The sequence below is a fragment of the Glycine max genome, chromosome 2 (genome assembly GCF_000004515.6).
Source record: "Glycine max cultivar Williams 82 chromosome 2, Glycine_max_v4.0, whole genome shotgun sequence".
NCBI classification, from domain to species: Eukaryota; Viridiplantae; Streptophyta; class Magnoliopsida; order Fabales; family Fabaceae; genus Glycine; species Glycine max.
In genome coordinates, this window is record NC_016089.4 from 29,179,584 (window position 1) to 29,251,672 (window position 72,089).

The 72,089-nt window shown below is 36.2% G+C and overlaps 3 protein-coding genes and 1 non-coding gene across 10 annotated transcripts; all 4 read right to left on the reverse strand.

Annotated features, from left to right (window-relative positions):
• Positions 1-19,725: 19,725 nt before the first annotated feature.
• On the reverse strand, positions 19,726-20,729 carry LOC121174190 (probable L-type lectin-domain containing receptor kinase S.5). The gene has a single exon (XM_041012903.1). The coding sequence runs from the start codon at positions 20,422-20,424 to the stop codon at positions 19,726-19,728; it is 699 nt and encodes a 232-aa protein (XP_040868837.1). The 5' UTR covers positions 20,425-20,729.
• On the reverse strand, positions 20,683-21,198 carry LOC100786971 (probable L-type lectin-domain containing receptor kinase S.5). Its single transcript, XM_026127184.2, has one exon. The coding sequence runs from the start codon at positions 21,196-21,198 to the stop codon at positions 20,683-20,685; it is 516 nt and encodes a 171-aa protein (XP_025982969.2).
• A 17,316-nt stretch (positions 21,199-38,514) lies between these two features.
• Positions 38,515-46,420, reverse strand: LOC102667145 (probable manganese-transporting ATPase PDR2). Of its 7 annotated transcripts, none has more exons than XM_041013616.1 (11): positions 46,085-46,420; positions 44,279-45,378; positions 44,006-44,177; positions 43,166-43,270; positions 42,964-43,074; positions 42,786-42,872; positions 41,561-41,686; positions 40,324-40,465; positions 39,175-39,378; positions 38,878-39,073; positions 38,515-38,631 (listed from the first exon to the last, which is right to left on the reverse strand). In XM_041013616.1, exons 2-8 carry the CDS (start codon positions 44,386-44,388, stop codon positions 40,397-40,399), a joined length of 780 nt encoding a protein of 259 aa, XP_040869550.1. In that variant the 5' UTR covers positions 44,389-45,378; positions 46,085-46,420; the 3' UTR covers positions 38,515-38,631; positions 38,878-39,073; positions 39,175-39,378; positions 40,324-40,396. The 7 variants fall into 7 exon arrangements, with proteins under 7 accessions (XP_040869550.1, XP_040869552.1, XP_040869556.1 ...); XM_041013618.1 differs by lacking the exon at positions 46,085-46,420 and having other exon boundaries at positions 44,279-44,970; positions 45,105-45,688; XM_041013622.1 differs by lacking the exon at positions 46,085-46,420 and having other exon boundaries at positions 44,279-44,735; positions 44,827-45,688.
• On the reverse strand, positions 46,159-46,354 carry MIR4416C (microRNA MIR4416c). Its single transcript, NR_126626.1, has one exon. It is a non-coding gene; the product is annotated as a microRNA MIR4416c (primary transcript).
• Positions 46,421-72,089: the final 25,669 nt, after the last annotated feature.

A 72,089-nucleotide genomic window follows, 5' to 3' on the forward strand; every position in this document is an offset into this window, starting at 1 on the left:
TGAACTCTAGAGGTGGTGGCGGCGTGCTTATTGCCCGCTGCCAGCCATCGCCAGGCTGTTGTGGTGTTTCGCCCTGCGCCTGCCTGGGGGCGCAATACTTCTTGATGAAAGGCCGGTTAATGAGGGGGCTTGATGACCTTGCTGGGGGTGACAGACACTCCGTAAAACTGACAGAGGCTCGTAATCAGAGTTGGAAACCCCAGGACCCTGTTGAACTTCTCTGGGTCCACTGGGTGTCTTGCAAGCACGATCCCTGCAAATAGTGGATGGTATAAGAAATCAGTTGAACCATATGCATACTTACCTATGTCGGGACGACACAGACCAACTGATACATCTGCAGGGAGAGATCGGCATTGCGGTCGCTGGGCAGAACGTTGCTAAGTAGCAACGTCATCTATATCTGTGTAAGAGTGGTCATGTTGGTGTGCATGATCCGCACTTGTCTCTTTGCAGCAGTACGGGTGAAATCTTGCCCCAGTATACATAGTAGTTGCGTGATAGCCTCCCTCTCTGGATGCGCTCGCACAGCTGGTCGCCCTCCAATATCAGGGGGTAGCCCAGGAACTAATAAAAGGAAACTACTTGCCCCTTAACCAGGAGCGCAAGTCTCGATTAAGCATTAAGGGCAGAGGACCTTAAATTCTCTTAAGGTGCGGATATGGATCCCACTGAAAGTGAGAGAGCGTAGCCCTCTGAAGGCGAGGACGTGTAGTCCTCTGAAGGCGAGGACGTCTAGTCCTCTGACGGCGAGGACATCTAGTCCTCTGAAGGTGAGGACGTGTAGTCCTCTGACGGTGAGGGCATGCAACCCTTTGAAGGTGAGGGCATGAAACCCTCTGAAGGTGAGGGCGTGTAGCCCTCTGAAGGTGAGGACGCGTAGTCCTCTGAGGGCGTGCATGTAGCCCTCTGAAGGCGAGGACGTGTAGTCCTCTGAAGGCGAGGCGTGTAGCCCTCTGAAGGTGAGGGTTCTAGTACCCAAGGGTCCACCCTTTTGAGAAAGCAAGAGATTGACTCATCGAGAGGGCCGGTCATCCCAAATTCACAAGATTTGGACATTAGATGTAGGAAACCTATGCAGTTAACATGATTTTTAGAGATACAGATGCATGCAACCTTTGTCATGAAATTTGGTAAGTGCGGACTTCATATGAAACAATGCAATGTATTGACATTCTTTCCCTATTTTGTGATTTTGATTTTGATTTTTTTAGAAAACACAGATTGACCGTCCTTTTGAAAGAGGTGATAATTCATGCAACCTTATCCTATCTTTTGTAAATCTTTCTGGGAACTCCCTCAGAGTGTATGTTCTGTTTGATTTAGTCACTTGACCATTTTGGAGTGACGACAATGGAGCCATTTGATGTTTAACCAATCCATTGAAATTCTCGAGTTTGTCCCCTCTTTTTTTTTTTTTTTTTTTTAAAAAACATCGACGGGCGAGAACTTTTGATCTGCCCCTATGTTCACTTGAGGCTCATGCACGATGCCCCTCATTGCCTAGTGTAAGGCTTTGAGGTACCAATTGTTATCTTTCGTCATGACCTTGTAGCTGGGAACCTATTGGGTGAGAACTTCTAATCTGCCCCTAGGTTCACTTGAGGCTCATGCACGGTGCCCCTCATTGCCCCAGTGTAGGGCTTTGAGGTACCAATCGTTGTCTTTCGTCATGACCTTGTAGCAGGGAACCTGTTGATTCTCAAAAAGGACTTTCAAGGACGAGAAATAGTTGAAGGATTTTTCAATTTATGGATTAAGTCAAATGTCTTCTATTCTTGATAACTCACTTCTCTAGGGATGATAAAATGAGGTCACATGAATGTCTATATTTTTACTTGAAAACACAGTCAATCAAATGCCTTTTTTTCTTCTTTTATTTTGAAACTTATTTGTTTTGAACTTTACCCTTTGTTTTATGGCACCTCCACCAAATGTGTAGCACGAGTAATTTCTGATTGAACGGTCTTGGAAGTCAACACTCAGGAGCGCAGGTCACTTGGAGCAAACAAATCAATGGCTTACACTCACATTCCGGTGGAAGTTGAATAAGAAAAGATGTGTTTGTGAAAGGATGAGAGAGACAAGGATGTCAAATTCATCCATTATTTAGCATTGTAATTGTGGTTTACAATAATGGCATAAACTTGAAAATCCTGATGAGTCATTAGAGATATCTAACAACAGCTTTTAAAATTTCCCCATGTGTGGTGTCGTTTGTCAATGTTAGGATTCACAAGCGATTCTCCTCAAATTTGAGCCAGCCCGCATCAATTTAGACTTTGCACCTTACGCTTCAGGGTCATACAATGCTCAATGGAACGCCCCGGGGCTCCTCCATGATAAGCACACATTGTGTTCGAGTCGTACCCTCGGAAAAATGGAGGTTGATGAACCTTGGCTGGGGTTACGTCTACCATTGAATTATCAAGTAGATATGGGAGCAAGTCAGCATAAGACACTGGAATTAGGGTGAATTCTACAGGCTTTTTCGCTGCAAAATTCATTTCTTGGTTGGTGTTTTGGTTTGTGCTAAAGGTGGTGTTCGTCATTGGAAGTGCGGTAGACAGGCTTTGTGGTTGATTTAGGGATGGCCTTTGTGGATAACTAGGAGGTAGGTAAGGAGAAGGGTTGTTATTGGCTGAGTAATGACATTGTTGGGTTGGTGGGAAACTTGGCCGTATAGGAATGGCAGTCACAGCATGGGTTTCTCCCTCATGCTCACCTTCTTCATTTGCCCCCAGTTTTCTCATTCATCCAAGCAGGATGATTAAATTTGCCTATTTTCAGACCCACTTCGATCCTTTCGTTGGCAAAGAACAAATCTGTAAAACTTGAAGGTGTGTAACCCACCATTTTTCATAGTAGAACACCGGTAACGTGTCTACTATTATTGTGATAATCTCTTTCTCCGTCATTGGAGGTGCCACTTGAGCTGCCAGGTTTCTTCACCTTTGGGCGTATTCTTTGAAAGATTTATGCTCTTTTTTGCACATGTTCTATAGTTTCATCCTATCCGAAGCCATATCAAAATTGTACTGATACTGCTTAACGAAGACAACCATTAGGTCCCTCCAAGAATGGACTCGGGAAGGTTCCAAGTTAGCGTACCAGGTAATAGCTTCCCCAGTAAGACTTTCTTGGAAGAAATGTATCATTAGTTCCTCATCTTTTATGTATGTCCCCATCTTCCGACAATACATCTTTAGATGGTTCTTGGGGCAAGTATGATGTAATCCTATCCCGCAAGGGCATTGGGTAGAAGACTCCAAGTAGATTGGGCTAAAGATCCAAGGGAAGGCCCTAGGGTTCTCATGAGCCTTAGGGTATATTTTGAGCCCATGGGCTAAGTATGAGCCCGCTTACCTTTGTATATATTAGAATAGGTTTTTCCTTCGTTTGGGCCATGTATTTTGGCCATTCTAGTAGTATAGGGTTTTAGCCTTGTATTTCGGGGCATTTTGAGTAGTCTTTGTAGTAAAGACTTTTTTTTTGTATTTTCATGTTTTTTTGTCATGGGGGTGAGCTTAGCTATTATAGGGGGTGTGTAGCTAAGATCTAGCTTTTCATCTCAAGGAGGTGAGCTTAGCTATTAGAGAGGTATGTGTAGCTAATCTCTATCTTCTTGATGGAAGCTTGCTTGTGGGGCTTCTATGGAGGCTGGATCTTAGAGCTTCAATGAGGTCCTTTAATGGTGATTTTCCACCATGGAGATGCAGCGGAAGACAAAGGAGAAGAGGTGAGAGGAGGCGCCATCCACTAGGGAATAAGCCATGGAAGAAGGAGATTCACCACCAAGATGAGCCTTGGATAAGAAGCTTGGAAGGATGCTTCAATGGAGGAAAAGAAAGAGGGAGCGAAAGAGAGAGGGGGGAGCACGAAATTGAAGGAAAAAAAGGGAGAGAAGTTGAACTTTGAGTTGTGTCTCACAAGACTCTCATTCATCAAAGTTACAACTAGTGTTACGCATGCTTCTATTTATAGACTAGGTAGCTTCCTTGAGAAGCTTCCTTGAGAAAACTTCCTTGAGAAGCTTCTTTGAGAAAAATTCCTTGAGAAGCTAGAGCTTAGCTACACACACCCCTCTCATAACTAAGCTCACCTCCTTGAGAAGCTTCCTTAAGAAGATTCCTAAAGAAGCTAGAGATTAGCTACACATACCTCTCTAATAGCTAAGCTCACCTCCTTGAGATAAAAAGCTAGAGCTTAGCTACACACCCCCTATAATAGCTAAGCTCACCCCCATGACAAAAAAACATGAAAATACAAAAAAAAAGTCTTTACTACAAAGACTACTCAAAATGCCCCGAAATACAAGGCTAAAACCCTATACTACTAGAATGGCCAAAATACAAGGCCCAAACGAAGGAAAAACCTATTCTAATATTTACAAAGGTAAGCGGGCTCATACTTAGCCCATGGGCTCAAAATATACCCTAAGGCTCATGAGAACCCTAGGGCCTTCCCTTGGATCTCTAGCCCAATCTACTTGGAGTCTTCTACCCAATGCCCTTGCGGGATAGGATTACATCATTCCCTCCACCTTGGAAAGGATTTGACCTCAAATCCCGAGGTTCTTCATACTCTGGGCTCCTTCCCTCAACACCTGTAAAAAGAACAAAAACATATGTATTAGTGGTGTTTGGTAGGTTGAAGTAAGGTAAGGTCTGAAAACCCATTTCCTGGGCATCTTCCCATGAAGGAACATGGTTTCTCACCAACTCAATGAGTGGTGCTACAAGTATAGAAAAATATGGGACAAACCTTTTGTAAAAGTTTGTTAAGTCATGGAAGCCCGAAATTTTTCTTATACTTGGTGGAGTGGGCCACTCAGGAATAACCTTTATTCTCTTAGGGTTCATGGGAACCCCTTGATCACTATTTGAAAAATTAAGAAAAGTATCGCAATAAAACATACCTTTTTCTGTATTTTCATATTGATTATTCCTACCAAAAAGTATGACAAACCTAAGGTGTCCCATATGAGTACCTAAGTTTGTATTGAAACTAAAAATAAGAACAAACCTACCTAATGGGTCCCTATGTACACACACCATAAAGATGTTAGGTGTACGAGTGATTTTACAAAAGAGGGTTGCACCACTTAAAACATTCATCATACCACCTATTTTAGGGACTTGGTGCCTAATAATACCTATTTTGGGCACCAACAAAGCACAAGGATTTAAGCTCTTGCGAACCAAACCCTCATCCAACAACTTCTTTACTTGAGGAATAAACTCAAGCCCGAGAGGTGTGGCTATGCTAGCAAGTGCCTTTTTACAAAAGAGAAAATGTGGAGGTTGTCTAAGAGGGAAAGTTTCTTTATTGTTTGTCTTTATTGTAATATGAGTTTCCTTCTTAGCTAAACTCTTGGAGGAGACACTTACCTCCTTACACTTCTCTTTAACCACTAATGGTTGTCCTTCTTCTTGGGGGTAGATTTCTTCACTAGATTCTTCCCCTTTTGCTTTTTCACTTTCACTAGAGGAAGGTGAAGTAGTAGCCTCATCTTGGCTACTATAAATGTCTTGGCCCCTCATAATCATGGTTTTTGTGGTGGGGCATTGAGTAGTAATGTGTCCTCTTCCAAGACATTTAAATCACTTTATAGAACTAGTTTTCTCTTGCATACTAGCCTTAGGTGCTTGCTTTTCTATTGTCTTTCCCTTATCATCTTTGGGCTTAGAAGGTGTCACCCCTAAGATGCCTTGACCTTGGTCTTTCTTTGGATAAGAGTGAGAGCCTTAAGATTTTGAAGTAGACTTCTTTTTAAGTTGTTGCTCTACCCTTATTTCCCAATCTAAGTTAGCCTCTACATTGTCCTTCCCATGGAAGTATGAGAGGTTAATGTTAGCCTCTTGAGGCTTTCTTTCCTTTTCTCTTCTATGGGAGTGAGGTCTAAGATGTGACCTATGCCTTCCTTCGTAATAGTCACGAAGTTCTTCACTTAGGCTCTTGCAAGAGTTATTACTACTATAGGAGGCATGCTTTTCTCTTTTCATTTCTTTCATTATTTTTCTTCTTTCTTCCTCTCTTATTTTCTTTCTTTCATCTTGACTTATTTCTTCTACTCTTTTTTTTCCTTTTTCTTTTCTCTCTTGTTTTTCTTTTCATAACTTGAGGGAACTCAACTCATCTAAGATTCTAGATAAAGGGTCTTTATGACTAGTACCCTCGCCATTAACACTAGATGGATGATGACTCATGTTGGTTCCTAAGTTGTGGTTCTTTCTTGTTGGAGGTTTGAAAACAAAAGGTAAAAGAAACTATAGTTGAAACTAGCCAAAATAAACACTAAAAGAGGTGTGAAAGATAAGGTAAAAAAAACTAATTGGTAAAAGGAAAGCTATCTAGGCGGTTTGACAATGAAAGGTAAAGGAAATAAACTATGAAAGTAAGCAAGAAATGTAAACTAGGCGAATTCTAAGAGTGTTTGGATGGCCACATTCAAGGTTCCCAACAAAAAACTCACTATCCTAAGGAAAAATTGCCTAAAATTATTACACACAAATGGAAGTTTGGTAACCTATTGGAGGCTCCCAACACACTTCCAATGAAAGGCCTTTTTGTTACAAAACTTGAAAGCAATGAAGGTAAGTAAATTGCAAATTACAAAATTACAAAACGGTCCTCAATTTTGGTGGTTGTTCTCTCTTTGGTGATTCACTCAATTTGGAGTGTTTCTTAGTCCAATAGCTCTTAAGGTGGTTGGCCCCTTTCTTCTTGACTCAAATTCTTCAAGGGATGGCACCAATCCTCCTTCCAATTCCCTATATGGCAACCCACAACCAAGGAAACAAAGAGACAAGCAATAACCAAAGACCAAAAAAAATGAAATGAAATCTAAACCAATGAAGTTTTAACAAGATAATTTTTCAAGGATTATTCAACAATTAAAGCAATGAAACGGACATAGAAGCAAGCTAGGACTCAAAGAGAAACTTAGAATGGCTCTAGAGTAGAGAAAAAAACTATAAAAAAAAAATGACTCAACAAACCTCTAGCTTTGGCACTTGTTTTCACAGTAATTTTCAATTGAAATTTCGGAACTAAGATTGGTATAACATAGGCACCAATTATAGAATAAATTTTGAGCCAAAACAACAAGCACACTTCCCTTTCACTTTTTTTTTTCCTGGATACTGATTTTTTTGCCAACTTGTGTGATTTTTAGTATTTTTTATTTTTATCCAAATCACTTGGTTCTTTTTTTATAACTTTTTTCCAGATGTCTATCAAATTCAGTAAAAATTTCAGCTCAAAATTCGAAGTAACCAATTCTCAGTAATTTTTACAATTTTGTATGTCCAAGCTGCCAGCACCAGCGATTTTTTTTTAAGCATGGTATATTGATTGCCTTGGGCTTACTTTCAACCTTCCTATGTATGTTGAACTCACTAGGATTGTTTAACACAGTTTTAGGAGTTCAATATTCACTTAGGATCAACATTTCAGCCAGCAATTCAATCACCAAAACTCAAATTCACAATAGACACAATCATAAGGAAACCTAAAAGTTCAAGAAAAGGTTCACAATGAAAGACTCTCTAAGAATTTTGCATGAACATGTTAAGGACTAATTAACATGAAAGATTTGACTCAAATCAAATAATAGGCTAAAATAATTTCATACACTCATGAACAAATGAGTTAGACAAAGAAACAAGAAAATAAAATTCAGCACAACATAAGAAATCTTATGTGACAAGTTTCATGACTAGACATGACTTCTATGACAAAACTACAATAGGTGAACAAGTCACTCTAGATTTTTGAGGTTTTCTTCTACTTTAATATTTTTTAAGAATTTTATGGTTTAGGTTTCAGCCACAAAAAATAACAAGACAAAACTCAAAGGAACCTAAACTCAACACAATTCATGGTTCAAGAACAAGAACAAGAAATTTGAACCATAGAAAATCAAATCTAGCTTCTATAGCATGTTTAATCAGTGGAAACTCTAAAGAATCATGTTAAAAACATTTATCACAAGACATGTGAGGAGATACATGGAGAAAAAATGAAGAAACAACAATGGAAGAGAAGGTAAAGCAAAAAATATTAATGGAGGTTTAAGGAGCACCTACTTGAAGCTCTTGTGCTCTGATACCACTTGATGGAAGCTTGCTTGTGGGGCTTCTATGGAGGCTGGATCTTAGAGCTTCAATGAGGTCCTTTAATGGTGATTTTCCACCATGGAGATGCAGCGGAAGACAAAGGAGAAGAGGTGAGAGGAGGCGCCATCCACTAGGGAATAAGCCATGGAAGAAGGAGCTTCACCACCAAGATGAGCCTTGGATAAGAAGCTTGGAAGGATGCTTCAATGGAGGAAAAGAAAGAGGGAGAGAAAGAGAGAGGGGGGAGCACAAAATTGAAGGAAAAATAGGGAGAGAAGTTGAACTTTGAGTTGTGTCTCACAAGACTCTCATTCATCAAAGTTACAACTAGTGTTACACATGCTTCTATTTATAGACTAGGTAGCTTCCTTGAGAAGCTTTCTTGAGAAAACTTCCTTGAGAAGCTTCTTTGAGAAAAATTCCTTGAGAAGCTAGAGCTTAGCTACACACACCCCTCTCATAACTAAGCTCACCTCCTTGAGAAGCTTCCTTAAGAAGATTCCTAAAGAAGCTAGAGATTAGCTACACATACCTCTCTAATAGCTAAGCTCACCTCCTTGAGATGAAAAGCTATAGCTTAGCTACACAACCCCTATAATAGCTAAGCTCACCCCCATGACAAAAAAACATGAAAATACAAAAAAAGTCTTTACTACAAAGACTACTCAAAATGCCCCGAAATACAAGGCTAAAACCCTATACTACTAGAATGGCCAAAATGCAAGGCCCAAACGAAGGAAAAACCTATTCTAATATTTATAAAGGTAAGCGGACTCATACTTAGCCCACGGGCTCAAAATATACCATAAGGCTCATGAGAACCCTAGGGCCTTCCCTTGGATCTCTAGCCCAATCTACTTGGAGTCTTCTACCCAATGCCCTTGCGGGATAGGATTACATCAAAGTAGTCCCCTTGTACTTGTCAAAGTCCGACACCTTGAACTTGGGAATAACCATGTTCGGGTACTAGGAACAACTCTTTTAGGTTAGCAAAGGCATAATCTTCGCCTCCTTCAATGTCCTTGAGCCTTTCCTCTATATGATCCAACTTTCCCTTTTCAGCCATAGCAGGAGGGGCTCTTCCCACCGTAAAATGCAAGGGTTGTGGTTGTGGGCGAAACTAAGGGCCCTCCAAAGTGTTTGGCATGAGTATACCACCAACTGTTTGCCCTTCAGTGGCATATCCGAGGCAAGGCTCAAAGTCCGCTAGATTGTGGTGGGAAATTTCATGTGTCTCCCCCATGGTTTGAGAGACATGTGCATGATCGTATGAGGTTGTCGGCTTTCAATGAGTATGGGAGTGGAGTTATTGACATTCTCTCTGGGAGTGTATGCCACATTGGGTGGTGTATAGTTGGGAGGCAAGCCATATGTTGGGAAGGCATGCTTGTTTTGAATTTGCGCATAATGGGGGACCGCCCGTACTTCCCAAATCTTTGCCTACCATATCTGAGGTTGGATGATTCATTTGGTTAAGGCCAGATGAGGGCATCGGGTTCTCCTTAGCAATAGCGCTGGTAGCGGCAATTGTAACCGCATTGGCTTCCATTATCTTCTTCATGCTCATCATGGCCTCCATCATTGTGGCCATTTGCTCTTTCATGGCCTCCATGTCGGCCTTCATCTGCTCTTGCGCCTCCTCGACTTTACCCATTACTCTAGCTCTAGCACAGGTTCGGTAAGGGCACCGTAAAGCGTGTTCTTTTCTTTTTGATAACAATGATTAAGTTCATTTTTATTTTATTTTATTATATATTTTTTTTCCAAGGAAAGAATGCAATGAGCAATGCAACCAATGAAAAGCATGGATGTATGAGAATGATACACAGTTGAAGTATTGCGAATTTTTACGCAGGACATGGGGTTGAACCAATTTAGATTATCAACATGGTCCATGACATCTTTGTCAAGGTGAAACTGGAAGTAACAAGGACATCAATAGTCCTAAATGTGTTTGGCAGTAGACGAAACAGTGATGTAACTCGATTCATCTTTTGCCCCAATTTTTGCAAGATGGTTACTTCCATACTTCAACTTGACTTGATGAACTTTTTTCAAAAAAACATGAGCTTAGTTCAACCCTATAATCCAAGGAATGGCAATTCTGATCGCCAATACTTCAACAACCTTTCATATGGATGAATGACTCGGGCATACTTTAAGCTATGCATGGAAAATGCAATTATGAAATTGAAATGCCCGAAGAAACATCATTTCCTAGTTAACCATGCATTAGGTACCATGTTCACTCATTTTGTTTTTAAGTGAAACGGGTTTATGATCCCAACATGGTTGGCTCATGGTACCGAATATATGCAACCAAGAATGTATCATGAATTTTCATGCTTCCCTTTTTGTTTTTGTTTTGTAGAGGAAAATGCAAGGATCACGCACGAGCGAACATGAAAACAAAAGGTATGCAGTTTGTAGAACAAAAAGTATGTTGAACGCATATGCATGATGATGCAATGACTCATGCAAAATGTGATGTTGGAATATGATAACGGACAAATGCAGGAACGATATGTTCATTATGATGCCATGAAGAGATGCTTATGTGATGCATGATATGAATGCATGCTAGAGATAAAATGCGCGAGTGATTTGATTCGCACTGATCTTTGGAGTAAAAATGCGGGATAAACTCATTTTATTCAGAAAGTTTAACTAGTCAAGATCTGAGTGATAATACAAACTTCCTAGCGGTTTCTAATTATATGGGCCATTAAGTCTATCATATGCTGATAATAGCTGAGAAGTCCGTTGATGCAATCCTACCCCGCAAGGGCATTGGATAGAAAACTCCAAGTAGATTGGGCCAGAGATGCAAGAGAAGGCCCTAGGGTTCTTATGAGCCTTAGGGTAGATTTCGGGCCCATGGGCTAAGTACGAGCCCACTTATCTTTGTAAATATTAGATTAAGGTTTCATTATTTTTGGGCCTTGTATTTAGGGCTCCATAATGTAGGTAGGGTACCCTAGAAATATAGGATTTTTCAGCCCTTGTATTTTAGGGCACCTAGACTAGTTTTTGTATTAGGGGTAGTTTTGTAATTTCACATACACTAAGTGGATATTTGATGTGTGTGGTTGGAAATAAATTTAATTGAATTGGTAGAAGCCCAATCCAATTAAATTTTAGAGGGAGAGGTGAGCATTTGCTTACTACACCCCATTGCCACATCATATAGTCACACTTTGTGCATGTCCTTCATGCTTTTCATGCCTCATGACACCTAAGCACACTTAGTGGAGAATCTTGGAATTGATCTTGGATTAGTGGGCTGAACCATAACTAAAATTCACTAATCATAATTAGTGAAATTTTGGCTCCAAAGTTTGGCTCCACAAATTCAATTTCAAATTCAAGTGAAATTTGAATTTCCCTCCAATTTTGTGTGACACTTAGGCTATAAATAGAGGTCATGTGTGTGCATTTTTTTCAACTTTGATCATTTGAATATTAAACTTCAGATTTCAAATCTCATTTAGAGCACAAAATTTCGTGCTCTTCTCTCCCTCTCCCTTCATTCATCTCCTTCTTCCTCCAAGCTCTTATCCATGGCCTCCTATGGTGGTGAGCTTCTTCTAGACTCATCTTCTCCTTGAAGTGGCGTCTCCTCTCTCTCTCCCTTTCTCCATTCCACTGTCATTCATCTTCCAAGAAGCAAAGGAATCCATTGATGAAGAAGATCCTAGGCCTACAAGCTCCAATGGAGCTTGCATCATGTGGTATCAAGAGCATCTTCATCTAGGTGATGTTCTTTTGCTTCCTCTATCTTTTTGTTCGGTGAATTCTCTTTAATTCCTTGTTCTTCATCTTATTCTCCATGTATATCCTCCATTGTCTTGTGGTTTGGTTCTGTTTAGAGTATATTCAAAAAAAATAAACCGATTAAATCTTAGATCTACACTTGTTCTTGCATTTCTATGGTTCAAAATTTGTAGATCTACTCTTGAATCTTGTTTTTGTGTTGATTTTAGGTTCTATCAATTTTCATTCATAATATTCTTGTGCTGAACCTTTAGATCTAAATTTTGTTCCAAAATATTGATTAGAAAAAAAAAACACAAAAATCTAAGTGTAAATCACTTAATCCATGTTGTCTTAGAGTCATGTTTAGTCATAGTAATTGTCACATTATGTTCTAAGTTTGTGTTGAATTTTATTTTGTTGATTGAATTCTAGATACATTTGTTCATGTATTCTTGTCATTCTTAGCCTATCTTTTGAATTTTGAGTCTAATTCATGCATGTTATTTAGTTCATAACATGTTCTAAATCAATTCCTAGAAGTAGTCTTGTTCTTGAACTTTTTTTTTTTGCTTTCTAAGTTTCCTACATGATGCCTATGATGAAGTTGAGTTGTGGTGCTGAGTTGTGGCTGGATTTGTGAATCAAAATAAGTCTTAAGCTCTCTTTAATTGTGTTATTCAAGATAATTGAGCATAAGCAAACACAAATTGTAACTATCCAAGCCTTAAGCAACATAAACACTACTCTTGATTTCTAGGTTGAAATCGCTGGTGCTGGCAGCTTGAACATACGAACTTGTATAAATTACTGGGAATTGGTCACTACGTTTTTTCAGCCGACACTTTTACTGAATTTTCTAGACATCTGGACCAAAATTATAAAAAAAGAACCAAGCGATTTGGATTAAAGGAAAAAATAAGAAAAATCTCACAAGTTGGCAGAAAAATCAGTGTCCAGGGAAAAAAAAAAGAAAAGTGAAAGGAAAGTGTGCTTGTTGTTTTGGCTCAAAATTTGTTCTATAATTGGTGCCTATTTTATACCAATCCTAGTTCTGAAATTTCAATTGAAAATTATTGTGAAAACAAGTGCCAAAACTAGAGGTTTCTTGAGTCTTTTTTTTTAGAGTTTTTCTACTCTACTCTAGAGCCATTCTAGGTTTCTCTTTGAGTCCTAGCTTGCTTTTTTGGGCTTTTCATTGCTTTAATTGTTGAATAATCCTTGGAAATTTGTCTTGTTAAAACTCTATTGGTTTAGCTTTCATTTCATTTTTTTTTTGTCTTTGGTTATTGCTTGTCTCTTTGTTTCCTTGCTTGTGAGTTGCCATATAGGGAATTGGAAAGGAGGATTGGTGCCATATCTTGAAGAATTTGAGTCAAGAAGCAAGGGGCCAACCACCTTAAGAGCTATTGGACTAAGAAGCACTCCAAATTGAGTGAAACACTAAAGAGAGAATAGCCACCACAATTGAGGACTTTTTTCTTTGTAATTTTGTAATTGGCAATTTGCTTTGCTTTCAAATTTTGTAACAAAAAGGCCTTTCATTGGAAGTAAGTTGGGAGCCTCCGCTAGGTCACCCTACTTTCATTTGTGTGTAATAATTTTAGGCAATTTTCCCTTAGGATAGTGAGTGTTTTGTTGGGAACCTTAAATGAGGTCATCCAAACACTCTTAGGATCCGCCTAGTTTGCATTTCTTGCACTTTAATTTCTTGCTTACATTCATAGCTTATTTCCTTTACCCTCCATTGTCAAACCGCCTAGATAGCTTTCCTTTTACCAATTAGTTTTTACCTTATCTTTCACACCTTTTTTAGTGTTTATTTTGGCTAGTTTCAACCATAGTTTCTTTTACCTTTTTTTCAAACCCCCAACAAGAAAGAACCATAACTTAGGAACCAACATGAGTCTTCATTCTTCATCTAGTGTTAATGGTGAGGGTTCTACTCCTAAGGACCCCTTGTATAAGATATTAGATGAGTTGAGATCCCTTAAGTTGTGGAAAGAAAAACAAGAGAGAAAAGATAAAGGTAAAAAAAGAGTGGAAGAAATAAGTCAAGATGAAAGAGAGAAAATAAGAGAGGAAGAAAGAAGAAAAATAATGAAAGAAATGAAAAGAGAAAAACATGTCTCCTATAGTAGTCATAACTCTTGCAAGAGCCTAAGTGAAGAATTTCGTGACTATTATGAAGGAAGGCATAGGTCACATCTTATACCTCACTCCCATAGGAGAGAAAATGAAAGAAAGCCTCAAGAGGTTAACATTAAACTCCCATACTTCCATGGGAAGGACAATGTAGAGGCTAATATAGATTGGGAAATAAGGGTAGAGCAACAACTTAAAAGGAAGTCTACTTCAAAATCTTATGGCTCTCACTCTTATCAAAAGAAAGACCAAGGTCAAGGAATCTTAGGGGTGAGACCTTCTAAGCCCAAAGATGATAAGGGGAAGACAATAGAAAAGCAACCCCTTAAGGCTAGTATGCAAGAGAAGACTAGCTCCATGAAGTGCTTTAAATGTCTTGGAAGAGGACACATTACTTCTCAATGCCCCACCAAGAAAACCATGATTATGAGGGGCCAAGACATTTATAGTAGCCAAGATGAGGCTACTACTTCACCTTCCTCTAGTAAAAGTGAAGAAGCAAAAGGGGAAGAATCTAGTGAAGAGATCTACCCCCAAGAAGAAGGACAACCTTTAATGGTTAAGGAGGAGTGTAAGGAGGTAAGTGTCTCCTCCAAGAGGTTAGCTAAGAAGGAAAGACATTTTGAAATAAAGACAAATATTAAAGAAATTTCCCTTCTTAGACAACCTCCACATTTTCTCCTTTGTAAAAAGACACTTGTTAGCATTGCCACATCTCTTAGGCTTGAGTTTAATCCTCAAGTAAAGGAGTTGTTGGATGAGGGTTTGGTTCGCAAGAGATTAAATCCTTGTGCTTTGTTGGTGCCCAAAATAGGTATTATTAGGCACCAAATCCCTAAAATAGGTGGTGTGATGAATGTTTTGGGTGGTGCAACACTCTTTTGTAAAATTACTCGTGCACCCAACATCTTCATGATTTGTGTAACTCATTAGGTAGGTTTGTTCTTATTTTTAGTTTCAATACAAACTTAGGCACTCATATGGGACACCTTAGGTTTGTCATACTTTTTGGTAGGAATAATCAACATGAAAATACAGAAAAAGGTATGTTCTATTGCTTTACTTTGCTTAATTTTTTAAATTGTGATCAAGGGGTTCCCATGAACCCTAAGAGAATAAAGGTCATTCCTGAGTGGCCCGCTCCACCAAGTGTAAGAAAAAATTGGGGCTTCCAAGACTTAACAAGCTTTTACAAAAGGTTTGCCCCATATTTTTCTATACTTGTAGCACCACTCATTGAGTTGGTGAGGAACCATGTTCCTTCATGGGAAGATGCCCAGGAAATGAGTTTTCAGACCTTACCTTGCTTCAACATACTAAACACCACTAATACATATGTTTTTGTTCTTTTTACAGGTGTTGAGGAAAAAAGCCCAGCGTTTCAAGAACCTCGGGATTTGAGGTCAAATCCTTTTCAAGGGGGAGGGAATGATGCAATCCTACCCTGCAAGGGCATTGGATAGAAAACTCCAAGTAGATTGGGCCAGAGATGCAAGTGAAGGCCCTAGGGTTCTTATGAGCCTTAGGGTAGATTTCGGGCCCATGGGCTAAGTACGAGCCCACTTATCTTTGTAAATATTAGATTAAGGTTTCATTATTTTTGGGCCTTGTATTTAGGGCTCCATAATGTAGGTAGGGTACCCTAGAAATATAGGATTTTTCAGCCCTTGTATTTTAGGGCACCTAGACTAGTTTTTGTATTAGGGGTAGTTTTGTAATTTCACATACACTAAGTGGATATTTGATGTGTGTGGTTGGAAATAAATTTAATTGAATTGGTAGAAGCCCAATCCAATTAAATTTTAGAGGGGGAGGTGAGCATTTGCTTACTACACCCCATTGCCACATCATATAGTCACACTTTGTGCATGTCCTTCATGCTTTTCATGCCTCATGACACCTAAGCACACTTAGTGGAGAATCTTGGAATTGATCTTGGATTAGTGGGCTGAACCATAACTAAAATTCACTAATCATAATTAGTGAAATTTTGGCTCCAAAGTTTGGCTCCACAAATTCAATTTCAAATTCAAGTGAAATTTGAATTTCCCTCCAATTTTGTGTGACACTTAGGCTATAAATAGAGGTCATGTGTGTGCATTTTTTTCAACTTTGATCATTTGAGTATTAAACTTCAGATTTCAAAGCTCATTTAGAGCACAAAATTTCGTGCTCTTCTCTCCCTCTCCCTTCATTCATCTCCTTCTTCCTCCAAGCTCTTATCCATGGCCTCCTATGGTGGTGAGCTTCTTCTAGACTCATCTTCTCCTTGAAGTGGCATCTCCTCTCTCTCTCCCTTTCTCCATTCCACTGTCATTCATCTTCCAAGAAGCAAAGGAATCCATTGATGAAGAAGATCCTAGGCCTACAAGCTCCAATGGAGCTTGCATCATCCGTGGATCTCCTCGGGGGCGGAGTAGGTGTCCGCCATTGCTTTGGCCTTGGCTAGCCATCGGGGAAGTTCTTGACTCCCGTTCAAGGTAAGAGCAAACCGGTCCATCCACATCACTGCCTCTTGATGTAACGAGTTGATCACCCTTCCTCTAGCCTCCTTCTCCACGTACATTTGGGCATACTCGTCTGCCACTCTATGCTCATGGGTTGTAGCTAGATTTAGTTCTTCTCGGTACTTGCTGATGATAGCTAACATGTTGGTCTCTGTTTCGCATAACCGCTGAGACAAGTTTCTTTTGGACCTTGAGCAAACCTTCAACTCATCTTTCAAGATCAAGCTGTCTACTCGTGATTGGTCCCTTTCCCTCGAATCTTGTTCCGGCCGTGCTCTTCCCTACGAGCCCTCTTGGTCTCTTGTTCCAAAGCCTTAGTGGTAGCTATATTTATATCTCTCAGTTCGGCATTCTCCTTTCGGATCTTTAGAACGGCTGATCATAATACTGGGCGAGGGAGGCAATGGCCTCTGTGGAGACTTCTACCATGGCTAGGTCCCAGATTTTACCATAAGCTTTGCGAAAAGCTTGCCGTTGGAGCTGACCCATTAACTGCCCTAACTCTTTTAGACTGGTGGTCCCTAGGCTCTTGACCTTGACTTGATAGAACCTCTTTTTAAGTGAAGGCATTTGACATGATCCCATGTTTTACTAAAGTGAACAAAAATCGGTGCGAATCAAAACCCACACATCTATCATGGGTGGAATGGAAGAATGCATGAAGAAATGCATATGGCACAGATGCAATTTATGAATACAGGAGCCCAGGAAATTGTTTCCTTCTTAGATACAACGTCTTGGGGTAGCAAAGTGCCCGACGTATGTATTTAAGAAGGTGGCACAGACCCTCCGTTGGTTTGCCTAAGAGAGGGAATGTACATAGTATGACAATATTCACAAAATACAAGCAAAAGGGTACATGACACTTATGCATGGCAGTGTGAAAAAATGGCACGCAGTGTGTCCGCTTCGTGCCCTTATTCAAGGGACCTATATGGGGGAGAGCTAAAAGGGTTTTAGTGATAATCCCCAAGGTCGTCATATCTCTCTTGATGGTCTCTAGAGGTATCATCCTCTTCGAAGAACATATTGCAGCAGTAGGAACTACTGGCAACAATATGTTATCAAAGAGAAAAACTCTAGATGAGGGTTCACTGTAATCAAGCAAGTCGGAGACCTAGCATGATCACAGATTCACCTCCACTCCTTATGTTCCCACGAGCCTGGGTATAGGGCCCTCTTTCAACTCACCGTGTGTGCAAATAGTGTTGGTGTTTGTGTGCATCAAATGAATAAATATTTACCTTATGCATACGTTTTGAAACACACTAAAAGCATCAAAGAGTTATATACACAAGAATATAAGGAAAATAAAGGGAAACCAACAAAGGAGGATGTCATGATAAAACATTGCACAAGATTAAATGGCCTAACTCTCAAAAAATAGTCCTCAGTGGAGTCGCCAACTGTCGCAACCTACCCTTCGGCGGGAGCGCGACATGTGACTCGCGAGTGCGTCTTCCAAGAAAGGAATACGCGCGGAGTCGCCACAAACGTTTATTTGAGGAAAACGTCGGAAAAGACGTGATCTACGAACTTTAACTGAAAGGTTTGGGAGTTGTATTTACCCACGGGGAAGGTATTAGCACCCCACACGTCCGTCACAAGAGACGATAGCCTTTAATCAAATATACAAATATGACTTCAATTTATGTTATCTTCCTTTTTTACGTTCTTATGTCTTTTTTATGCCTTTTTATATTTTTATCTTTTTGTGGTCGACAAGGGCATTTCCCTTTGCTCCTACGTATTCCTCAATTGTGATGAGAAAATCAAACCTACGTAGTTCTTTTGTGAACAAAGCGTTTTGGTTAAGTTATTTTTTATCCTTTTTTGCAAGATATGTTTTTATTGAATGAAAGGTCATTTAAGGCGTTGGACCATTAGATAATCTTTTGATTCTTTTAAAAAGTGAGAAAACATTAAGGCATTGGACCATTAATGATTTCTTTATTTTTGAAAGAGATAACAAAGTTACATATTGATTTTAGGCTTTTTAGAAATCTACATTTAACCAATAAAAGCGGAAAAGACCATTTCAAGGCGTTGGACCTTTAAAAATGGCTTTTTTAAGCGTTTACAAAAAGTTTGGTTTATGAATTGATTTTAGCCTTAGTTTCACTTTGGTTATTTGTCAATTCAATTAAGAAAGAAAAATCCCAAAGAGAAACGTCCGATTGATTTTTTTGTTTTATTTTACTAAAAGATATTATATTATTATTTTACCTCTTTTTGGTTTCCAACGTGGTTACGGCATGACCGAACGGTTGGATTTCATTTTAACAGAAATTAACAGATATTACAATTCAAATGATCGGTGGAAATTTATTTTATTTTTTGATTAGGCGAGAAAATGACTTAAGTAAATTACTAAAGCACGTCAAAAGGGGGTACGGAAAGTAAATGAAACGAGAATAAAAGTACGCGAAACAAATGGGGACCACCAAGGGTACATAGAATGAATTGAAAAGTTCGATTTCGAGAACTTACCGGTTGAAGACCAAAGAACGAATGACGAACGACGAAGAACGGTTGAAAATCTTCGCGAAATCACCCACGGAAACATTACGGAAGCGCCTCGGCTTGGATTTTCTTCACGGAAACAATTTTTTTCACTAATTTCAAGTGATCTCGAAATACCAGGAGGGCTGAACATTTTTCTCCTTCACTCCTCCCCCTATTTATAGGAAAATAGGGGAGGAGCTTGCCCCCCAGCTCGCCCAGGCGAGCTAGGTTGCTTCCTCCAGAAGCAACCGCCTTCTGGAGGAACATCCTGGAAGGCCCAAGTGGGCCCGATTTCTATTTGAACCCCCATTTTTACTAAATACACCCTTGCCCTTTTTTGGTGATTCTTTTTCCATAAAGTTACGAATTTCGTAACGATACTTGTTTTCTTTTTGTAATGTTGCGGAACCTTACGGATTACGTAATCATCCCCTTTTTTGCCTTCCGGAACGTTACGGAACTTTACAGATTGTGCACTAACACTTCCTTTTAATTTCCGGCGTGTCACGAAACTTCACGGATTGTGCTACAACGCTTTTCTTTTGGCTTCCGGCATGTCTCGGAACTTCACAAATTGCCTAACGATGGGTGCCAAATACCTCGAAGTGGTCAAACAAGGGTCGCATCCCAACAACGGATGGTCTCCGAACAAAATTAGGGTATGACACTAACCCAAACTCAAGCATACACTTGGTTTAAGCCTCATCAAAATCACCATTTAGTCTCAAATCCACGACACCAGTTATGTTTTCCTTGAAATGATGCTCCCAAACCCAGTCCACAATGTCGTTGCAACATCTTAGGTCCAGTTTGTATTCAGGCTTTCTTCTGCCGCTGCACACAACTTCCAACATCAGAACACCAAATGCATAGACATCGGTTTCAACCAAAGCCCTTCGGGTGTAGAAGCTTTCCAGCGCCATGTACCCTGGTGTTCCAACAATTTCTCTTGTTGAGTGGTGAGTTTTTTTGCTGAGATGAACTGTGCGAGCCAAGCCAAAGTCTCCAAGCTGAGCATTGAAGTCCGAATCCAGCATCACATTGCTTGGTTTTATGTCTCTATGTAGCACTCTTTTGTCACATCCATTGTGAAGATAATCCAGTCCTGTAGAAACTCCACATATAACATTGAGCCTCATTTCCCAACTCAAAATTGAATCCCCTCCAAATGTTGAAAAAATGAATTTGTACAAGCTACCATTTTGCATTAACTCATACACAAGGATGATCTCACCCTTTTCATAGCACCACCTTATTAACTTCACTAGATTTTTGTGATTGAGATTCCATATGGTTGTGATTTCTACCATAAAATCTTGCTTACTATGACGTGAGTTCCTCAAAATCCTCTTCGCAGCAACATCTTTACCATTCAATGTGCTTTTGTAAACCATGCAAAATCCTTCTTTCCCTAGTTTGTTTGATGAGTGGAAATTCCTTGTGGCAGATACAAGTTCCTTCAGCCGAAACTTATGAGGAGCATTATATGAGCTTTTAATTTCAAGCTCTATGTTGAGATCTTCCTCCACCCCTTGTTCCTTTTTGTGTTTTTTTCTCCAATAGTACGCACCAGCAAATGCTCCTCCAACCACAATTGTTGGAATCAGGATCCATAACCACAATAAATTTATTGGATTCTTCTCAAAATACTCTCAACTAGAGAAATTCCATGATCTTTTTGTGTTGACCTGGGTATATACCCCTGTGGAAGCTGAAAATCCCACAAAAACATCTTTTGGAAGCAGTTTAGAGAGATCAAGATCCACTACAAGCAATGGTTTTTTCAACCTCAAATCTGATGTAGAAACAAAAATGCTCATTTTCCCATCTTTAGCATCAAAGTAAACAGTAGCAACAACATCAATGCCACTAGAAAGATTAACACTATGTGGTCCAAGAGGTTGTTGCTGGATGGAATAGATGCTCTTTACATCCAACCCCGCATGGTTGTCATCAATGTCTTCATCATAGTTTTTCCTTGTATCAAACTCCACTACAACTATGTTGCTTACCCGTATGCTTGTTGAGTTGACATTACCAAGCCATTGGCCTGCACTGCTGCTTGGAAGAGAAGTGTTAGATGCTAGTATGAAAGCAAATCCCTCACCACTAGGAGAGGTTATTGGATGAATATTGAAAACAAAAGTTGAATTGAATGAGGCTTTCATGCCTCTTTGACTCTCCCACAGCTTCAGCTGTTCACTATAGAATACCCTACTAGAAAGGTTTGAGGTCTCTGACCCTGATGCTTCTATGGGGACTTGAATGGTCCCTTAGTGTATGGTTGAATTTGTAGACATGCTGAAATCAGTCATGTTTTCATTGTAGAAAGTTGGATAGCTGAAATTCAAACACTTTACATGAACTACATATCCACAAATGAGACTTGCAACAATAAGAAGCCTTAGAAATTTTTTGGAAAGGATTTGAAAATTAGAAGATAGAGAATGCACATGGTGAAATGTAGCAGGATGGAAATGATTCCAAGCAACAATTTCAACTACATCCAAAATTGAAGTAGCAAATGGAAAGAAAGTCAAGTTGTATCGTTTGATGGAGAAGAAGAGAATATGAAGATCCAGTCCAGAGTAGTAGAACGAAAAATATGGTGGTGGATAACTTGTACTAGGTGTCTATTAATTGGATTTGAAACAAATTTTCATTTTATTTTATATTTTTTGGTGTTCAAAACAAGTTTTTTGTTACTAAATTATTTGGAAAGTTTCATGTGCTGAAAGGATGAAATTATAGGAAGAAAATGCAAAAATATGTAGTTATAAGAAGCAAATGCAAAATACTAACTCATCATTTGAACATACATAACTTAAAAAAAAAACACTTTCTACATTGTTTATTTGATTCTTTCCATGATCATTTTTAGTTGTCTTCAAAACTGTCGTCGTGGAAATTAGGGTCCAAGAAAACCAAGGAAAAGACCCTTTTGTCCCCTTTTTTTTGGTATTTTTCGCATTCTTGATCAAAACACTGAATGATTATCTGTTTCGTACTGTAACTAGAGTTCAACACCGTAAGTTGACTAGCAAGGATCAAAAGATCAAGGAACGATAGTCCCCGGACGAAATTAGGGTGTGACAGTTGTCCCTCTTTACTTATCTTTTATTGGAAATAAAAGGGAAGTAAAGATAAGGACACTAATTTCGTTCGAGCGACCTTGCTATTCGACCGGGCAACTGACGAAAACCAAGGAAGTGAAACCGAAAAAAACAAGAGGACATTGAAGTTTTTTTTTCAAAGCATAGAAGCAGAGGATATTGAGTCCTAAGAAGCACAAAGACAAGGATATTGAGTCCTATAAAAGACAGAAGACGTTGAAGTATTATAAAGTGTAAAAGACATAAGACATTGAAGTCTTGTAAAATGTAAAAGACAGAAGACATTAAAGATATTGAAGTCTTTAAAATATAAATGAAGACATTGTAGTCTTTGAAAGCGTAAATGACTGAAGACATTGATGTCTTTGAAATGTAAATGAAGACATTGTAGTCTTTTGAAACCGTAAATGACTAAAGACATTGATCATTTAATATACCCTTCCTAAGACTCTAGAGACTGTCTTGATCATTTATCTTGAATATCTTTGTCTTGAATAAATCCTTGAGAAGCATGTGATTCATGTAATCCTTTGGCATCATCAAAACATTCAGCTTGATCCTTTGTCTACATAGTCAACCCAGTGTTTCCAAAATATGTTCTTTTATCAATTTGTGCATTCATCCGAGTCTATTTTTGGGTGTTCAGGAAAATTCTCACAACGTTCACCCTTTAGGTGTATACACATTTTTTTCAAAAACTGGTTATGATCAGTGAATTTTTTTCAAAGAAAACTTGGAAGTTATCTCTCTTCACAGGCATGTTGTTTTTTAGCTAGACAACTTTTTATTTTTATCTATTTTCTTTTTTTTTCTTCCTTCTTTTTCTTTTCTTACTTGCTCTCTTTTCCTTTTCCTCTTTTTTTCTTTTTTAAGTTATTTATCATTTGTTCATTTCCTCTCTCTTTTTTTTCTTTTTTCTCTTTTTCTCTCTGAAAAGGTCGTGCGAACGAGGGCACACACTACCTACTTACGTCTAACCACAAGGTAAACGAAAAACGCACGAAATAGTAAGTCGCAAAAACGGTGACGAAATAACTGAGAGCCATAACGCCAAAAATTTCTAACAGAGACGAACAATAATGATAGTAATGTTAGTAACCATATGAACAAAAACATAAAATAGTAATGTCAACAGCAATATAGACAATAACAAAAAACGTCAATGGCAAACTAACAAAAAAATGTCAATAAAAAGGTGCGATGACCTCGGTCACGTGGCTCCGTTTCTTCCTAAGAAACCGAGCAAGTTCGTCATCTCCTCATCCATACGGGCCTCCTCTGCATCGCCGGGGGATCCTACAGGCACCTCCCCTGCCTGGGCCTCGGGCCAATCTCCGGGCCATGCGACCTCAGCCCTAAACTGCTCTGGAGTAGGGCACGCAAAAGGAGCAAAACCCTACCCATGCTGACTGAGGCTGAGCTAGTAGAGGCACTCATGTATCTGCACCTGCCCCCGGTGGTTGGCCGCCTGCAGGCAAACCAAGTGCTGTAGATAACGCTCCATGCCTAGTGACCCAGCGGGATCAGCTTGATGAGGTGGTAGCGGTGCGTCTGCGGCCTGAGGTGCATCACCCTACGCCTGCCTAGGCATGCAATACTTCTCAATGAAGGCCAGGGTGATCGGCGGTCGGATCACCTTACTAGGGGTGACGGGAACCCCAAATGACTGGCAGAGGCCCATGATCAATTCCTGAAACCCCAGGGCCCTGTTAGACTTATTCGGGTCTAGAGGGTGCCTGGTGGGTGGCATACCTGCAAATAAATAGATGGTGTCAGCAATCAACTGAGCCACGTGGACGCTCATCCGTGTTAGGATGGCATACACTAGCTGACACTTTGGCAGAGGGAGATCAGAGTTATGATCACTAGGAAAGACATTGTTGAGCAGCAATGTCATCCACATCTGGGTCAAGATGGTCATGCTGGTGCACATGATCCGCACCCGCCTCCCTGCAGCGGTCCAGGCGAAATCATGCCTCGGTGTGCATAACAGCTGGGCAATGGCCTCCTCGTCGAACCCATCGGCCCTATTCCTCCTCTGACTGAACTCGCACTCCTGGCCTTCCTCCAACATTAGCAGATCACCCAGGAACTGGCTGAGGGCATCCGCGTCAAAGGGAATCCACTGACCCCTCACCCATGACCGCATGTCTCACACTCCCTCTTCTGTGGGCCAAGCATTAGCATAAAACTCCAGGACTATCTCAGGGTCAAACTTAGCCATGGGAGTCACCAACGACGTCCAATGCCGGTGAGCTATCTCTTCCTAAAAATCCGTGTACTCATCCTCCCTGAGCTGGACGCGTCTCTCTCTTTGGAACGACCATCCTTTGATGGCCTCGAAGCGTTGTTGGTGCTCGGCGCTCCTGAAATGGTGGCTATCAAACTCGGGGGCGGCACTGGTCCCTTCAGCCGCGACGTCCCTCCTAGATCTCTTCGCGGAAAGCTTTTTCGGAGCCATTTCCTACGAGGACAAACATTTGGAAAGTTAATTTACAAGGAAATACCAATTGTCATACCCTAATTTCGTCCGGGGACCTTTGCTTGATGACATGCGACCTTTCTTTGGTCCTTGTGAGGTGCTTGGCACCCATCATTAGGCAATTTGTGAAATTCCAGGACATGCCGAAAAACCAAAAAAATATTGATGCACAATCCGTAAGTTTCGGTGACACACCGGAAATCAAATGGAAGCATCGTTGCATAATTAAGTGAGGTTCCGTAACATTCCGTAAGTCAAAAAGGGGATGATTATGTAATCCGCAAGGTTCCGTAACATTACGGAAAGAAAACAAGTATCGTTACGAAATTCGTAAGTTTCCGTAACTTTACGAAAAAAGAATCACCAAAAAAAAGCAGAGGGGGGTGTACTTAGTAAAAATGGGGGTGCAAATAGCACCCAGGCCCACTTGGGCCCTCCAGAATATTCCTCCAGAAGGCTGTTGCTTCTGGAGGAAGCAACCTGGCTCGCCTGGGCGAGCTGGGCGGCAACCACCTCCCCTATTTTGCTATAAATAGGGGAGGAAGTGAAGAAGAAAAGGGTTCAGCCCCTTAGGCACTTCTCTCTCTTTCGAATTTGCTTGGGAAAATTGTTTCCGTGAAGAAAATCTAAGCCGAGGTGCTTCCGAAACGTTTCCGTAACGTTTTCCGTGAGGAATTTCGCGAAGGTTTTCGACCGTTCTTCGACGTTCTTCATTCGTTCTTCATTGTTCTTCGATCTTCAACGGGTAAGTACCTCGAACCAAGCTTTTCGATTCATTCTATGTACCCGTAGTGGTCCACATTGTGTTTCGTGCATTTTTATTCTCGTTTTGTTTACTTTTTATACCCCCTGTTGACGTGCTTAAGCCATTTTACTTAAGTCATTTCTCGCTTAACTTAAAAATAAAATCAATTTCCCCCGAACGTTTGAATTGTATTATCCGTTAACTTCGGTTAAAATAAATTCCGACCGTTCGGTCGTGCCGTAACCACGTTGGAAATCAAAAAGAGGTAAAAAATAATATAATAATAAAAAAAAAACATCTTTTAGTAAAGTAAAGCGAAAAATCAATCGGACGTTTTCTCTTTGGGATTTCTCATTCTTAATCGAATTGACTAAAAACTAAAGTGAAATTAAGGCTAAAATCAACTCGCCTAGTCAAGCTCGTCCACAAAAATAGGCTTTTGAAGTTTGTCATTTCAATTTCTCACTAAGTAAAATGGATCATTTTTAAGGTCCAACGCCTTAAAATGATCACCTCTTAAAGTAAAAAGAATCACTTAATGAAGAAAGAACTACGTAGGTCTGATTTTCTCATCCCAAAATTGAGGAATACGTAGGAGCAAAGGGAAACACCCTTGTCGACCACGAAAAAAGAAAAAATATAAAAAGGATATAAGGACATAAAAGGGAACGTAAAAATCAAAGTCATGTTTGCACATTCGATTAAAGGCTGCCGTCCCTTGTGACGGACGTATGGGGTGCTAACACCTTCCCCGTGCGTAAATACAACTCCCGAACCTTTCACTTAAAAAGTTCGTAGATCGCGTCTTTTCCGGTTTTTTCGACGTTTTCCTCAAATAAACGTTGGTGGCGACTCCGCGCGTATTCCTTTCGTGGAACACGCATCCCGCGAGTCACGCGTCGCCCTCCCGCCGAAGGGTAGGTTGCGACACCAATCACTACAAACAAGAGCCAAACAACACTTATATGGTGCGAGTGTCAACATGCACTTTACAAAACAATCATATTGGGGCATGTGTTATTTTATGACACATACCTATATACATGCATTTACACACACACACACATAATTTTTTTGGTGAAAGGCATTTTATGACACATATCCACGTATGTTTTTGACAAGCATTTTCATGCTACATCCCACATACATGCACATTTCTTTTGAAAGGCTCCTTATGCTACCTACTCACAAATATACATATTTTGAAAGGCATTTTTACACTATCTATCCAACATATACACATTTTGAAAGGCATTTTTTGCTATATATTCACACACTTTGCAAGGCATTTTCATGCTATATATTCAACATATATACATACTATTGAAAGGTATTTTTTGCTTTATATTCACACACTTTGCAAGGCATTTTCATGCTATATATTCAACAAATATATACATACTATTGAAAGGTATTTTTCATGCTACCTAGGTGCAAGGTACTCCTCATGAGGCAGCAAATTCAAATTCTAGTCAAAAACCTCACAAACATGTTCTAATATTCATGCATCTTTTACATTCAAAACCAAAAACTTAGATTCCTAGGCGTAAGTCATGCTTTTGGCGCTTTAGTCTAGCTTCTACAAAACTGCCCACACACTCACAATGGCAGCCATATGTGCATAATTCGTTCCACAAGCTAAGTTTCACAAAATCATGCGCAAATGCCATTGAGGCATTTCACCGAACACTTGGTGGGCGGATGTTTGGACATGAAAAAATTAGGCACGGGGGCAATGCAACATGCCCATGCATTTCAGAATATAGAATAGGCCTACAGCCATCCCCTACGACCCCCCAATTCAAGCAAACAATCATGGATTCACATATGAATTGCTTCACGAATTTTGCAAAAAATGAGCAACTAAAGCACTAAAACACATCAATGGAGAGCCAAATAATCAAGGGAAAGTGCACTTACTTGTAGGGAGTGAGCAAGAGTGCAAAAATGGAAGCAAAAATGCAAACATGGTGACTTAGGGCTGCAAAACTCGTGAATCCCATAGCTTTCATTTTTTTGAATGAGGGGGGAGATTTTTTAGGTGCAGAAAACTTCCCCCTCCCCCTTTTTAACCACCCTCGTGCAGGGGTTGCTCGCCCAGGCGAGCTAACTTGCATTTTTTTTTAGGGAAGAAATAAGTACGGCTTCCCACGGGTCGGCGTTCGCTTACTCGAACCCCCTTAGGGTAGACCAGGCATCCAATATTTACTTTAAAGATACAACAGTAATAACTACTGGGAATTTAAAGGATACTAGGCTGCCTCCCAACGGCGCTTTCCGTTTGTCCAAAGCCGAGCAAGGGACGACGATCTATCAGTCGTGACCCTAGCCTCTACTTGCGTCCGTCCCTAAGTACCTGAAAGCAGGAAACGACATTACACGGCAAACTGTGGTCGCGTCACCATTTTACCTTGATTGGTTTCTACCTTTAGCCCCATCCCGGCATTTGAACACTGCCTAAGACGATTCTGCTCCTGTTATAAGATAACAAAATATGCATGTATATGCATATGCATGAATTTTTTTCAAATGCAACAATCTTTTTAGTGAAAGCTGGTCAGGTTCAGTTTTAATTAAGCGCTTGGGGCATCCCATGAACTGAGCAAAAAGGCTCAGGTTATCACAAACTGCACATGGTTTAAAGCACAAAGTGAGGACTGAAGCCTCAATCTCATGTTCTCCTCTTTTAAAACACTGTGACGAGAAAATTACAGCGGATAGGAATCCCTGGGGGAAACCAAGAAGAACACACAAAAATAAAATAACATGCAGCGATATCCTCAATTGCCCCAGATCCTAAGAGTAGTATCGCTTGACAACATCGGAGTTCACGGGTGAAGGTAGCTCCTCGCCATCCATGTTGGTGAGCACCAGGGCCCCTCCGGAAAAAGCCCTTTTCACAACGAAAGGCCCTTCGTAGTCGGGGCCAACTTCCCTCGATTATCTTTAACAGCGTGGGACATCTTTATCAGCACAAGGTCCCCCTCATGGAACTTGCGCAAACGCACCTTCTTGTCGAACGCGTTCTTCATTCTTTGTTGATACAGGCGCCCATGGCTCATGTCCATCAAGCACTTACCTTCAATAATGTTTAGTTGGTCGTAGCGTGTTTGAGCCCGCTCTGATTCTTCTAAGCTTGATTCTGCTAGTATCCTCTAGGAAGGGACCTCTACCTCAAACGGGAGTACCGCTTCCATTCCATAAACCAAGGAATACGGTGTTGCCCCAGTAGAAGTTCATACAGAAGTTCGGTATCCATGCAGGGCAAAAGGCAACATCTCATGCCAATCTTTGTATGACACTATCATCTTCTGAATAATTTTCTTAATATTCTTATTGGCTGCTTCCACGGCTCCATTCATCTTTGGTCGGTAGGGCATGGAATTGTGATGCTGGATTTTGAAATCCGCGCACATTTCCTGCATCATTTTGTTATTCAGATTAGTGCCATTGTCAGTAATGATCTTCCTAGGGAGTCCGTACTGACAAATCAACTCCCTCTTTATGAATCTAACCACTACACTCCTCGTGACATTGGTGTAGGAAGCCACTTCGACCCATTTGGTGAAATAATCTATTGCCACGAGAATGATGCGATGACCATTCGAAGCCTTGGGTTCGATGGCCCCTATGACTTCTATCCCCCACATGGATAAAGGCCAAGGGGTGAACATGACATTCAAAGGATGTGGCAGAGCATTGACATTGTCTGTGAACGCTTGACATTTATGGCATTTCCTTACATGGGTGCAACAATCACTTTCCATGGTGAGCCAGTAATAACCTGCTCTCAGGATCTTCCTAGCCATAGCATGCCCATTGGCGTGCGTTCCAAACGAACCCTCGTGGACTTCCTCGATCATGTGGTTCGCCTCTTTGGCATCCACGCATCGCAGGAGGGTCATGTCATGGTTTTTCTTATATAGTATGCTCCCGCTCATGAAGAAACCGACCGCCAATCTCCTCAATGTCCTTTTTTCATTATCGGAAGCCCCCGGTGGGTACTTTTTGCTTTCAACGAATCGCTTGATATCGAAATACCAAGGCTTACCGTCCCGTTCCTCTTCCACCTGACAACAATGTGCAAGTCTGCCACGACACCAGAACTCAATGTATGGTAGGTCCCCGTGCGGTGTTAGCTGAAACATGGACGCCAAAGTAGCAAGCGCGACCCCATTTGATTTTCCTCTCGGGGAACGAGATGGAAGGAGATCTCATCAAAGGAATCAGCCAACTCCTTGTAATAGGCTTGGTAGGGTATCAGCTTGGGGTCTCTAGTTTCCCATTCCCCTCTCAGCTGGTGAATCACTAGCACTGAGTCCCCGTACACTTTGAGCAGTTTGACATTAGAGTCAATTGCCGCCTGGACGGCCAGGGCACACGCTTCATACTCAGCCATATCGTTGGTGCAGTTAAACCCCAGCTTGGCTGTGAAAGGTATACATTAATTGTCTGGAGAGACCAATACCGCTCTAATGCCATGGCCTAGAATGTTTGACGCTCCATCAAACCACACGGTCCACTTGTCCCGGTCCTCGTCTAGTTTTTCCTCAAACAAGGCCATGATGTCCTCATCCGGGAACTCGGGATGCATGGCCTAATAGTCGTTGAGAGGCTGTTGAGCCAAATAATCTGCCAAGGTGCTTCCTTTTATCGCCTTTTGGGTGACGTAAACTATATCAAACTCGGATAGCAAGACTTGCCACCGGGCGATCCGTCCTGTGAGAGCAGACTTCTCAAAGATGTACTTAACCGGGTCCATCTCGGATCCGAAGAAAAGATACGGTTTCCTTCCCCCAAGAGGACATCCTAGAATCTCAAATTCTTCAACAGTCGGTACTAATTGGAAGTCTCCAAACGTGAAGCATCTCAAGGGCTGGTCATAGTATTGGGTGAGTGATACAATGGCTTCTGTGGATATCTCTGCTATGGTCAAATCTAAGATCTTTCCATACACCTTGCGAAAGGCTTGCATTTGGAGAGGTCCCATCAACCCCCCCAACTCCTTAATGCTGGTGATATCTAGGCCCTTAATCTTGACTTGATAAAACCTTTTTCCAGTTTGATTTGTTCCTATGTTTACTAAAGTGAAACAAAAACTCAGTGCGAATCAAAACGCCGACATCTATCATGGGTGGAATGGATGAATGCATGAAGAAATGCATATGACACAGATGCAATTTATGAGTACAGGGGCCCGGGAAATTGTCTCCTTTTTAGATACAACGTCTCGGGGTAGCATGATGCCCGATGTATGTATTTAAGAAGGTGACACAGACCCTCCGTTTGTTTGCCAAAGAGAGGGGATCAAGACGAAACTCGTGCATGATGCATATGCGAAAGGCACAACATGGGGATGTACATAGTACGACAATATTCACAAACAAATATAATCAAAGGGGTACACGACATTTGACTACATGCATGGCAGTGTGAAAAAATGGCACGCAGCGTGTTTGCTTCATGCTCCTATTTTAGGGACCTACATGGGAGGGAGCTAAAAGGGCTTTTAGTGAAAATTTCCAAGGTGGTCATATCTCTCTTGATGGTCTCTAGAGGTATCATCCCCTTCGAAGAACATATTGCAGCAGTAGGAACTACTAGCAACAATATGTTATCAAAGAGAAAAACTCTAGATGAGGGTTCTCTGTAATCAAGCAAGTCGGAGACCTAGCATAATCACAGATTCAGCCTCACTCCTTATGTTCCCATGAACCCTGGTATAGGGCCCTTTTTCAACTTACCGTGTGTGCAAATAGTGTTGGTGTTTGTGTGCATCAAATGAATAAATATTTACCTCATGCATACATTTTAAAACGCACTAAAAGCATCAAAGAGTTATATATACAAAAACATAAGAAAAATAAAGGGAAACCAACAAAGGAGAAAGTCATGATAAAACATTGCACAAGATTAAATGGCCTAACTCTCTAAAAATAGTCCCCAGTGGAGTCGCCAACTGTCGCAACCTACCTTTTGGCGGGAGGGCGACGCGTGACTCGCGGGAGCATCTTCCAAGGAAGGAAAACGCGCGGAGTCGCCACCAACGTTTATTTGAGGAAAACGTCGAAAAAACCGGAAAAGACGTGGTCTATGAACTTTAAGTGAAAGGTTCGGGAGTTGTATTTACGCACGGGGAAGGTATTAGCACCCCACACATCTGTCACAAGAGACGGCAGCCTTTAATCAAATGTGCAAATATGACTTCAATTTATGTTATCTACCCCTTTTTATGTCATTTTGTGTTTTTATGCTTTTTGTGCTTTTTGTATTTTTTTTATCTTTTTGTGGTCGACGAGGGTGTTTCCCTTGCTCATACGTATTCCTCAATTGTGATAAGGAAATCAGACCTACGTAGTTCTTTGAGAACCAAACGTCGATTAAATTCTTTTTGTCCTTTTTTGCAAAATATGTTTTTATTGAATGAAAGGTCATTTAAGGCGTTGAACCATTAAAAAAACTTTCGATTCTTTTGAAAGGAGAGAAAACATTAAGGTATTGAACCATTAATGATCTCTTGTTATTTTTTAAAGAGGTAATAAAACTATGTGTTGATTTTAGGCTTTTTAGAAATTTATGTTCAAACAATAAAGGCGGAAAAGACCATTTTAAGGCGTTGGACCTTAAAAATGGATTTTTGGGTGATGACAAAAGTTTGATTTATGAATTGATTTTAGCCTTAGTTTTACTTTGTTTATTATTCAATTTGATTAACAAAGAAAAATCTCAAAGAAAAACGTCCGATTGATTTTTTTGATTATTTTACTAAAAGATATTTTTTTGATTATTATATTATCATTTTGCCTCTTTTTTGGTTTTAAACGTGGTTACAGCATGATCGAACGATCGGATTTCATTTTAACAGAAATTAAAAGATGTTACAATACGAATGATCGGTGGAAATTTATTTTATTTTTTATTAGGCGAGAAAATGATTTAAATAAATGACTAAAGCACGTCAAAAGGGGGTACGGAAAATAAATAAAATGAAAATAAAAGCACGCGAAACAAATGAGGACCACTAAGGGTACATAGAATGAATTGAAAAGTTTGATTTCGGGAACTTACCGGTTGAAGACCGAAGAACGACGAAGAACGAACGAAGAACGGTGGAAAATCTTCACGAAATCACCCACGGAAACGTCTCAGAAGCGTTACGGAAGCGCCTCGGCTTGGATGTTCTTCACGGAAATAATATTTCTCACTAATTTTAAGTGATTCTCAGATACCAGGAGGGTTGAACATTTTTGTTCTTTCCTCATTCCCCTATTTATAGGGAAAAGAGGGAGAAGCTTGCCACCCAGCTCGCCCAGGCGAGCTAGGTTGCTTCCTCTAGAAGGCACCGCCTTCTGGAGGAATTTCCTGGAAGGCCCAAGTGAGCCTGGTTGCTATTTGCACCCTCCCCCCCTTGTTTACTAAATACACCCCCTGCCTTTTTTTGCTGATTCTTTTTCCGTAACATTACGGAACTTTATGAATTTTGCAACGATACTCGTTTTCTTTCCGTAATGTTACGGAACCTTATGGATTACGTAATCATCCATTTTTTTGGCTTCCGGAATGTTACGAAATTTCACGAATTGTGCATTAACACTTCCTTTTGACTTCCGGCATGTCACAGAACTTCACGGATTGCCTGATGATGGGTGCCAAGTATCTCGAAGTGGTCAAACGAGGGTCGCATCCCAACAAACAGATGGTCCCTGGACGAAATTAGGGTATCACAAAAATCATTCTTCCTAATTTTCACAAAATACAACCTGGCAAGCTTTATCTAACATCCGAAACATTAGAGAAATAATTCAATACTTCAAGTTCATCGAATTCCCAATCAAACTCATAGAAAACCTATAGGAAAAAAGAAAAAAGTGATAAAAAAAAAAAAAGTAAGCATCTAGAAAACCTGATATGGTACTAACCTACCTTACTTGTATGTAAACATGTCATATAAAAAACTATCCGAAGCAATCCAAAATTGGGGACATCTTTGCAAAACTTTTCTCAATCATAATTACCGGCTTTGGCTCTGCTAGAAATATTATTTGAACTTCAGTGCTCTGTTCAAATTCATCTTCCTTGAACGGCTGGTAGAAGTCTATTACAAAAATAACAATTAAAGGATATAACAAAGCAAATCATAACGTTAAAAAAATAATGTTAGAAACTCACAAGGCAACCAACACTTGTATTTTTTTACACAATCCAACTTCAGATACTTCAATGCAGCCTAGTATTGCATAGATTAATTAATATCACAAGATAAAAAGTCATTCATGAACATTCTACGTTAAAGATCAAGAGTATATGGATCAAAAGTTTCAACATGCAGTTACGAATAGCTCTTACAGTAAAGGGTCAACCCATCAAGTTGCATATATATATAAATCCTGAAATTGGCACAAAATATCAAAGCAAGACAAGCTGATGTGTAATAAAGTACATGGTTAAAAAATATTTAAACAGGCTCGCTAATATAATCTATCTTACTTAGAAGAAGATCCAAAATCTGATAAGGAATTGTTCTCTCGTGACCTGTTACCGTATGATGACTGCTTTGTGTAGCTTCTAATCGTACTAGAGCTACCAGAAGAAAATATAGAATGGTGATAACTTTTGCAAGAGATAATAGAATGCTCAATGTCTTCAACACTATGACAATCTGCTATCGGCACAAACTTTGACAAAGAATATACACATTTTGTTTTTGTGATCTTTGTCTCATGTACATAATGTGATCTTGGTCTCATGTCCATAATGAGATCTTCAGATATCCAAAAAAAGAGTCATCTTTAACCAATGCAACATTGCATCTTGTCAAGGTGGTACCTCAGGTCTCATCGAAGATATTTGATCAAATTTACCCAATAAAGTTGAAAATCATAAGAAGAAAATAAATAGGACACAAAGAAAAATGAGATTTTATTATTTGGAAAACAAAATTGAAACAAAGTTTCATATATCCACTACTAGATATTCCTATTGCCATATTAGGATAAGAAAAATTTATTTGGCAATATCCTTATTAGAGGACTAACTAATGGAAATTAATCATGTGTCACATGCAAGAGATAATATGGTTATTCACAAGCGGAGAGATAGTAATACATGTCAAGTATTACCCAAGATGTATTATAGTTTGTAACCTCTTGTAAAAAAGCCTGTTTAATTGAAAATCCTACAATGACTTTAACTTCAATAACAACTTGCACATGAACATAGCTATTAGAAAATATAATAGCACCTGAAAACATTCTCTAAGGTTATGTAGTATTTATAGCCATGTTTTGGAAACAAGACTAGACTAACCACCCAATGTCTAGGCCTAATAAACCACAGACCTAATCTTAAGAAGAATTGGTTAAAAAAATTGGTCAAAAGCTAGTCAAAATCAACAAAAACCTAGTTCAGAACCAAAAACAATCTTATCCTTTTCCTCTGGTTTGCAGTTGAACCAAAATGAAAATATTGGTTCTTTAAGAAGACCTTGGTCAACCATGTTGTACTTTTGATAGGTAAAATCAGATAAACACATAGGGATTCAATAAATTTTTAAAAACAATAACAAGGGCAGCCTAGTTCTATAAGATTCTCACTATAGGAAGAGTTAGACCCAGTAGGGTCAGTAGTAAGCACTAACAAAATTCAATAAATTCGGGGAAATCAAAATTAGGTCAGAAAATGAAAAAATAGGTTAGAGAAATTGAAATTGAGTGAGAATGTGAGAAGGAGGAACCGGTGTAGTGGCCTTTGGCGAAGTTGTTGGCGGCATCTTCCTTGTTTGCGGTGGAAGAGTTGATGGTAGGTGCTGCAGTGGACTTCGTTGATGACGATGGGTTCGAGATCGATAAAGACGATGCGCAGGATGTGCTTGTTGAATCTGGTTTCACTAAAGAAGGTGTTGAAGGCATCATGGGCTACATCCAAGGTGGAAGAGTTGATGGTAGGTGATGCGCATGTGAAGATTGCACCGCTCTGCTCTCACAACTCTCAATATCACGCAAAATATGAAAGTGTGGATTTCTGGTCATGGGTGGGAGAAAACAAGAAGAACTCAAAATATGAAGGCCCTTTACAACAACAGTTTTAACAAAAACCGTCTTTGAATAGATGTTTCAAAGACAATTTTTACAAAATCATCTTTGAAAAGTTGTAATTATTTGCAAAAATGCCACCCCATTTTTTATGACATCGATTTTGTAAAAACCATCTTTAATCCATTGTCTTAGAATAACATTTTTATAGTAGTGACATCTGACAACATATGTGACATGTTGACATGTCAACTTAACGGACAAGTTAGTACTAAATAGACAAAAGCTAACAATAATGACGACCTATGACAAAAAAATTCAAATATCAAAAACATGCAAAAGAATAATTTATCAAGAAACAAATGAAAAATTCATGTATATATCAAGAAGCACAAATATATTTTAATTGAGTTTAATTTTCCGAGCTTATTTATTTGATGATGTATTTTAATTTAAAGCTATTTAATGGTGCATTTGATTCATATTAATATACAATACATTATAAGTACCCGAGTCACCAAATGACTTTTTGTGTTTGTATGTTATTTTGTAATTTATATAGAACTCAAGCAATTTTGTGTTTATATATAAAACAATAATCCATTTTTATGTGTGAATTACCCTTTTGTACTCATCCATTTTTATATTTTGTGTGTGAATGTAGAGACATAATCGGGTTAGGGTTGAGTAAACCAAGTGAATATATATTTTGTGTTAGAAAAAGGAAGTCTCACATTTGTGAGTAATGAACAAAAATACGTCAATATGAAGAAAAGCTGTGTCAATTTCAATTTGCGTAGATATTTTGGGTGGTCAAATGAACCGTCTCTGAGAGTTGATTTCAGCATTGCAATGTCCTTCTAACATTCTTTCTAGATGACCGTATATAATTCCCAAAACTTAGTATAGTTTTTTTTATCATCCCCCTCAGAAAAGAATATAGTATAGTGTCAGTATGTGTGATGGAAAAATGAAGTGCCACGTGTTTAATGAGCGAAAATAAGTAAAAATGAAGCAACACGAGTGTCACCTTTTATTTGCATAGATATTTTGGTCAAATTAAATGACCCCTCTTAAGTTGATTTCATGAGAATTGAAATATCCCTTTAAACATTCTTTCTTGAATAGGTTTAAATGTATTTTGATTCTTAAAAAAAATTATATTTGGTCTTTAACATTTTTTTTATTTGTACTAATACTCCTCTTTAAGATTTTTATAATATTTTTTCAAAGCTATTCTTTATTACGAAAGCAATGAAAGCACAACCTCCGACTCCAATACCAAATTGTACCAATTGGAAGCTAGTTTTTATGCATAATCGCTTTGAATCTCCTTGCAATCACGTCCACTACCTCAACCTGAATCCTTGATGAGGTACTAGAAGAACTTCTCGTGTTTATTCAGTGTCCCACCTCTTTTGTGAGTTGTGACTGCATCCCTGCTGCAGTAGTCAATGGTGTTGATTATTGAACAGCACCACACAGTCACACTCATTTCTCGTGATCGAAATTTTGGAGGCTTTAACCGTAGCCAGAAGAGTGGTGCCTGGCGTTGTTACGAATCCGGCTTCGAGCGCTTAAGATCCATTTGCTAAACCCAATATCACTACTAAAAAAAGGCCTTCTACATCGGTTCTAATGGCCTTTCTACATCGGTTATGACACGTGCTGATAACCCAGTGTCGTTGAATAACAACATCGGTTGAAGGACCGTCTTTGAAGGGCGATTGTTCTACATCGGTTGTGTAGCAACAACCGATGCAGAATGTGAGTTTTCTACATCGATTCTAAGGATGAAACCGATGTTGAATGAGTAGAAATGAGAAGGTTTCTACATCGGTTATCAGTCAACCGATGTAGAATGGGTACGAATGTGAAGGTTTCTACATCGGTTATCAGTCAACCGATGTAGAATTGGAAGGGTTTTTACATCATTTATCACTCGACTGATGTAGAATGAGGGGATTTTCTACATCATTTATCATTCAAGCGATGCAGAATAAAGATTTTTTTTATATTATTTTTGCGAAATTTATAAACCCAAGTCAAATTTCAGCCCATACCCATTGACCCAAAACATCTAAAAGTGCTATTAACAATTCAACACAATCCCCTAACTACCCACCACACATAATTCTACACAAATATGCCCTCTTTTCTAGATTCTTCAAACCATAGCCAAATTCAGTTTTACAAACTTCAAAGAACAAAAGTTGCACAAGTATAATCAATGGCTATGCTTATGGTTATCAACTACCCACCACACATAAGTTAAATGAAAAATTAATCAATGGCTAAATGATCAAGCATGCCAAGAAAAAAAATACAATTTTCGTGTTAAATGATCAAGCATGCCAAGAAAATTAGGTGGGAGTTTAGGTGATCAGTTTTAGCTCACAAATACAATTTAACATCACAGAAGACAAGTTATTGTTTTATGATTTGAACTTCCTCATTTTTGTTTTTAGAAAAACTTTTGGATTATTTTATAGGGCATAAAACCAGAGGGATCAGCTTTTGGCTCAACACAATATGGGGCTAAGGATTTGGAGAGTCTACAGAGGAAAGAGAAGAAGAGGGACACATGGTAGAGGAGGCAGTTATGCAAAGTGGAGATTCTGTTGCAGCTGAAGCTATGATTGAAAAAGGAATATTTGGGAGGGGGGATATTCAGAAATTGTGAGTAAATGGCCTGGGGCCTGGCACCTGAGAGGTATATCACTTGAGATCCTAATCTTTATTCTACAATCTCTCTTTCTTTTGGAGTGTGCATTGTGAATTGATAATTTCTCTATGTTATGTGAATTGCTGTGAGATCTAGTAGTTTGGTTTAACTCTAGAGATAGAGGGTCAGAGGGGTGCATGTGTTGATAATTCCATCATTATCAAACTGCTTCTCTTTTACCCTCTTCAGCACAATGATCAATGAACAATCTTGCTAAAAAAAATGTGCAGGCTGACAAAAGTCATAATTTTAGAAAAATCCCAACACATTTCAAAGGAAAATCAAAAAGGACCTTCCTGCATCCAACAGGAAATACAAACCGAATGAGAATCAAGCGCTTACTTACCTTCAATGCTACCAACACATGCTTTAAGAAAAGTTTATTTTCATTTCCATTAAGCCTCTGTCTGGCAACGGAGATGAGAGACGAAAACCATGAAAATAAAGAACAATGCTTCACTAGATGACGGGTAATTTTATGCAATTTAACAGATTTATTTATCACCTGCAAAGTAAATAAAATAGCCCAATGTTATATTGGTAGAGGAAAAAGGAGTAGTCACAGTGAGAATCACACATAGGAAAAAAGCATGTTTCATCAACATCTCAAACCATTGGGTTCAAAATCAGAAACTCCTTGACATGGATGTCATCACAGCTATGAAACATTCAAGCTTATAAGAGAACAATAAGTTAAAGTACTATGATAGACAGAAAAAAATAAAAACAAATTTTAAGTATGTGTAATTACCTCAATAATCAGGTTCTTAGACTCAATCTGAAAGAGGAGAGACGTAAAAACTCATTAGCTTCTCAAGGATAGAGTTCCTGATATATATCGCAACATCATCATCTGAGTTCATCCCTGCATATACTAGGCAAAGCATCCAAGACCTCTCTGCTTTGAAATTGACAGAGGTACTCCAAAAAAAGTTATCAAACATAACCTACAAAATTGAAGCAAATGGATTTTTCAATAAAAAGCAAAAAATTCCATTAAAAAAAGTCAACAAATTGTGAAAGAAATTTCAAGGCCATAGATATATACCCTCATATTCAACTTAGATGAATGTATAAAAAATGTACTGATAGCTGCATAATGATCATGTGCCGGATCTAACAATACACAAGATGCCTCTGCAGCAAATAAAGCAATAACTGATGGGATTCTTTGCCATGGCTCTTCTATGCTGTTTTGAACAGAATTTAATAGAAGCCGAAGTCCCATTACATCCTTCCTCTTTTGGCACTTCTGTAAGACATTTTGATTGCTAATCAAACATAATCTTTGAACAAGGAATAATATGTATATACACAAAAACAGAAAGGCAGTCATTAATATGATATAATATTTGAATTCCATAGAATCCTATCCAATACACTATTATATTCTCTAATAATGCCTCATTCAGAGAGCGCTAACCCCTACAAATCAGCCCCTGGAAAAAGTCCAAGCCCAAAAATTCAACAAATATTCACTTTGGCCCTGGCTTGCAAACGGTTTTAGAGGCTTCCACAACCTTACAGTCTCATAAGATTCTCTAGCTGAACTTTCCCAGCAGGCACTTTCTGGACAAAAAAAAAAAAAAAAAACAGCAAAGTTGTCTAATCTCTTTCCATATCAATAATAAAAGTTTTCCCACTATAACATGAGCAAAACAACAAAGAGACACTATAAACACAACTCAATCCCAAAGCAGATGAAAGAGAAATAAAACACCCATAAAAGTACTGACATTTTTATCTAACCAATTTACCAAATTACAGTAATACTATAAAAAATTAACAAAAAAACATACTGGCAGATATTTAGCATTCTTTTTCTTGCTAAAACATCTGAAATGAATCATGAGAAACGGCCCCATGGAAAATGACCAATTGAACAGTCAACATACAAAATACAGTATTACACAAAAGACCTCACAAAAACATCCTTGTTTTTTCCAAAACATCTGAAAAGAAGCATGAGAAACTGCCTCAGGGAAAACGAACAGCCAACATACCCATTTTCACAAACCCAAATCAGATTATTCCATAAAAAAAAAAAAAAAGTAGCTCTCCATATGGGAATAAAAAAAGTATCAACAATATAGAAATAAATAAATAAATTTTGAGTTATGGAAAATAATCTGGCATTTCCAAAATGAAATTTTATATGATAAAAAAATAAACATAAACTGATACACATGTTACCAACCTCTACTGCATTCTTAAATTTATCAAGAGTGCCATACGCTAATCTTCTTATCCCTTGGTCTGGGGAAGACAAGCTAACAAATGCAATCGCAAGCAACCCTGAACCAGCAAACTCCACAGGCGCTACATAAGCCTTTGAGAGACTATGAATTGAAAATCGCAATATAAATACAGGATCATAACGTTCTTTATTAACTGTTGAGATAATGATATACTTTAAACTTTAAAGAGAAAATTTAATGATGTTAAATTGAATTTTTTTAATCCATATGAATCTCACTTTAAAGTTTAAACGAATACTTCTAACACCATGCCAGATCAAATCACAGACCTTGTTTATAAAAATAATTTAATTGCATGAGGTTTCAACTAATATAATCTAATTTAATAGGAACATTTTAGCAGGAGAATAAACAAAATATGTAGCATAGATTAAAATTAAAGTAAATTAAATTCGGTGGAAGTACGAGTGTTTTCTTTCATGGGTAAATCATAAATGTGAAATCAAACGGACTTAATTAATGTGGATGGAATTGTTTGACAGTTTGGATCAAACTCAATTAGACTTATTTAGACATTAATTACAAATAACGATTATGTTTTTAAAATTTGTGATGCAATCTAATCCATAACATTTAATTAAATTTATTATATATAGATTAAATTATTAAATATAAAATATTATAGTTTTTTAATATAATTTATTAAATTAATCCATTCTTGCTTTTTTATTTTATTTTTTTGTTAATTTTTTAATATTTTTTAGTGTTAATATAATATTTTGTTTTTATCAAAATTAAAATATTCTAATAACATTGAGTTATTCTATTAATCAAATGTTATAAAAATTGGTCTTTTTTAATATATTTAGTCATTATATATTTATAATATTTTACATAAAAATAAATTATTGTTTTAAAAAATAAAAATAATTTTAAAATTGTCAGTTTCAAATGAATCAACTCGTTTATAATTGAGATGACTTAGTTTAAATTTGACAATAAAAATTCACAAATCCAATTAAGTCACAAATGTTTTATAAGCTTGAATAGCGAGGTTAGTTAAATTTTATTAATATAATACATTTCTATTTTAAAGTTGAGGTTTAAAAGAATAACTGGTGAGATCATACTTGATAATGTGAAGTTTTTTTTTTCACTAAAGGGTCTGTTTCTGCTCAACTCAATAACAAGGTCTAAAAACTTAGATTGAATTTAATCTCCAGCAGAGAGGCATACCAGCTTATTCTCAACAAATACCAATGCATGGCAAGAAGCCAGGATTTCTACTGTTCGCAGAGGCACTTTACTCGTATCAGATTCCAAATCTGTAGTTCCATTCAACCCAACAATTCCAGAAAATTCCTACAAAGTAGGAACTAAAATGTTACACCACAAACTATGGTCTTAAATGAAAAATCAATATCATGACAGGTATGGACATACCATGTCATCAGAAGTAAGTGTCCCTGTCTTGTCAAAACAGCATATATCAACATGTAGGGCAAGGTATGTACAATAAGTTACATAAAAACCAATTTCATATGATCTAATATATCTAACAAAGTAAAGGATGTACAACAGTATAAACATAGTGGCAGGCCTCCAGGTACCTTTCTGTTGGGAAAACTCGGACTTTCCCGCTTCGTGAAGTTAAGATAGACACTTAGTAATTAAAGGTAGTAATGGGAGCACACGATTATAATTTTCCAATATGGAGATTCTTCCACTATACAAAGTGATAGTATGGTTACAAGGATGTGTTTACAAAATTGTCTCAGTCTATGGTGGCTCACTCAAGCTTGAGGATAGAGACTTCCCAAGCTATTTATCTCTACTTGGATCTATTAGGAATGAAGGCTCCTACCCTTATTTATACTACTCCACCTCCACAATGAATGGTGGAGATTACTTGTATCCTAGGGTGGAGATTAATTCTCTAGAATGCTCCACACATTCTAGGAGTCTCTACACTCTTCTACTCTTTTTCATATCCTTCCATAAGGTTCCAGAAGGTTCCACACATCTCTAGAATATTCCAGAGGTTTCCACATTCTTTCACAAGCTTCTAGAGAGTTTTACACTACTCTAGAGTTCTCCAGGACGTTCTAGAAAATTCTACACTTTTCCAGAAAGCTCCAAAATTTTCTAGAACCTCTCGAATTAAGGAGGGATCCCAACAAATCTCCCTCTCCTGACTTAATTGGGGGGTAGTAGCAAACTGGCACCTTGGATACCTTATGTCAATGTGCTTTGGTCAGCTATTGATAATTCCATTGGTAACTCAGGAGGAATCACAGAAGTAACAATAAGTGAACAACTTAGTATAAGTTTATACTTGCTCCTTGTGGGATCTTCTAGCCCCTGTAAGCATAAAAATTAACAATTTACCAAGCCATATCACAATTTACCATTAAGACCAAACCATATCAATGTTCACCATGCAATTGTAGGGAAACATTACCTTAACAAGCACATAACCAGCAGCAATAAGAGCAAATACAACCAGGAATAAAATGAAGAATCCACTTTCCCAGCTATTAGCAGTCACCTATAATATGTCAATTGAGAAACCAGGAAAAAATCATCAAAACGACACTGAAATCACAAACTCGGGTTCAGTAAGGTCTGGATCACTTTACCCTTTCCGTAGAGAATAAGATTGTTCGCATCAACTTTCCTTGACTTGTTTCAAACCCCGTTCTCAAGATAACAACCAAGCAGCCACCATCAGGTGTTTTTAGAGGAAAACTCTTGACTCCAACAAAATTTAAAAAAAAATGAGAAGCATGAACACTAGCTCAACATCAAACGAAAATATATAATTTCTCAGCCGGAAATAACCTTATCTGGAGTGTGCTGCAATATTTTTGTTCCACCAAATAACACATGGTTTTTATCTTGCCTTGCTGACAATGTCTCCTCCATCCCCCTACCCGCAATTGAAATCTAAAAGGATGGTCATATCTAAATAAGAGTCGTGCAAGAGAACATGACAAATAAAAAAGCTCTGGTTTCCATAGGCTTCTCAGATATTCAGATATACCAACCAACCATAAGATTGAAGATGTCATATCCCAACCATATTTATTTTTCACGTGAAAAACAATGAATTCATATTATCATATACATACATAATTACATAAACAAGTAAACATGGAGGCTTGGACATGCATAAACATTTAAATTTTGGAAAGAACAAACTTAAGTATTGAATGCTCTATATAAATATAAACCATAATATAGTCAATCATCAATACAGTAGTTATATAGTAAATAAATAAAGACAGGAGGGAAAACTCAGTGTGGCAACACTATAGCTCAATAGTGAGCAAATGACAAACTAACTAAATATTAACAGAAGATCTCATCATGTCAATAATCTGTCTGAACAAGTTGTTCAGCTTCCTGGGTGAAATCAAATATCATTACTTTTAGATATTCAAGACATAAAACCAACATAGAAGTATGTCGAGAGATACTTAAGACATAATTACTGCCAACAATGTCCACACAAGCAAACAAATGATGCAATTTTGGCAATCAGACATAGTCATCTACATAAAAGTTTAAGAAAGTGTGATCCCCTCCCCCACAAAAGCAACTTATACTTTTGAGCATATCATATATCCATCAATGATCAAACAAATATATTAGTGTGAGTAGTTCGGAAAAGAGTAACACCTTCCATTGAGGGGTAGACTCGCCTGTTAGAATAGCTTCATTCACAATCACACTTCCAGCCAATAGAAGCATGTCTGCTGGTACAGACTTCTCCTCCCCATTCTGACCAGAAGAGCGACCTATGGAGACAACATCCTCAGGCAAAAGCTCTGTACCAGAGAGTTTTACCCACCTATAGAATCCAAACAATATGCATGCAAGTATGAAAATTTTATTCCTTTAAACCCAAATATTGATTATTGGTTATTAAGAATTAAGAATGAGATAGCATACTTGCCATAGCGATGTACCATTAGGATCTGACTATCCACTCTAACACGTCTTAACTCAGTTAGAGTTTTCAACCGACTTTTTGCCATGGTTGACTCAAACATAAACAGCATAAATAGAGTGAACAAACTATAATACCAATATTCATCCAAACACCAGAGACCCACACAGAAAACCTGATCATAATATAAGCAAGAACCACCACGGGTAAGGATTCATCCCCAATAACCATGATATAAAAAAAAAAAGTCTCACTGTTCCTTCACTCAAAAATCGTGATATTAACCACCTTTTTTTTTCAACCACCAACCCACACGAACCTACACCTGCAAGCACAGATGATGGTGATGCACTCTCGCACGTGTGTAGAAGAACCACCATTGTTCTCCGTCTTCATCGCCGTGTCGTGTCTTTCTCATGAAGAGCATACGCAGCAGAATAAGAAAAGGTGGAAGCATAGCTGGAGGTAATAGGAATTTCCGACATCGAAATTGGCAGAAACAAAACGAAGAAGAAGAAGAACAAAAAGAAGTGAAGATGAAGCACGTTACATGTATGGTATGATGGCATCGGCGATGACGGCTAAGGAACCTTAGAGGAGGAAGAGCATCGAGGAGGGCAATAGCGATGACGGCGGAACCCTAGAAGCGGAGTCGAAGAATGAGAGGGAAGTTGAAGAGTGAGAACGCGAGAGGCTGGAGAGAGAAAATGAAATATTAAAAAATGTAGAGTCATATTCTAAGGTGGTTTTTATAAAAACCATCTTAGAATTACGGTCTTTTAAAGGCGTTTTCCCAAAAACCGTAATAGAGGTGTTGCATTTATTTACCAAAATGCCATTATGTTCTTTCTAAGCCGGTTTTCCATCAACCGGCCTAAAATGCCTGTCGTAAAATCCCACTTTTCTAGTAGTGTATGTCAACTCCTCTAAACAATGTCACTGCCCATAACAACAGCATGGCGGAATTTTCAACAATAAACCTCCTTTCCTCGCCGAATTGAATTGTGTCTGGGTGAACCATAGTGAACGTGTTCAACAATAGATAATATATCCTCTGAATAATTTAAATCCAACCAATTGGATGTCCCACTTGGCTTAATGGCTGCAAAACAATTTCATGGACAGAGGGAGGGTCATCGATTGTGGTTTCCTGGTGACAAACATGAACTAGCTCGCAAAGTGCTAATTGTGCATAAAACACAAAGAAAGCCCTACTTACATTACAAACAACATAAAAAAGATAATACATGATAAAATATAATTTAAGTGGAGAAAAGGGAGAAATCCCTCTGATCCTTTTGTTGGATATGATTTTAAAGTAAACCATAAAAATTAACAATCTCGTCATATAATAATTATGAGTGTAACAAAATTTTACATTTTCTATTTTTCTATGCATACTAATTAAATTCTAAAATATTATACAAATAATATTTCCTCGATATGCTAAAATTATTTGATAAAATTATTTATTGAAATAACTAAAAAGTATAAAATAACATGAAAATAATAAAATTATGATTTATTTTAAAAAGATAATAAACAAATTAAAGAAATATATTAAACATAAAAATGGAAGAACATAAAAAAACTAGAAAGTTAATAACGTCTAAAAACACTAAAAATTACAATAAAAAATATTAATAAAAATTTATTTACGGAACAATTTTTTAACTAATAAAAAAAATTAAAAACTATGACAAATACCTTGTCCAACTTAAAATTGACTTCTCCAAATCCTAAACTGGTGGTATATTAAGCAACGAATAAGTATACTTTTTTTTAGGAAAGAATAAGTACAAACTTACCAACTCTAGAAACCAATGAAACCCTGAATTTGATTCGGGACATGAAAGCCTCGATCTCAACATCAACGAAAGATTTTATCAAAGCTTTGGGCAGCCCTACTCCAGGTGAGAGCGACCCGTATCGTACGTGTACAGAATCAAACAATTAGCATAGCCACTTCTTCACATAAAATGGTGAGTTCAGCAAAGTAGCAACTTATTGTCTAAGCCATGAACCTTCTTCAATACGTGTTTCTCTCACCCAGAGCAGAAGTGACCACAGAAAAATGAAAGGAAATTAAGGAAAAATGGGTTTCTTCTTGGTTGGCTTCAATTTATTAGTGTTTTCAGCCTTGTCCACTAGTGACTTCAGTGCTTATCTCTTGTGAAGTGTGAACTTGTCTAGCATGTGGACTTTTATTATATTTATGTATTAAAAGAGGGTTGGTGATGAGAATCTTGAAATTGGCTAAATACATGCTAAAGGCCTAAGTGGAGAAGGACGAAAGCCCAAGTCGAGAAGGATAAAGCCCTTGAGTGGAGAAGGATGAAGGCCCAAGTGGAGAAGGATGAAGACCCAGAGGCAGAGACACTATCAAAATTATTAATTGTTGTTGAAGGTCCAAACTAATTTAAAGGCCCAAGTTAAATATGTTTTTAGTTATAATTTTTATTTATTGTAATTTTGGCTCAAACTGTTTAGAAGGCTCATGTCTATTTTATCTTTTTGTTCAAATACACTATAAGTATTGGTTTTTATTTTCAATAAAGAGGACTTTTGGCATTTGATAAAATTTGGTGAGAGTTTCTCTCTGAGTTCCTTATTGAACCAATTATCAGACTTATCAAGGTAATCCTTGTGGCATCTATCCTGACTTATCTTCCTTCACCGGAAGTGGCGTCTACCCTAACTTATCTTCCTTCACTGGAAGTGGCGTCATCCAAAAAACTCTACAGCCTGTATCAAACGATCCGCTCCTAATTAGGTTCACATCATCTGGTATCAGAGCTTTGGCTCTTGATACAGGTTCTATTCTATCCTATTTTTTTTTCTTTGTAATTTTTTCAGGTTCGTGTTTTGTCCTTGTTCTGTTATTTGCATTTTTGTTTACATCTTGTTTCGTTTTTGTTTGTGTCTTGTGTTCTGTTATTTGCGTTTTTGTTTTTGTTCTTGTTTCTTGTGTCTTTCAGACTTTGTGTAAAAAAAATCTGTTTAAGTTCTGTTTCAAGTAAAAAAAAAAAAAAAGTTGCAGAAATATTTAAAAAAAAAGAGAGAAGAAAAGAAGAAAAAAAAAGTGGATGTTTGATCTTTGAACACGAAATTGAGGCAGTTAGAGGCTTTTTTTTACTGAAAATCGTGTACCAAATCCCCTTTATCTAGATTCTCCTCTGAATTTTGAGCATTTTGATATATAGTGGGTCTCAAACAGACAACCGTAGCAAAAATTATGAGCATTTGAAGTTTACTTGTCATATCTGTTTATCTTATTTGTTATCATATCTGTTATCCAACTTAAATCTAATTTGTTATCCAAATCTAATCTGTTATCCAAATCAAATCAAAATTTGTTATCCAAATCAAATCAAATCTAATTTGTTATCCAAATCAAATCCAAGCTATCCAAATCAAGTCTAATTTGTTATCCAAATCAAATCCAATTTGTTATCTAAATCAAGTCTAATCTATTATCCAAATCAAATCTAAATCCAAGTCAAGTCTAATCTATTAACCAAAATCAAATATGATTTGTTATCCAAATTAAATCTGCTACACAGTTTGTGATAATTAAACTGTCTTTCCTGTTATATACCTTGTGTGTCTAATTTGATTCATCCAGGAACTTAAGAGGGAGTGAGTGGTAAAAGGCAAGAGTGAAAACATCACACAAAAGCCTATATTGAGAGCATCAAACACGAGTGAACTACCATCAAAGAGAGAAACACGTGAGTAGAGTGTGATGAGGTCCTGAATTTTTTTTTTAATTTACTGCAAAATTCTTTGTTCCTTAATCATGGCAAGAGTTGGTGACAATGGTGGTGTATATCATCAATTGGACGGATCTCAGCGCTTATTTCTGGACGCGATGACTACACAAATGCAATGTTTGTTGAACTGTAACAAAGAAGAACTATTCTACAGACGAATAGTCAAATCTTCCTTGTTTACTCTTAAACCTCTATCCCCTAGAGAAGTGTGTGATGACCAAATCAGAATGAGAGAAAAGAGAGAACAAGAGAAAGAAAATAGGGAGACACCACAAAGGAATATGAAAAAGAAGAGTGATACACCCGAGGAAAAGAGTGATACACATAAGAAATAGTGATACACATGAGAGAAAATTTAATTATTTTGCAGAGGCGAGTGAAATGAGGAAAGTGTTACCTGCTCATGAACCACTCAATCTACAGTATTGCAAAGACAGTAAAATTTCTACTGATAATTCTAATGAGTTTATTATTTTTATTTCTCCTAGTGTTCAACCCTTATTGCAGGAATTTAAAAATGTCTTTCCTAAGGAGATTCCTCATGGACTACCACCTTCAAGAGGCATAGAACATCAAGTTGATCTCCTCCTCGAAGCTTCATTACCTAACAGGCCAACTTACAAAAGCAATCCCCAAGAGACTCAACGTAAGGATGCACATGCCAAAGTTGAGTATGTGAAAAGATATTATGACCAGGTGAATGTGCAAATTGCAAAGAAGAATGAAAGTTATAGCAAGCAAGCCAACAAGAAAAGGAAGGAAGTGGTACTTGAACCCGATGATGATCTTGGACATTTGAGGGCAAATGTTTTTCAAGAAGGAGGGAATGATTAGAATCCTGAAACTAGCCAAATACAGACTAAAGGTCCAAGTGGAGAAGGACAAAGGCCCAAGTGGAGAAGGATAAAGCCCCCGAGTGGAGAAGGATGAAGGCCCAAGTGGAGAAGGATGAAGGCCGAGAGGCAGAGACACTATCAAGACTATTAATTGTTGTTGAAGGCCCAAACTAATTTAAAGGCTCAAGTTAAATATGTTTTTAGTTATAATTTTTATTTATTGTAATTTTGGCCCAACTGTTTAGAAGGCTCATGTCTATTTTTATCTTTTTGTTCAGATACACTATAAGTATTGGTTTTTATTTTCAATAAAGAGGACTTTTGACATTTGATAAAATTTGGTGAGTTTCTCTCTGAGTTCCTTGTTGAACCAATTATCAGACTTATCAAGGTCATCCTTGTAGCGCCTACCCTGACTTATCTTCCTTCATCGAAAGTGGCGCCTACCCTGACTTATTTTCCTTCATTGGAAGTGGCGTCATCCAAAAAACTCTACAGCTTGTATCAAACGATCCACTCCTACTCAGGTTCACATCAGTTGGAGATTTAGTAAAGGTGAAAATATAATAATATGTTGTTCCCAAAATAATAGTTGTCCTAGATTATCTTATACAAATTAAGAAAGAATATGATAAATAAATGAAAGAGACTTATAATTTTATAAAATTAATCTTATATTATCATTAATTTATTTATAAATTTTATTATCTCATTATTAATATTATAAGAAATATAAGTAAAAAAATAATAATTAATGTTACATTGAAAAATTAAAATGACAATTATGTTGTGATATTCTTTTTTATGACAATTATAATAAAAAAAGAAAAATGTATAAATAAAAGATAATTCTCATTTTATAAATCTTTTTATAAAGTTAAGTTATTCTCACACCTAAATTTATAAGATGGTAATAAAATCTGTTTTAACTATTGTTATTATGGTTATTAGACCATTATTAAACTACTCATAGAAATATCCAATAAATTTTATGTTCAAGATATCTAATCTTTCACATGATAATGATAAGTTGAAATCCTATAGATAAGTGATATAACTAAAATATAATATATTATATTCATTGTTCTTCTTTACTTATTTACTCTCCTTTTCTAAGTAAATAGGAGAGTACTTTTTTAAAAATAAATTAAAAAGGAAAGTAAATAAATGGATATAGCAACCGCCGAAAACAACTCTCACATTATGGGTCTTGTAAGATTAAGATGAACTCAAAATCACGTTCTAAGAAAAACAAAGGATGCAATAATCATGTATCGATAAAAAAAAAAAAAAAAGATGCAATCATTCATCGACTACGCCGAGAGTTAGCCGACACCATTGACTTCAGTTTCGACTCGTTCCAAAAGTACATTGATAAGATGGCTATTGTCTTTAGTAAACATTGATCAGTACTGAGTGGTCTATAACAGCTGCGTCTTCTAATGAAATGCACAATTCAATACGACATGAACATTATTGGGCAAGTTGAGAATGAGATCAGCAATATGACATAAGCACTACATGCTTATGTACGTCCTTGCTCCAACTGTCGCATGCCTTCAATATTTCCTTTTGTACGTTAATTTTCTATACCATCTATTTGGTTTAAGGATTTGTAGTTTATCACTCAGTTGCATATATATATATATATATATATATATATATATATATATATATATATATATATATATATATAGTAATGGTATGATAGATTTTCGTTATGTACGTGTGTATTTTCTATCAGAGTAAATTATTTTAAATATAAATAAATTAAATATTATATAAAATCAATTATTAAAATAATTTATGTCCGGTTTATTCAGTATATACCCTGGTTAAGTGACTGGGCTAGTAAGGAGTTTACTTATATTTAGTAATCAGTAATTAACTTCTTTAAAATTAATTATTCAGATATATTGGGACCAAGGTTGTCTTGTTATATATATGTCATTTAATTACTTATTGTTAATTATCGAATTTGTGGATCAACTAGCAAATGATTGCTTAAACTTAATTAGAAGTTTTGAATTTGAGATTTGAATATACAATTATATGAAATACTTGAATAGAAAATTTTATTGTCTAATAGTAATCTTACATGATTCCAGCAAAATTATCTCCAATAAAAAATACTTATAATTATAAAAAAAAATACTATTGGTTAGTTCTCCGATGCTAGCTCGTTTAAATATATACTACAGATATATAATTCGGCTACCAAAATTCAGCAATGCATCTATAGTTCTTGACCACGAAATGACTCAATTAAATGAGTTCATCATCTGTGCAAGTTGCTCATTCATTGGCATATGTATAATTTAGGTTGCATGGTAAAAGCAAGAACATTGTCTTCCATTTGTGTTGTACCTTCTCATATCAACGTTTCACTCTCACAGGCTGAGGCTTCATAAGTATTATCTCCCCATGCCGTGTCTCTGCGTGCTGAAGTTCTTTCATTATTCTTTTTCTCTTCTCTTTTTTACGCTATATACATTGTTGGGTACCTGTAGTTAAATATAACTGATCGACTTGGTCAGTGGTTTAACAAGCTTAGTAAGACCGGTTTCATATATAATTGAAGTCAATATATATGTGTCTCCTAGTAGATTTGTTTCAACTTAAGATTATGGTCTGGGTAAGTTTCTCTATAAATACTTTTAAAAGAAAAAGATAAAATTAATATCTCCAAAGTTAAAATGATCTATCCATTAACTACTCATAACTAATTTATAAATGTTTTTTTTCATTTTTTTAGAAAAGTTATATGAAAAAAATTTTATAAATTAATTAATGAAAAATCCATTTTAGTTTATGAAAAAGTTCATATTATTTTTTTTCTTGAAAGTTCTTTTAAACAAACTTATCCAAACGAACCTTTTGTCTTCTTTGAACTTTGAATATATTATTCAGTAAAAGATGCATGTAATCTCTTATTTGAAAAAAAAATGATCATATGAAAAGTCTCATTAGCTTTTCATAGTAATTTGGGTCTAGGTCCAACTTAGATGAGTGTTTGAGTTTAATAGTTGGTTGTAAGAGTGAGATGATTAAGGGGTTGATATTCTCACCCCTTACTTTCTTTTATGAATTTTATAAAAATACCTATTTGCTCCTACTAGCATTTACCCCACAGCCCCTCCCCTCCTCCTTCTCTTTGTGCTGCCTGCTATTTGTCTCTCCTTCTCCACTTTTCTTCACACCACACATAATTCTTCATGTTTTTATTTATTTTTTAACTCAAATTTTACTAAAGGTTTGTGTAGATATGTTTTAGTTTAAATTGTTTAAAATTAGGTGATATATATATATATATATATATATATATATATATATATATATATATATATATATATTATATTTATTCTTTAGGCAAGTTATTTAAATTTTTATGTTCTATATATTGTTATAAAATTAATATTTTTTTTAGATTATATGTTTCTGCTAATTTAAATTTTGAAGTTTTCTCTATATTTGTTAATTTTTTTCCTAAATATGGACTTTTTATTTAATGTTTATAAAATAATTTTTTTATTAAATTATGTTTTATCATTTTATTTTTTAATTTTGTATATAATTAGATTTTTAAGCTTCAACATGGTTATTGAAATTTAAATTTAAATTTTTAATATCATATTTATTAAAAGTAACTTTCAAAAGCCTAAGAATTTAAACTAATCTACTAAAAAAACTTCAAAAGAAAAATATTATTAAAATAATACAATGAAAATATGATTATGTTTAATAATATACAAAAAAAGTATGATTTAATTGTCCATGTGTATAACAAAAACTTACTTTCATTGTAATGTAAGGGGTGAAAAAAATGCAAGGTAAGTATGATTTCATTTTACACATGTATAACAAAAACATACTTCTAGTGCAATGTAAGGAGTGAGAAAGAAAAAATGCAACGAAAGTATGATTTTGTGATTCTGTTGTACATGTGTATAATAGAATCACACTTATGTTGCATAGATTTTTTTCCCCCCACGTCATACATTGCAACAAAAGTATGTTTTCATTGTACGCATATACAACAGAATCATACTTCCATAGGAAAGGTCTATTTTAAAAAGTTAAAATATGTTTTTGATCCTCATAAAATTGGAAAAGTTATGTTTTGGTCCCTATGAATTTTTTGGTATGTTTTTAGTCTTCTTAAAATTGAAATATATTATTTTTTTGGCATGAAACTAGGCTCGATTGATTATTATACCTACGTGGCTAACCTAACGACAAGTTACCGACATGTGTCATTTGGCTCCCTTCTTCTTCTGCCCTTGTCCTTCTCTGTCCATTAGGACCTCTTCCTCCCATGTCACGAGCCCAAATGTAGTCTTGATTTTGGTTGAAAGTACCTTAAATTTGTTTCATTCGATATGAGTCGTGCCCTCAGCAACATGTCCTTCCACAATGTTAAGGATGAGTTTGTCTCGGTACATCAACTTCCTTAACGGGACACGTCTCAAAATCAAATTTACACAGCTCCAATGAGAAAACCCTAAATTCGAAAAGGGGAAACCATAGATCGAGTACAATTTGTAGATGTCCTCCTCCGATATGCCATTAGAGAAAAAGTGAGGGGGGCTTTGGATTGAAATGGATCTCAATTTCATGCGCCATTAGGTTCAATGGGTTCAATGTGTACAAGGTCTATCAAGTGCCTTTCAATTTGTAGCTTGTATGAGAAAGAGCTTTCAAAGCTTTTGAGTGTCATAGCACAAACCATATCCGAATACATAGATACCATTGGAATCGTCTCCCATGTTGTCGGTCATGGGAGTCTTGTGTGATTATAAATATATGGCCAAGAAGCCCAACATTCATCAACCAACAATACTAATTACTTGTGTTGGGTGTTATTATCCATGATTAAATCCATTCTAAAATTGGAATCTTATTGTAAACACATAATTCATTATTTGTTATTGATTTGATATTTTCTTTTGGTTGGGGTACATGCATAGGTCATTTTGAATTGTCATGGGTGAGCAATGGTGTGTGTGTGTGTTTGTTGAAATTAAATTCATACTAAGGGAAGAATCTGGGTGTTGTTTCAAAGCAAATCAAGTTACATGAGTCAGGTGGTAAACTTTAATTTTTTTTCTTTGCTTTGCTCTGTGTTCAATTGATGTTGCTTCTGAAACTTTAATTTCTTTCATTACTTTGCTTTGTGTTTGATTGATGTTATCATATGGATGGGTGGGGTCATGAGGAGGAGGAGGAGAGCGGGAATAGGAGATTGAAGTGGTGCTAAGGTGCCATGCTTTAATTTTCAAAATGGGTGGGGTGGGTTCACGACGAGGAGTATGAGGAGACCAGAAGAAAAAGGGTACAGGAAGAAAGGAGTGAAATGACATGTGTTAGTGCTCTTTCATTAGGTTAGTCACATAGGTATGAATAGAAGTGGAACTAGGAGATTTTGTTAAGGGGGACAAAAACTTATCAAATTCTATGAATAATAAAAAATACTACTTTTTACTATTAGTAATTTCCTAAAATTTAGTTTAATAATAAATAATATTCCATATATCTTATAAGAGTAAATATAATAATAAATCAGAATCATTTATTTCTTTCTTCTTAAAAAGTCATTCATCAAGTTTACAAGAATTTCTTAAATTTATGATATTAGAGGAGCCTAAGATATATCAAAATTATTGACTTCTTTATTCTTGAGAAATCAATAAAGAGTTTTTTAAAATGTCATACGTTAGCTATATTATAAGAATTAATTTATTGTAGTTAGAATTAATTTAGAATATTTATAAAATAAAATATATAAACTACATATAGTACAAGAAAAATAGTAAAAGATAATATTTAAAGAAGTCATACTACAAACAAACACTAACTAGAAAAAGAAATCAAGTTATTTAAGTCAGCATTTGATTTCACGTTAAAGAATTAATTATGAATTTATAATTAATTTTAGATAAATTTTTATATATTTAATTTCAAGCTAAAGAAGAATTAAAACTTGATTTCAGATCTAAAAATGATTTTGATTAATTAAAATAATTTTGTATAACTTTTACATTAAATAAAAAAAATTGTATTAAATTTCACTCATAATTTTATTTATAATAATAAACCAAACATAAATCACATATTTAGAAATGAACTTTATTTAAAATTAATGTTTAATATTTATCGAAACACACATTAAAGAAGATACCACGCTGTGGATCCAAGCAGGAAGTTTAGGAGGAGTCACCGTCAATCACGTAAGAAGTGACCTCAGCCTTCAGATCCTATGTTTGACACACACAAGAGACGAATCTTGCCGATGGATGCGAGTCGGCATTGTACCCCGGAATAGTCACCTTGGTGTGACTTAGCTGGCTTGTAGGAATTCATTCTTTTTTTTTTTTTTTTCTCTTTTTTTACTGTTTAATTTTTTATTTTCTAGTTATTTCGATATTCGGAGACATCAGCTCCTTATGAAATCACATTGATATTCTCCACTCGTGTTTCTTTGCCTCCAATGTTTTTGAAGATTAAGAAAAGGAAACAATTTTAATGACGCAAAACTGAAGTAAAAGAAAAAAAAAGAATGCAATATTTAATAACACTACTCAATTAGCTTCCTATTTATGCCTATGGTTAAAATTTATTATATATTGAGTTTTTTATTAGACGAGACATAAAACATATAAAATAATTGTACTAATACTAATGATTTTTTTGTAAAGATAAAACACTACAATTGTAAAATAGTAGTGCAGTACTTACAAGGTAGACGGGGGCGGCAACGTTGAAATTGAGAAGGGTAAATATAATATTATACAAGTGTATTAATATATATGCTGAGTTAGTTAGGGGCAGCGGCTGCCACTGTTGGGCTATACACGGTTCCGTCCTTGGGTAAGAGAATCAACTGAGTGTAACTCCAGATCAAAGTAATATATTTTAATTTTAGAAGTAAAAAAATATATAAAAAATTTGGTAGGGAACAAAATCGATTTTTTTTTCTAATTTTATGAAAATCAAAAATATATTTTAGTCTTTAGGGGGAATTGGGTAAAAAGCAACCCATAAGGGTTGTGATAATAACAATTTTGGGAGTAAGAATAACAACTCTTGGATTAATCATTATAGAGAAATGGGCTAATTGCTAGGTTGGTGGAGGATAAACCTTTAAACCCTACATTATAACTAGGGAGTTATTATTGGTCCCATGATAATTACTCTTGGTTCCTATCAAGTGATTGAGACTTTTTTTTATTCCAAACACATCCTTCCTATGAAATCAATATTTCCTTATACAAAACAAACAACAAAATTGTGATTTTGTTACAAATCAACTTCAGCCTCTCCCCTTATACCCAATGAAATCACAATTTCCCTTGTATTTTTTTTCACCTCAAACATAACAACAAAATCATAATTTTGTTGTTATATTTTGCAACACCCTCCTAACAAAACAAAATCACGATCCTGTTGTGAATAATTTTTTTACCAAAGTGGAATTATGATATATTGCATTGTGATAAAAAAATTATTCACAACAGAATCATGATTCTATTGGGGTAAAAAAATATCCCCAATGATATCTTGATTTCATTGTGGTGTTTTTTTAAAGAACATGTTTGTGTGAAGCTTAAATGTATTTTTTTATTGAACACTACAACATTGCATTTATTGTCCATTTATTAACTGAAATTGAGATTGCTTTTTTTCTGAAACGTATTGACTAAGCACCACTTTTTCCAAGATGTATTTACTGAACAATCATTTTTCTTGATATGCATACCAATTGTATTTAATATAGATGCAATCTAAATCATTTATGTTTTTTTTATGTCATCTCAATCGTTGATATGGTATGGGTTACGAGAGACTAGTATATCATCTAATATAAATAATAATAGGGGTTTGATGCAACTCAACACTTTTGGTTGATATTCATCATATTGTTTAAAACATGAAGAGTATATATGATCTTCTGTATTGTGATGGTGACATGATTTCATCATCTAAAGGAAGACTATTTGAATGTCCTAGTGGTCCTCAAGTCGTCACAAGAAGTGACCACATGTCACTTCACTACTACAAAAAAGACAAACGGCGACGATGGAAAACAACATACAAAGACAGTGCAACATCGTCTTTGAAGCTAACATCGTTGAAAGTTAAGATTTTCGACGACGGTTCTACAAAATCCGTTTTAGAAAAACGTTATCTTCTAAGCGGTGATTAGCTAAGCAATGTCTTAGAAAGACAACTTCCTAAGACGGTCCTGTAGAAGCAAGTTTCATGATGATGATTCAAGTATGAATCAAGTAGTTTTGATGATGGCAAAAAGCCAAAAAGAATGATTTCAAGATTGAGTCAACAAGTTCTAGATCAAGGTTAATTTCAAGATTTAAGATTCAAGATTCAAGAATAATCAAGATCAAGATTCAAGACTCAAAGATTCAAGAATCAAGAGAAGACTTAATCAAGATAAGTATTAAAAAGTTTTTCAAAATATTGAGTAGCACAAGAAGTTTTCACAAAATCATTACCAAAGAGTTTTACTCTCTGGTAATCGATTACCAGAATGTAATAATCGATTACCAATGTTTTAAAACGTTAAGATTTTCAAAATTCAAAATGAAGAGTCACATCTGTTAATGTGTAATCGATTACACCTTAATGGTAATCGATTACCATTGACTGTTTTAAAAAAATACATTTCCAAAAGTCACAATTCTTCAAGTGACTTGTTTCTAAAGATTTTTTTCAAAAGTTACAACTTTTAAGTGACTAGTTTTTCACAAGAGTCGTGACTCTTAAAGTGACTAGTTTTTGAAGAAATTGTCAAGAGTCACAAACTTTAACTTGAGTCATCAAGAGATTATAAATATGTGACCATGACATGAATTTCACAACAATCTCTTTCAATCAATCTTTCAATATCTTTCTACAGAATTTTCTGATTCATTTCTCTTCATCTTTCTAAAAGTTTTTGTTCAACACTTTCTCTTCCAAGAAAAGTTCTTTGATCAAAAACTTGTGCTATTCATCTTTTTCATTCTCTTTTCCCTTTGCCAAAAAGAATTCAACAAGGACTAATCGCCTGAATTCTTTTTGTATCTCTCTTCTCCCTTTTCCAAAAGAATGAAGGACTAACCGCCTGAATTCTTTTCTGTTTCCCTTCTCTTTTTCAAGAGAATTCAAAAGGACACAGTCTGAGAATTCTTTTGATTCTTTCCTTTCCCATAAACAAAAGATTTCAAAGGACTAACCGCCTGATATATCTTTTGTTTCCCCTTACAAAGATTCAAAGGACTAACTGCCTGAAAATTCTTTGTCTTAACACATTGGAGGGTACATCCTTTGTGGTACAAGTAGAGGGTACATCTACTTGGGTTGTTGTAACTGAGAACAAGAGAGGGTACATCTCTTGTGGATCAGTTCAAGTGGAAGGTACATCCACTTGGTTGTTTAAAAAGAACAAGGGAGGGTACATTCCTTGTGGATCTTTGCTTGTAAAGGTTTTTACAAGGTTGAAAGAAATCTCAAGAACCGGTGGTTGCTTGGGGACTGAATGTAGGCACGGGTTGTTGTCGAACCAGTATAAAATTATTGTGTTTGTTTTCTTCTTCCCTACACATTTTAATTTTCGCTGTGTACTTTACTTTTACGCTTTATTTTTGTTTAAGTTACATAACTTAGTAGTAAAGCTTAATTGAATCTAGTAACATTAAGAAGGATAAGTTTTAATTAGTCAAGGTACATTAATAATTAATTCAACTCCCCCTTCTTAATTATTCCGAGGCCACTTGATCCAACAGGTCCTTAGCTAACCACCGTCTTAGAATGTTATTTTTTTAAAAAAATTAATTAATTTAAAATAATAAAAGCATTATTATGAAATGACAAAAACAACATTAAAATAATAAAAACAATTTTGTTAGTTAGCCGAAGTTCTGTCTATAAATACATAAATGTACTATCAAAGTCAGAGCCAAATAATATCATTCATTCTTGATTAAATTACTTTTCTATTTCACCACCTAAAATAAGTAAAAAAGGTAGAAATCCAAAAGCAATGATTGATCAATACCCGCAACAGTCAAAAAACAATCTTCATTGGTCAGCTTCTTAACCAACTGATACATGTTTTCTCATTGAAAGTAATAACGAGTCAAAAGTAATTAGAGAATTCTATTATTTGTGATATATATTTCAAGGTAACTATTGATTATTTGTGATGTTTATTCAAACATGGTGCAACACCCTTTCACTAGTTGAAGGAGAAGATAAATTGTTAATCACCAAGAATATAATGAGAAGGGAAGACATATTTTATTGAATTGAATGGAAACAGAAAATAGGAGAGAGTAATCAATAATCATAGTGCAATTTGTTCACCTGAAATTCTTGGGTCTGAAACTCTGGTGAGAGGGCTTGAAAAAGAGCTTAGTTCCAATAAGGGAAGATCCAACAAGGCCCTTGATAGTAGATGGTTGAACAATAGCTAAGCTTGCTAAAGAAGCCATGGCTTTCTGTATGACCAATTGCTACTAATACTTTGGTTTTGATATGTTGCTTGAATCCCATCTTCATTGCCACGTGACCAACTTCATTTATTTGTACAAATTTTACAATTCATTCATGTCATGCCACATGGTTTCAAGATGGATAAGTCTATCCACTTAGTTGCATCTCTTTGTAAAGATAACATACTACGTGTGCTGATTGAGCTCTAAGGTATGAGAAGATGCATTATTTTTATACAGAGGGTTAGCTTATACGACTTAAGTAAATTAATTTACAGGTTAATTTGATATATTGCCAGTTACAGATTTTTATACTATCAATTAATTAATTTAACTTTTAAAGCAATTATTGTAAAAAAAAATTTAATAATATAAGAATTTATAAAACAGTAACGTAGGTCAATGAAATTTATTCATTTATAAATTATTACTGTTTTATAATAATTTATAAAATAGTAATAATTTATAAAACTTTTTAATACTTTGCCCAATATATAATCTTAGACAATATATATTTGTAATAATAATAAAATAGTCTAGTAATATATATATATATATATATATATATATATATATATATATATATATATATAAATTAGGGGTCAAACTATAGCATAGCAAATAAATTTAAAAAAACATTAAATTGGCTTTCCACCGTACAAGTTTAAATAATATAGAGTAGACTAATACGACAAAGAATGGAATGCATACTTGCGGAATAAACCAGGCCATATAGAGTAGACTATAGACTTTGTCGCCTCGAAAATATTACATGTGATAGGAATTAGGATCGACTAGTTAAGGAATAAAATACAAATGATGACTTTATTAATATGGTTTTTCTTTAATCTTGACGCATCCTAATAATATAGTATATACTAAATTCCCTGTCAATGACTCAATGAACAAGTTGCGTGGGCCTGCGTCTTCCTTCTCAACACAATCACGTTGGGAAGTTTCGCTTTGTTGCCGTGTCTGCAATTTGTCATTGGACCTTAAATTTAAATCTTTAGACGATTTTCTTAATATTTTCTGCCAATTGGAATACTCTTATTAGATTTATTTTTTCTTACTAAAAAAAATGAGAGAATAAAAAGACACTTTCAATATTACTGGCAAGATGCTAATGACATGTTGACGGTGCTAGCAAAGTCCACCCAATTACAACTACTCCACTAACCCCTAGGTGATAAGGAATCTCCATAAGGAGGGTTATCCACCAAGCAAAACAAATTACTTAAGAGGGATTTAAACCCACACCCATGGAAAAGGTAAAAATTTGTTCCAAATCCTTAATCACTTATATCAATCCGCATTAGCATTGGAATTAAATATTTGTTACAATAGTTATTGATATTTTTTTTTATCAGCCAAGAAAAAATATAGTATTAAAGGAATATAGGAGTAACCAATCCAGAAAAGGCTACTAACCCAATAAACATCATAAATTTGCCTCAAAATGAGCAAGCTATAACTAACAGAATAACACAATTGTTGCCTGACTTGCCTTCCCTGCATGAACTAGGATAACAGATTACATGATTGTTGCCCTCCCTGCACAAACCATAATTTGACGCCACGGCATAAGTCACGTGCTTTGTAATTTGGCAACATATTTAACCCACCTTTATATACTTCTCAAGTATGATACAAGGCCATGTCCAATCCCATGTACCATTACCTGACAATCATTGTATTTTAACACCAATAAACATTCGCATCATTAGCAGTTACATTATTAAAGATACTATCATTCCTATGTAGCCATAATGTCCAAATTGCTTCGAACCATACTACCTTCTATCTCACATTAGATTCTTTCCCTATCCATCCACAATGGTGCTGCAGTAGATGAAACTTTGGATCTTTCCCTATCCGACTTGTTTAGTTATATTTTAATTTTTTCAGATTTTATTTCGTTTGATGTAAATGTATTATTTTCTCTAAATTGATAGTGTTTTCAACACCTTCTAATTTACACGGGTATTAGAAATATAGATTACTAGCAATATTAGTTAATTTTAGTTAGTTATTAATTTAATTAATTACAAGTTAGTTACCTTTATAACCACTTATGTAACAACTTATTAGCATTAGTTATATAAGGTATAATGTATTCATGTAAAGGTGATTTTTGTTCATTTGAGCTCTATCTCAATATTAATCAGTTTTTTCTTTTCTCCATTTTTTTCTTCAACTAATTGTTTCCCATGACCTTGAACTTTATTCTTCTGCAAACTTTGCATTCATTCATTCATGACAGACATGAGATTTATGGCAGTACATTTTGTAACCCCATCCATCCATAGCAATAATTCCAGATGCCAAAGGAGAATTGGCACGCGAAAAATAAGTGACTTGCAGTTTACTCCTCTAACCTGCAAAAAGGGCAAAGGTAATCATGTGCATGCTGCTAGACATTCCTCCTTTTCATATTGCTCTTGGTTTGCACCATATCTTGCTCCACCCGCCACGCAAAAGCTGCAACATTAAAGGGGATTGGAGAACCCTAGATGACCTTAAACACATGAGCAGAATCTACTGAAATACCTTGGTATAACAATAAATTATATGCTTCTTTAACATAGTAAGATCCTGTCTAATTGGTTTTCCAAATCCAGATATCCTTTTCATTTTCCTTCAAAATAACCAAAATAACATCTGCCAAAAAACTCATCCACCATATTTTTTTCCCACTCAAACCTTTCTTTTCCACTCAAAATCCCAAGTCCACCTCCCCGTATCCCGTATCTTACTATGTTTTTGTAGTGAATTAGAGTATATAGCCTTGATACTTACGAAGCAAGGGTTGTTCTCCTATCCACTTATGATGTCACATTTCCACTTTCCTCCCGTCCCCTACTTTTCATGTCATATTCTTTTTTTTTTTTTACAAGGGGAAACTTATGTAGATTCATTCATAATAATTGCAGCAATACAATGAGGAGTAGAAAAATAAAATATGGAGAAGCGTTGTTTGCAGCAGCCATTGCAAGAGTGTGGGCAACCACATTAGCTTGTCTCCCTATAAACTTAACATAGAAGTTTGGAAATAACATCCAGGATTGCTTTACAGTCTTTGGTGATAGCACCAATATCAGATACATCTTGGTTAGACCTCTCAATTCTGTCTACGACACCTTTGCAATCAAGCTCAGTAATAGCGTGCATGATCTCCAACTCCACCAACCAACACGACTTCACCTTCCAACACAGAAAGAGTTGAGTTCTTCCACTCAGGTTTTGCCTGAACAAATGTTGGTTCTTTGTTACCAAACAAGCAGAAAGAAACAGAAACTACCAAGAAAATAGAGCAAAAAACCAAAAACAAAGAAATCTAGAATGTCCTACAATCAAGAAAATGGAAAACCCGAAAGCAAGAACATAAAATAAAGAGAACACAACACAATTACATGGTTCAGCCAATTTGGCTTACATCCACGGAAAGATCAACTCTATTGTGAATCCAGAATTGAGACGGGATACAACAGAGAACCCCTTCAGTTCTTGCCCCTTACATTCATGAAGAACTTTCAGTAAAAACTCAAGCCTCACATTCTGTTTTTCCTCACTTTGCGTCTTCTCTCTTAGTTGTCACTCAAAAATCACAGTGCCACTATCGTAATGATTTCACCACACACCCATAAAGGTTCCCATGCCCTTTATTTATGGGCCGCAAGTCACTAAGACTTAACAACATAAGACTGATTAGAAAACATTAAACAGACATGTGTAACAGTCAAATGAAACAAGTTGTTTCATATGCTGCAATGTGTTCCTTGCGCCTCAATCTAAGCTTTTCAATCGCCTTCTTGAGGACCTCATCTTCAAATTTAAATTTAAATATCCAAAATCTTTTCCCAATGCTCACCATCCCTGAAAAGCTCAAAAGCTATCCTTCACATTAATGTAACAATTGCACGATAAGAGAATTGGATGAGTAATTGTGTATGGTGGCAAGTTTTGTGCACGGAAACTAATTTTCCTTTTAAATAGTTGGGATTCATATGCGTAGGAATGGTGAAATAAATGAAATAGCAAAAAACAAAATTGTTGTGATTAAAATGCTTGGGTACTTGTTGATGACCAATTGAAGTATTTTTTAAGTCAGCCTAGACCACAACCTCTTCGATTTCATCTTTTCAAGATGAGATTATTGAATGATAAATTGAATGCACATATCATAGTACCATAGTATATATAAATAAATGGAATCCTTGATTTGTTTGTTTTCACAGCCTGGATTGACTGTGCCAAGGCCTATGGTGCCAGAGTTTAATTCAAGCGAAAACCCAGATCAACCAAGTCCAATCCCAATGTTACAACCTCCAATTGAAGATTATTATAAAATAATGCATCAAATTAGTCCTTGGAGTGTGGTGACCAGGGTAATAATGCTTAGGCCTTTCCTCTTTCTTTATCAATTTAAGTTCTTATTAGATTTTATATACCTTATTTTAAATCTTAATCACTTTTGTTTTATTATTAGTTGAGTGCCATTTGTTCTACATGTATAGGACCACAGGTGCCACTGAAGTTCAATTTAATTGACTAATCACCACATATAGAATCAATAACAAGGACCCTGTCATGGGATGATTCTAGTGCAGAAGTGGATTAAAACCCTTAATGGTTTCTTCCTTGGACTCCAAGCTAGAAGATCAAGGGCGACTTCTCTTGGTCCAGAAACTACTATCAGCAGTTGGACTTGGTGATCAACAGCAACACGACTTGTCTTACACTAGATTGTATTCCCTTGAGAGCCCATTGGACCCATCATTATATGCCAATCTAAATTAGAAAGAGCCTCAACCAATGTATGAGGACAGAAGAAGGAAGATGAGATCTATATTGTCCGGGATCCACAAATGACGTGGCTGATGACATAGCTTTAAAAATATACATGTCAGTCATCCTCGTCAGCCCTAGTACGAGAGCACAAACATTACTCGTTTAGCAATCAACTGGTTGGGAAGATATATTTGAATTTTAATGATAATGATATTATCACCTTATCAAATTAATGTAGGTATCCGCTTATCTAGTATCCACCCATGAATTATCTGTAAGAGTTGTTACGTTATTGTAACAGCCCTGACAATCAAGGACCCAAGGCTCCCGTCCAACATTATAAATATCAAGTTCTACCTTCACTTTTCCATCCCATTTTGACTCACTCACATATTTACTTGAGCGTTGGAGTCCCTTTTGCAGGTACCCTTCTCATTCCTCTGGTGGAGGACACATGCGGATTTGACATAAGAGATCTTGGAGTCTCCTTGCTTAGCAGTCAACTCAAGCTTAGCTCGAATCCCGTGCTAAGCACGTGATCACTGCCATATCTGCTAAGCCCAAAAGGCCCGCATAGGAAGCAAAGGAGAAAGACACATCGAGACTCAGAGCTCTCTAATGAATACATCCAAATCCTAAGCATCTCTAATAGGGGAAACCCTCTTTCTATAGTCATTCCCCCCTTCTCTTTCATTATCCATCCATCTTCTCCCATTCACATCAGTCCCTATAATGTGAAGTCTCTCATGACAATGAGAGGCTAAACCCCCATTGTTGGGAGCCTAGCAGTCAAATGCCCTTGTAATGTAATCTTTCCTTACTATCTATTTAATACAATGCCAATTTTTATTGTTTCTTTCCTGTGCTTTATTGTTATTGTATGGTTTGATCATCCATGCTTCTGTTTAAGGATTAGGCATTGGGAAGTGTTTAATTTCTAAAGAACTGTGAAAAAACATCTAAACAAATCATTGCTAGGGATATGGTGATATTGTTTAGCCTATGCATACATCTTTAAATTTCATGCAATTTACTATTTTATCTCTCCAAAGGGAATTGAGACAGAGAATAGATAAATTAGGCTATTCATCGGGAGGATCAATGTTGAGTATCATAGTAGATATGAATGGAAATTGGAATAGTATTAAATAGTGAAACACATTAACATTGCATCAAGGGTAGTTAGGCATGATAGGTTCCAAGATATTTTAAATTTTGAATTTTCCTTTAATCATTCAAATTCATTATCATCATCTTTATCTTCTATCTTTATCATCTTTAACTTTAAATTTTTATCTTATTTTCTACCTCTCTTTATCTTCTATTTTAAATTCCTTATCTTTCTTATTCTTGACTTTCTCCAAATTTTACATTTACAATTCTTCATTTCTTCTACCCTTCTCTTGCTCAAAAGTTAGGATATACATCAAAGCAAGTATAAACAAAGTCTTTGTGGATTTGACACTAGGACTTTTAAGTACTTTACTACTTGAGACAAATTTGTGCACTTGCCAATGAGTTAAAAATTTCACTTTAACCTAAGTTAGCTTTGGCTAATCACCTAAAACTTAGTTATTTAGGTAGTAAACTCTTTTCCAAGTACATCCCTATGCAATTGTTGGACCAATTGGGTGAATAACTCCCATTTATCATATAAATTGATGCCCAATTCATGTCTTTGGATCCAAACGATCATCCCAGAGATTTAGCTGAGGTCTTTGTCGAGTTAAGAAAACACAACATATGACTCAACCCAGAGATGTGCACCTTCGGAGTTGGAGGGGGAAAATTTCTAGGTTTCATGCTCACATACAAAGTTATTGAGGGCAATCCATATAAATGTGAGGCTATAATTATTATGAGAAGTTCAAAAATTTGAAGGAGGTTCAAAAGCTGATAGGTAGACTGGCATCACTATCTTGTTTCTTATCGAAAATGGTAGAAAAAGGCCAAACCTTTTTTTTTCAAATTATTGAAACAACCAAAGGATTTTAATGGGATGAGTAATGTGAAAGAATGTTCACTGAGTACAAAGAATTTCTAATAACTCTACCAATTCTTACTCGACCAACTCTTGGAGTTGAGTTATTACTCGACAATTAGTTCAACACTTTTGCAAACATTGCTCATTTACATGTTTTTGGATGTAAATGTTTTGTCCTAAACAATGTTAAAGAAAGCCTAGGTAAATTTGATGCTAAGGCGAATGAGGGCATCTTCCTTGGTTATTCCCTACATAGCAAAGCCTTTAGGATATACAACAAAAGAACCATGACAATTGAGGAATCAATACATGTTACTTTTGATGAAACTAATATTACCTCTCTCAGAAAGGAATTTCTTGATGATATTGCAGATTCTTTCGAAGATATTCACAATCAAGAAAGGAATCTAAAAAGGAAGAGAAATGAAGAAAACAAGGATGTTCAAGACGACATAGCCCAAGAAAATGATGATCTTCCCAAAGAATGGATGATTGAGGCCGTACCCGAATCAAATAAACATTAAAATGTAGTAACTAGGAAGTGATCCTAGGTCGTTTCCCAATGAGCAATGATAAACCAAATGTTCATAATATACTTGCAGTAACAGTAACAATGGGGGGGGGGTTGTTTATTGTGTGAATTAAAGAACAACCGAACTGGAATACGAAATTAATAATAGTAAAAACGTGTTGTTTCCTCTGATTCATAAGTCATTCTCTTGTCCTAGGTTATTAAGAATTCATCCCTAACAGTTAACCACTTAATCCAACCCTATTTTAATTTACTAAGCGAAAATCAATTTAGGGTTATCAATATGTGATTAAGCAACACATACACCAATTTATCCTTCGTTCATTAAGCACGAACATAAGTTAAGCACAGAGGCAATTAATTGAACACTAAGCGTGCATAGATTAACATTAACGAATGTGGGTTAATTGGTGAAGGGAAAACTGCCAGGAAACTACATTATAAACAGAACCTCGAAGAGAGTTTAGCTTCATCCTCAGAAGGAAACAACATCAGAAATTTAGCCTTCCATAATTTCAACCAAAAATAGAAAACACAATTGAAACTAAAGACAGAAACGTAAATGAAACTGGAAATAGAAACGAGAATAAAACTAAAGCAGAAACGTAAATGAAACTAAATGCAGAAGAAGAAATAAAGACGAAATTGCAATTAGAAGTAAAAAATGGAAAAGTGCATTACGTGAACAGTAACAATAAGCTCCAAAAACGTAAAACCCTAAACCATGTGCTCTGAATAATAGCCTAACATAATAGCCTTTACACGAATCCCAAGGCTACTATTTATAAGGGTCACTCAGAGTCACTGGGCCCTATTACATTATTCTGGCCCAAAATGAAATAAACACTGAACAACATAAAATAAAATTGCAATCTCCTAATTAAAAATTAACTAAGGTAAACATTGCTTTATTTGCCCTCTTTAAGTCCATGACCGAAATCCGGATTAAGCCCAATGCTTCATTAATTCCTGAAATTAGATTGAAAACATCCAATTAGCTGAATGAGCCCAAGTAATAAAACTACTTAATTAATTTGACAATTGAGACTAATCAGTAATCAGTAATTAAAATGATGCAAAAAGGGGTTAAGAAATAGGAAAAAATAATGGCACATCAATGGAAAACCTCAAGAAATCATCCTCTTGACAATATCATCGGAGATATCTCAAAAGGGGTAACAACTAGACACTCTCTTAAAGATTTATGCAATAACATGACATTTGTTTCTATGATAGAACCTAAAAACTTTAAAGAAGCCATAATAGATGATCAATGGATAGTTGCTATGCAAGAAGAGTTAAATCAATTTGAGAGAAATAATGTTTGGGAACTAGTTGAGAAACCACATAACTACCCCATTATAGGAACTAAGTGGGTATTTAGAAATAAACTAGATGAAAATGGTATAGTAATTAGAAATAAAGCTAGACTAGTTGCAAAAGGATACAACCAAGAAGAAGGAATAGACTATGAAGAAACCTTTGCACCCGTAACGAGATTAGAAGCCATTAGGATGCTTTTAGCTTATGCATCTATTATGAACTTTAAACTATCTCAAATGGATGTCAAGAGTGCCTTCTTAAATGGTCTAATTCAAGAGGAAGTATATGTAGAACAACCTCCCGGGTTTGAAGACTCACAAAAATTAGATCATGTCTATAGGTTAAAGAAAGCACTTTATGGGTTAAAACAAGCACCTAGGGCTTGGTATGAAAGATTAAGTAAATTCCTATTAGAAAAGAATTTCATTCGAGGAAAGGTAGATACCACCTTATTCATAAAGAAGAAGGATAATGATATCTTATTGATACAAATTTATGTTGATGATATAATATTTGGATCTACTAATGAATCTTTATGCAAGGAGTTTTCTATTGACATGCAAAGTGAGTTTGAGATGTCCATGATGAGTGAGTTAAATTACTTTCTTGGATTACAAATCAAACAAACAAATGATGAGATCTTTGTCAACCAAGCAAAATATTGTAAAGAACTCATCAAGAAATTCGGAATGGAGAACTCAAAACACTTGGATACTCCTATGAGCACTGGTTGCTACCTTGATAAAGATGAGTCCGGTCAACCCGTTGATGAAAAGCAATATAGAGGTATGATTGGATCTCTACTTTACTTATCTGCAAGTAGGCCAGATATTATGTTTAATGTGTGCATGTGTGCAAGATTTCAATCAAATCCAAATTTTTCACATCTAACTGCAGTAAAAAGGATCATAAGATATCTCTTAGGAACAGTTAACTTAGGATTATGGTACCCTAAAAATTCTGTATGCAATTTAGTAGGATACTTAGATTCAGATTTTGCTGGATCCAAAACAGATAGGAAGAATACTAGTGGCACATGTCAATTCATAGGATCTACTCTTGTCTCTTGGCACAACAAGAAGCAAAATAGTGTAGCATTATCCACAGCCGAAGTAGAATACATCTCTGCTGGTAGTTGTTGTGCATAAATCCTATGGATGAAACAACAACTATCTAATTATGGGATTGTATTTATTAGACCATGTCCCCATAAAATGTGACAACACAAGTGCCATAAATATATCTAAGAACTCAGTTCTCCACTCTAGAACCAAGCATATAGAAATTAAGCATCATTTTCTTAGAGATCATGTCCTAAAAGGTGACTGTGTTCTAGAATTTGCAGATACCAAAAATCAACTCGCAGATATCTTCACAAAACCACTACCCAAAGATTCCTTCTACACCATTAGAAGAGAATTAGGACTTCTAGATGCCAATGACTTAGACAAATGATTTGTTTTATGTTATGATGACTTGTTTAATACACATGCGTGTATTATGTTCTGTGAATGATTTATGACATTATGTTATTTATTCTCTGAACATAGGTTATGTGTTAAGTATTTGGTACTTAGTTAATTATGACTGAACTTGATGTTTTTATGTATTTTGCACTTAGATGTTTATGTTTTATGCTTAGACTTGATTATTTTGATGATATATGACTGAGTGGTATATATTCAATTTGGTTTTATTCAACTTATGCTTTATGTATGTTTTTAAATTATTCATGATTTACGCACTTTGGCCTTTTTGATGTTGGCAAAGGGGGAGAGAAAATGGGTATTTTAGAAATCAAGATATTATATTTTTTCAAAGCTTTAAAATTAAGCATAAATTCAAAAAGAAAGGGGGAGAAAGAGATGAGTGAACGGTAGAACAAAACTTGTATGTATCTTCTTGATTTCAGGATTGTCATCATAAAAAAGGGGGAGATTGTGGAAGCTATGCCTTCCAAGATTATTTTGATGATGCCAAAGAATCAAGAGTTAAGCAAATTAGAAAGATTCAAGAATCAAGTTTCAAGAATCAAGATTCAAGAACAATCAAGATCAAGATTCAAGACTCAAGATTCAAGAATCAAGAGAAGACTCAATCAAGATAAGTACTAAAAAGTTTTTCAAAACATTGAGTAGCACAAGAATTTTTCACAAAATATTTTACCAAAGAGTTTTACTCTCTGGTAATCGATTACCAAAAGGTAGTAATCGATTACCAGTAGCCATCATTGTTTTCAAAACTGATTTATAAAGTTGTAATCGATTACCATAATCATGCAATCGATTACCAATGCTTTAAAACGTTAGATTTCAAATTTCAAGAGTCACAACTAGTGATAAAATATTTTCAAATCATTTTAAACTTGTGTAATCGATTACACAATACTTGTAATCGATTACCAGAGTTTCTAAACATTTTGATTTTCAAAATTTAAACATGAAGAGTCACATCTGTTGATGTGTAATCGATTACACCTTGATGATAATCGATTACCAGTAATTGATTTCGAAAAATAAATTTCCAAAAGTCACAATTCTTAAAGTGACTTGTTTCTGAAGATTTTTTCAAAAGTCACAACTTTTTAAGTGACTAGCTTTCAAAGGAGTCATAATTTTTTAAAAGGTGACTAGTTTTAAAAAAATCGCCAAGAGTCACAAACTTTAAAATTTGAGTCATCAAGTGATTATAAATATGTGACCATGACATGAATTTCATAATAAGTTTCATAACAAGTTTTTTACAGAAATTGCTGATTCATTTCTCAACTTCTTTCTAAGAGTTTTTGTTCAATACTTTTTCTTCCAAGAAAAGTTCATTGTTCAAAAACTTGTGCTATTCATTTTCTTCATTCACTTCTCCCTTTGCCAAAAGAATAGAAGGACTAACCGTCTGAATTCTTTTGTGTTTCTCTTCTCCCTTTGCGAAAAGAATAGAAGGACTAACTGCCTGAATTCTTTTGTGTCTCCCTTCTCTCTTCCAAGAGGATTCAAAGGACTAACTACCTGAGAATTCTTTTGATTCTTCCCTTCCCCTTAAACAAAAGATCTCAAAGGACTAACCGCCTGAGATATCTTTTGTTTCCCCTTACCAAGATTCAAAGGACTAACCGCCTGAGAATTCTTTGTCCTAACACATTGGAGGGTACATCCTTTGTGGTACAAGTAGAGGTAAATCTACTTGGGGGTTGTTATATTGAGAACAAGAGAGGGTACATCTCTTGTGGATCAGTTCAAGTGGAGGGTACATCCAGTTAGTTATTCAAAGAGAACAAGGGAGGGTACATCCCTTGTGGATCTTTGGCTTGTAAAGGATTTTACAAGGTTGAAAGAAATCTCAAGAACCGTTAGTTGCTTGGGGACTGGATGTAGGCACGGGTTGTTGCCGAACCAGTATAAATCTTGTATTTGTCTTCTTCTTCCCTACACTTTTTAATTTCTGTTGTGTACTTTTAATTGTCGCTTTTACTTTTGGTTAAGTTTTTGTTTCTGTTCTTTACTTTCTTAACTTTTTAGTAAAAGCCTAGTTGAATCTAGTAACATTAAAAAGGATGATGTTTTAACTAGTCTAGACACATTAATAATTAATTCAATCCCCCCCCCCCCCTTCTTAATTATTCTGAGGCCACTTGATCCAACACTCATGCAGAAGGGGTGAGTGCAAGAAAGCTTGAGTCTGTGTGTCGTCCCAGCTATTCTAGTGCCAAAGAAAGACAAAACTTGTTGGATGTGCACAGACTGCAGGGCCATCAACAACATCACAGTAAAGTATAGACATCTCTTTCCTGGGTTAGATGATATGTTGGATGAATTGCATGGAGCTTGTGTTTTCTCTAAAATTGATTTGAAAAGTGGGTACCATCAAATTAGGATTAGAGAAAGGGATGAATGGAAGACAACTTTCAAAACTAAGTATGGGTTGTATGAATGGTTGGTTATGCCCTTTGGGTTGACCAATGCTCCTAGATCTTTCATGAGATTAATGAACCATGTGTTAAGGGAATTTCTAGGAAAATTTGTTATGGTTTATTTTGATGATATCTTGATTTACAGCAAATTCCATTATGAACATCTTGTGCATCTGA

Excerpts from the sequence above, each read along its gene's own strand:
- LOC121174190 (XM_041012903.1), bottom strand. The coding sequence starts at position 20,424 with ATGGTTTACAAAAGCACATTGAATGGTAAAGATGTTGCTGCGAAGAGG.
- LOC100786971 (XM_026127184.2), bottom strand. The coding sequence starts at position 21,198 with ATGAAAGCCTCATTCAATTCAACTTTTGTTTTCAATATTCATCCAATA.
- LOC102667145 (XM_041013616.1), bottom strand. The coding sequence starts at position 44,388 with ATGCTGTTTATGTTTGAGTCAACCATGGCAAAAAGTCGGTTGAAAACT. Across the intron at positions 41,687-42,785 it reads CTGGTTATGTGCTTGTTAAG|GAATTTTCTGGAATTGTTGG; the intron begins GTAATGTTTCCC and ends CCTACTTTGTAG. Across the intron at positions 40,466-41,560 it reads TATTTGTTGAGAATAAGCTG|TCTCTCAAAGGCTTATGTAG; the intron begins GTATGCCTCTCT and ends TTCAATTCATAG.